This window comes from Phascolarctos cinereus, unplaced genomic scaffold (genome assembly GCF_003287225.1).
Source record: "Phascolarctos cinereus isolate Bilbo 61053 unplaced genomic scaffold, phaCin_HiC Scaffold_2;HRSCAF=192, whole genome shotgun sequence".
NCBI lineage: Eukaryota > Metazoa > Chordata > Mammalia > Diprotodontia > Phascolarctidae > Phascolarctos > Phascolarctos cinereus.
The window spans coordinates 72872847-72944935 of NW_027555625.1; the positions used below are offsets into that span (position 1 = coordinate 72872847).

Here is a 72089-nt window from a genome sequence, read left to right on the forward strand (position 1 = left end):
AATTATGAAACTCCATTTCAAGTAGAGAGTCTGACTCATGATAAAAATTAAACATTTCCCATAAATGTCATCCAAAGTTTGGGGAGGGTCAATTTATTTTAGGGCTGTGTATTTGTGAGCAGCATGACATTTTCTTTGAGTCTTGTTTTATACTATAAAACGTTACACTAAAACAGAAGTTAGTTTTAAGATATTTCAGAGCCCATACTTTTAAAGAGGCATATATGTCAATTTTGGCCTTTAATGTAGAATTCAGCCTCCAGAGTAAAGGTTCTATGTCATTTATTAAATGTTAATTTAAATTCACAATGACCTCTTTGCCCTAACAACCAAAAAAAGGGAAAAAAATTCTAATCATACCCTAACCAGCAATTATTTGGATTTTTTTTTTTAAAGGGGAGAAGTAATGTGACATACTTTGCCACAATGACCTATTCTATAGTTGCCAGACTTCATTTTGGGTAAGGAGTTCTTTGAGACATAAGTGAACAGCCATTGAGCCCTGGAAAACTGTTCATAATTTAGTCAAGGAGCATTAATTAAGGAGTTGATATATGCCAGATACTGTGTTGATTATTGGGGATATGAAGAAAAACAAACACAAAACAAAACAAAAAACAAACAACCCTGGTCCTTGCCCTCGAGGAACTCACATTCTAATGAGGAAGATAACATATAAATAACTCCACACATAAAAGGTAGGTAGATAGATAGATCGATAGATAGATAGATAGATAGATAGATAGATAGATAAAAATTTCATTTGAAGTAGAACTGCTGACATACTAAAAATTAATTAAACATTAAGTATAAATAGTGGATTATATCAGAGGGAAGTTAATAACAATAGGAGGTAGCGGGCAGGAAAGAGCAGCAGAGTGCTCTTACAGAAGCAGAGTATTTTAGCTGTTATGAAAGAACCTAGGATAGCCGAGATAGGAATCAGAGGGGAGGAGGAAAATATTTCGAGGATGAAGCAGCCAGTGACCAAGCATGGAGGCAGGAGACAGTGTGCTGTGTATAAGGAAAAGAAGAAAGCCAATATTATTAGACCAGTGAACACAGGCTTAAGGCATAAGAAGGCTGGAAAGGTAAGAAAGGAACAACTTGTGAAGGCTTTTAAAAAGCCAAGCAGAGGATTTTACATTTGATTCTGTAGGTAATAAGGAACCACTAGAGTTTATTAAGTGGGTGACAGGTTAAAACCTATCCTTTAGGAAGATTATTTCAGTAGCGAAGTGGATGACTGTCCAGAGCGCTCCAAGAGTTGAAGCAAGGAAAACAACCAGAAGGCTATTGCGACGGTCCAGACATGAGCTAATGACAGAGCATGCACCAAAGTAATGGCTATGTAGGTGGAAAGAAGGGAATGTATATACATAATGGTGTGATGGTAAAATTACAAGACTTCACAACATAATGACTAGGTGGATTGTATGTGACACCAGAATCAAGGAAAATATCAAGGAAAGTTGCAAGCGTGGGTAAATGAGGAAAAGAGTAATAGCGAATTTCAACAAAGAGGATTAGAAGGGGACAAGATGAGTTGTATTTGGGATATCCTGAGTTTGAGATGCTTATAGGACCTCCAGTTCCATGTGTACAAGATGCAGTTGGTGATGTGATACTACCGTTTAGGGGGGAGCACCGGGAGTCATCTGCATAAGTAAATCGATGGAGGTTGATGAGATCATGAAGGGAAATGGAATAGAGGGAGACCATACAAAAACTTGGCAGACCAGATACCCCCTTAGGAGACACCCACAGTTGGTGTACATCACCTGGAAGAAGTATTAACAAAGGAAACAGAGCAGTGGTAGGATGAGTAGGATGAGAACCAGGAGGGAGCAGCGTAATGAAGAGCTACAGGCAAGAATATCTAGGAATTGGTCAATAGCCTCAAAAGCTTCAGAAGAATCAAGAAAGATGAGAATTAAGAAAAGGTCTTCAGTGTTGACCATTAAGACATCATCAGTCACTTTGGAGAGAGCAGCTTTATCTCAATGATGAGATCACAGGAAAAAGTTGAGCAAATTTAGGGGAGGTATTGGCAATATGCAATATTGTAGAATTATGGTTCCCCCACCTTTTCACAGAAAGAAGTTAGGTGCTTCCTCATCTCTTTTTGGAGGCAAGGTTTATCCCTTCAGTTACACAACTTCTGGCTTTATTTTAGTCTTTTTTTTAAATCTCATACGTTGTCATTTTCTTACAACACCATTAACATCTCATTAACAAGAACAACAAGGGCAGCTAGTTGATAGAGTGGATAGGGCACCAGCCCTGAAGTCAGGAAGACCTGAATTCAAATCCAACCTCAAATCAAACACTTGACACTTAACTAGCTGTGTGATCCTGGGCAAGTCACTTAACCTCAACTGCCTAAAAATTAAAAAAAAAAAGTTGAACAAGAACAATAAAAATATCCATTCTATCTGTTGATATTTATTAAGTTCTTATTTGTTAAAGAACACTGCTAGCCTTGGAAGAGGATTAGAAAGTTTAACTAAAAAACGGGAATTTAGAATCTCTAGAATCTCCACTTGTAATAAGGATAGCAATTCATGTGTGAATTGAATGTTATTTTCTCAAAAGGACCTTAAAAGATAGAGATATTGAAGGTTTATTTCATTTCATAGAAAGGAAACAGAATCAAAGAGGGCAGGGGCCTTGCTCATGGTCACAGACTTGGCTCCCACGATGTAATGTTCGAGATGTAAGGGTGTGACATCAGCCAACTCTTTCATTTGACATATCAGGAACCTGAGACCCAGAGAAAAGATATGCCTTCTATTAGATTATAGAGCTAGAAAGTGGTAAAGTTGGTACTAACATTCAGGTCTTTCCAGTCTTTTGAGTACACATAAAATATTCTATTTCTTTCATACTACTCTGCCTTAATTAACTCAAGTTCATTGTTAGCAAGGACCATTTTAATTTTGAAACTAGCCACCCCTTTAGCAACTTACTCTCCACGAATCTCCTAAGCCCAGATCTATCTGTGTTCCTTACATGACTTGTCATTGTTTTGTTTTGTTTATTTTGTTTATTTTTTTTTCCTTGAGTGGCATATACTGCCAGGGTCACATATGACAGCCTGAAAATGAATTTTGCTCTTAGATATCTCTGATTCAGTCTCCTTCAGGCTTTCAGAAGCAGCTTTGATGACTTCTTGTGCAAACTACTCTTTCCTATAAACAAGGTGGTTGTTTAAAAGCTGCTTCTTTCCTTCTCTGTTATTTCTTCTTTGTTACAGTGTGAAGTTAGTTTGAGGACCATGTTTAGAGAGAATATTTCATATGCAAAACAGAAAATTAAATTTCAATGTTTAACAGAGTTTGAAGTTTTCACAGTTGATTTACAAAGAAAATTGAGTCTGAAAATAGAATTTTAAAGGGGTTTGATTACAATGAAAAACACCCCTCACATACACATAACAAAGAGAATTTATTTTAGAAAAAAACATCAAATGATGTTGCTTCCAATATTCATTTTTTAAAGAATCCAACAGCTTCATGTTCTCAAATTCTATCCAAATTATGGAAAGCATAGAAGAGTGTAGGTAGCATGTACAATGTGCAGGTGTCATCTAAATTCAGAACTAAGGCCAATGGGTAGAATTTATAAGAAGATCAATTCCAACAAAATATAATGAAGCACTTCCCAACAATGAGGGCTGTTTGGAAATCAACATCTTCTTCCACATCATATCTCTCTTACTTGTTCTTTGCCACTGTCCATAGCACCCAACAAAGAGAATCCCAATTTAAATAGCATGTGCTAACTCCATTTTCTGTAAAATGAACTTCCCATCAATAGGTATTTCAAGAAGTGACTGGATGTGCACATCATATAGAGGACTGTTGTTCAGAACTGTGTTGGACTTGATTAACTCTGATTTGCTTTCTGACTCTTCCATTCTACAATTATCAGAGATCAAGGGAAATGTAGCTATTTCCACAATAGCATCGTTAGGGTACAGAACACAAAGTCTATTTACAAATACAATTTTATCCTCACAAAAACCTTGAGAGGCAGATGTTATTATTATCCCCATAATACAGCAGAAGGACTGAGGTAGGCAGAGATTAAGTAACTTGCTTAACCAGCAACCCAGGGTCAAACAGCTACCAAGTGTCTGAAGAGGGTTGTGAACTCAGATCTTCCCAACTCCAAGTGCAGCACTCTATTTATGTTGCTACCTAGCTGGTAGATTATATAGTTAGAGATGGAAAGAGATCAAAGGCCATTTGGCCAAGCCTTTCACTTTACAGAGCGGAAAAACTAAGACTCAGAGAAATAAAGAAACTTTTCTAAGTTCATAGAGTTAGTATATAACAGGATTAAGTTTTGATCTGAGGCCTTCTAAATCTAAATCCAAGGCTCTAGTCATGGGATTTCTATATATTAAAAATACACATTGTACAAAACAAAGTTTAAAACTATGTTCCAGTGTCTACAAAAAAAAATGCTCTTAAAAAAAAAGATTTTATCCTTATTCTTGAGTTTACATTTGCTTTGGAAAATAAAACATATATCTATAAACAAACTTATTTGCAACTGTTTACATGTACATAATACATACAAAACTAAATATATGTTAAACTTTGACAGGAGCAAAAGGTAGGCAATTTACAAAAAAAAAAAAATTTAAAGGCAAGCACATTTTTGATTGTGGGAATAAAAAAAAAAAGATTCCTGGATTAGAAATGTCTAGCATCAGTGGCTAAGTGGTGTAATGGACAGAGTACAAGGCCTGGATTCAGGAAGAACTGAGTTCAAATCTGGTCTCAGACACTTACAAGTAGTATGACCCTAGACATGTCACTTGACCTTGTTTGCCTCAGTTTCCTCATTTGTAAAATGAAATGGAGAAGGAAATGGCAAAACACTCCAGTATCTTTGCCAAGAAAATTGCAAATGGGCTCACAAAAAGTTTGACACGACTGAAAATGACTAAATAACATAAACAACAAGCTGAATCTTAGAGGAAGAAAAGTCTTCAATTTGAACAGTAGAGTAGAGGTAAATACCAGGCACTGAGGAAGGTTTTTAGATGCTAAATGGCTGTAATTCATAGAATGCCAGTTTCCAAATAATTAAATTTTATGTTTTCCAAAAGGGAAATTGAGAGGCTCCTGGTGGGCAAAAAACATGCCATTACCCATCCACTACAAGTAAAGATTTGGACCAAAAAAACAGCTTAATGCAATGTTTAAAAATTCGTCAAAATGCATCCTTCAGGGCCACATAATGACTTAGAAAACCACAAATTAACATTATCTATATTTCACTGTACTTTTAATTTATTTTGTTAAGCATTTCTTAATTACATTTTAATCTGGTTTGGTCTATATTTCAGAATTTTGCAAGAAGCTTGCATCCTGAGTTTGATTTCTTTTTTTTTTTAACATATATAAATTTATTTATTTTTAGTTTTCAACATTCACTTCCACAAGTTTTTGAGTTCCAGATTTTTACCCAATCTCCCCCCTTCCCCCACCCCAAAATGTCATGCATTCTGAATCTCCCTTCCCCTAGTCTGTCCTCTCTTCTATCTTTCTCCCCTTCTCTTATCCCCTTCCCTATCTATTTTCCTGCAGGGCAAGATAGACTTCTATAACCCACTTCCTATATTTCTTATTTCCCAGTAGCATGTGAAAACATTTTTTTAAACATATGTTTTTAAAACTTTAGGTTTCAAATTTTCTCTCTTCCTCCCTCCCTCCCACCCACCCTCATTGAAAAGGCAAGCAACTCAATATAGGTTGTACGTGTGCAGTTATGCAAAACACATCCATAGTAGACATGTTGTGAAAAACTAACTCTATTTCCCTTAATCCTATCCTGCCCTCCCATTTATTCTATTCTTTCTTTTGACCCTGTCCCTCCTTAGAAGTATTTACTTCTGATTACCCCTTTCCCAATCTGCCCTCCTCTCTATCATCCCCTGCTCTCTTGTCCCCTTCTCCCCTATTTTCCTGTAGGGTAAGACAGATTTCCATACCGAATTGAATGTGTATGTTATTCCCTCCTTAAGCCAAATCCTATGAGAATAAGATTCACTCATTCCCTCTCACCTTCCCCTGTTTCCCCTCCACTGTAGAGACTTTTCTTTTTGTTTTTTTTTGTGAGATAATTTACCCCATTCTACCTCTCCCTTTCTTCTTCTCCAAGTATAATCCTCTCATCCCTCAATTTTATTCTCCAGATATGACCCCTTAATCTTCAGCTCACCCTGTGCCCTCTATCTATCTATCTATCTATATATATATACATACATATATTTTTTTCCTCCAACTACCCTAATACTGACAAAGGTCTCATGAGTTATAAATATCATCTTTCCATGCAGGAATGTAAACAGTTCAATCTTAATAAGTCTCTTATGATTTCTCTTTCCTGTTTACCTCTTCATGTTCCACTTGAGTCCTGTATTTGAAAGTCAAATTTTCTATTCAGCTCTGGTCTTTTCATCAAGAATGCTTGAAAGTCCTCTATTTCACTGAATGACCATTTTTTCCCCTGAAGGATTATACTCAGTTTTGCTGGGTAGGTGATTCTTGGTTGTAATCCTATCTCCTTTGCCCTCCGGAATATTATATTCCATGCCCTGCGGTCCTTTCATGTAGAAGCTGCTAAATCTTGTGTTATCCTGATTGTGTTTCCACAGTACTTGAAATGTTTCCTTCTGGAACCTTGTAATATTTTCTCCTTGACCTGGGAACTCTGGAATTTGGCTATAATATTCCTAGGAGTTTTCCTTTGGGGATCTCTTTCAGGAGGAGATATGTGGATTCTTTCAATTTCTATTTTGCCCTCTGGTTCTAATATATCAGGGCAGTTTTCCTTGATAATTTCTTGAAAGATGATGTCTAGGCTCTTTTTTTGATCATGGCTTTCAGATAGTCCAATAATTTTTAAATTCTCTCTCCTGGATCTATTTTCCAGGTCAGTTGTTTTTCCAATGAGATATTTCACATTGTTTTCTAATTTTTCATTCTTTTGGATTTGTTTACTGTGTTTGATTTCTCATAAAGTCACTATCTTCCAATTGCTCTATTCTAATTTTTAAGGAAGTATTTTCTTCAGTAATCTTTTGGACTTCCTTTTCCATTTGGCCAATTTTTCTTTTTAGGGCATTTTCTCCTCATTGGCTTTTTGGACCTCTTTTGCCATTTGGGTTAGGCTATTTTTTAAGGTGTTATTTTCTTCAGTATTTTTTGGGTCTCCTTTAGCAAGCTGTTGACTTTTTTTTGATTTTCTTGCATCACTCTCAGTTTTTCCTCTACTTCCCTTACTTGCTTCTCAAAATCCCTTTTGAGCTCTTCCAAGGCCTGGGACTGATTCATATTTTTCTTGGAGGCTTCGGATGTAGGAGCTTTGACTTTGTTGTCTTCTTCTGGTTGTATATTTTGATCTTCTTTTTCACCAAAGTAAGATAATATATTGACTCTTTTTGCTGCTTGCTCATGATCCTGGCCAATTACTTGAGTTTTAAACTCTTTGTTAAGGTAAAGTCTGCTTCCAATGTGGAGAATGTACTGTCCCAAGATTCGGGGGGTGTGTATGGCTGTTTTCAGAGATGCTTGTAGGGACCTGTAAATTTTCAGTTCTTCAGTTCTTCCAAGGTGGTATGATAAGGGTTTACTCCTTTCCTGGCTTTCGACTACAAGTACTGCTTTCTGTCCTGTAACTGTGAGGAGGGGTTCATCTTCACAGCCACTACAAGCTCCACCAAGCCAGCACTCGTCCTCACCCCAGCACGCCCAGAACTGTGACCCAGATCCAAACGGGCAAAGCAAGAGATTCCTGCCTCAGCGCTGGCAAAGAGATCCCTGCCATCCCTCTCTGATCAGCCACTGGATTCCCCCTCAGTCTGTGGGCTGGAAGCTCGGGAAGCAGCTGCCCCCCCCCCGGAGGGCCACGCTTTGGGAATGGAGCTGAAACCCTTGCCTTCCTTTCTCAGCACCAACAGAGACAGACTTTTGGCACTGACCTTCTAAGTTGTCTTTAGCATTGGTGGATTGAGGATTCTGGAAACCTCCACAGCTGCCCCTGATTCAGTCCTCTGAGGCCTGCTCCAGGTTTGTTGCGGCCTGCGCCCCCACGTCGTGCTGCACTGACCTTCCAGCCTGGCGCGATACATCTTTCTGATCAATCATCCAGGTTGTCTTGGGCTGGAAATTTGTTTCACTCTGTCTTTTTGTGGGTTCTGCTGCTTCAGAATTTGTTTAGAGCCATTTATGAGTATTTGGAGGGGTTTGGAGGAGAGCTCAAGCAAGTCACTGCTTTCACTACGCCGTCTTGGCTCCGCCCTCTGAGTTTGATATTTCTCTAACTTGAAAGATGAAGGAAGACACTGAAGAATTAAGACAGGTCACTTGCTTAGTGAAAATGAGAGATAACAGATGGAATACCTTTGTGATCCTGTTATGCTATATAATATCAAGAGTAAGTGTTCAAATAGGCAGTCAGTCAGTCAATAAACATTTATTAGGGCACTGCTACATACAAGATACTATGATAAGCACTGAGGATACCCCCCCAAAAAAAGACAAAAGGCAGTTTTTCCCTCAAAGAGCTCACAATCTGATGGTGGAGAAAAGAAGCTAAATATATATACATACAAACAAGTATATACAGAATCAAAAGATCAAAATTAAATAATTAGGAGAAAATGCACTAGAATTAAGTGGGATTGGGAAATATTTCTTGTAGAAGATGAGATTTTAGTTAAAATTTAAAGGGGCTCAGATAAATGAGGAGACAGAGGTAAGGAAGAAAAACATTCAATGTGTGTGGGGGGGGGCGGGGCAGTATTGCCAGAGAAAATGTCAGGAACCAAGAGATGGGATGTCTTGTTCATGGAACAATGAGGATACCAAAGACCTCTGAACTGAAGAGTACAAGGTGGGGAGTAAAGTGTAAGGAGACTGGAATGGTGTATGTGTTTGCAGGGGGATGGATTTTAAAAGGCTAGCTGGCAGTGTCAGAAGAGAGAAGGTGACAGATTCAAGAGATATCACAAAGGTAAAATTGACAGGCCTTGGGAACAAGTTATTTATGGGGGTGCTGAGAGATAGAGGTAGAGAATAACAACTAAATATGGAGCCTGAAAAAATGGGAGCATGGTGTGGCCCTAGAAGGTAATAGGAAAAGTAATGGCAAGAGTGGGGCAGATTTAGAGGTAAAAAAATTCTGTTTTGGACACACTGATTTGAATATGTTTACTGGATATTCACTTCAAGATGTTTTAAAGGCAGCTGGAGATGTGAGATTGTAGATCAGGAGAGAGAATAAGGCAAATCAGGGGAAAACCTATAGTTAGAGGTCTTGATCTGGATGAGGATTCAGCAAAGGAGACTGAGAAGGTGTAGTCTGATAGGTAGATGGAAAACCAAGAGAGACTGGCATACCAGAAAATTCAAGAGGATAGATTATTTAGCCAGAGAGGGTGATCAAATCTTAAAGACTAGAGAAATGTTGAGGAAAATGAAGATTGGGAAAGGGAAACTGGATTTTAGCTTAGAAAGCAGTTATGTTGAATGATGGGGTTAGAAGACAGCATATAAGAGGGGAAGAGTGAGAGAGAAGAAGAAGAAGAAGAAGAAGAAGAAGAAGAAGAAGAAGAAGAAGAAGAAGAGAAGAAGAAGAAGAAGAATAGGAGGAGGAGGAGGAAGAGGAAGGAAAATTGAAGAAGAAATATAGGATTATAGTAGGCAGAAATAGAAACACAACAAGGTAGGGGATGTTTTGAGAATGGAGGAGACACAGACATGCTTATAAACAAAATGGAATGTGCTAGGAGACAGGGAGAAATTAAATATAAGTGACAAAGGGAACAATCTGTTGGAGAAGATGAGAAAGAATGATTTGCTTGTTTAAGTAGAGGAGTTAGGCCCCTCCTTCATCTGAGAGAGGGGTAAAGGAGTATATAATGGCTGAGGGAACTGAATGATATGAGATGAGGAAGAGGCATAAGAAGGAACTCACAACAATGACTTCATTATTTTTCCCATGAAATATGTGACAAGGTCCCCAGCTGAGAGGGTTGTGGAAAAGGGATTCATGGGAGATTAGAAAAGGGCAAAAAGATTTAGAAGAACATTTGTGAAGAGTGTCATAGTGAGTTAATAAGGCTTACCTAATATCAGTGAAGACTCAGTTGAAGTTGTATAACATAAATTTGTAGTGGCCCCCAGATTAACAATCATGAGGGTTTTTTTTTCCACTTTTGGTCAACAGCACATGTGAAAATTTGGTGGTGTGGGATTGTGGGAGTAATAGTATTCCAAAGCTGAGGCTTGGCAGAGTTCAATAATAAAGGGGCTAGGAATTCAAGAAATGGACAGTGCTGAGTTGAACTGGCATTACAAAGAGGTTGAGATGAGGGGAAAGAGGAGAGAGTGGCTAGTGTAAGAGTGATAATCTGGGAGACAATTGAGGGGTAAAGAGATTGAAGGTCATGTTGTAGGATACTTGAAGGAGAGTATATGTGTGCGTGTGTGTGTGTGTGTGTGTATGTATACGTATATCCATGTATGTACATATGTATGTATATGACAAAGTCTATAAGTATGAGGCCAAGAGTTGGAGAAAAGAAAAAAATTGTGAAGCAGGTACCAAACTCACTGAAGAATGAAAGGGAATGACTTGGAGGTCTGCAGGAAAAATCTATCAGGATTTTGATTGTGTAGGAAATCTTAATTGCATGAATGCTGAAGAAAGAGAAGTTACTGAGTGATGAAGTTAAGGAGAGAGCCTAGAAGTGACTAGGGGGAGTATGGAGTGTTCCAACCTTCCTCCCTTGACTGGTAAACCACAGGAATTGAATGGAGTTGGAGGCAGTACTGGAAAGGCTGGCCAAAGAGGCCATGCCATCAAGGGGAAATTGAGTTTCAGTAATAGCCAGAAGATGGAAAGAGTGGAGAAGGAAAATATTTAAGATGAAGAGAAGATTTTTGCCTATAGAACAGGCATTTCAAGGACATAGTAGAAGGGGTGGGCAGCATTTAGTTGGAACTTTGGAATGGGAAAGTTGAGGGGGATAGAAATAAGGAATTGAGTGCTGAGGGCTGAGGAATAGGGTTCCTCGGAGGGTTAGAATCACTACAATGTGTGGAGTATGACTAGGTGTGAAAATATTCATCAGTGAGTGGAAGACTTTTTTCAAAGGAGGCTGGAGATTAGGTTAGAGAAAAGTACAATATGAATTGGAAGGCAAATGTTCTTATGGAAGAACTGCTTGCATGAACTGCTATCTTCTTTTCTTAAGCTGAAGATTAGGTAGAGAAACTTCTCTGCAGGAGATGAAAATCAGACCCATACAGGACATGGAAGTCCCCCTCTTTAATGATTTTCCTCTTAAGCTTCCCTCAAGGCACAGCAGGAGATAGAAGGCCTGAGGTTTGCACCAGAGGCTCTTTCCATTTTGGTTGAGAGATCAGGCTGACAGCAGGGGTGAAAGTTGCCTTGTTCTGGTACAAATAGAAGTCACCTGCCAGCCACTAGCAGCCTGCCTTCAGGAGACATGTTCATGCTGGGAAATTCATTCTCTCCCTCAACTGATAATTTATGGTAAAATATGAATAATAGTATGGTTTGTATGGGCCTGTAAGGTTTGAAATCCTCATTGCTGGAAGAAGTGAGCATATCAGTGAGTTCACAGACATACTGATATATCAAAGAATTATAGCAATATGAAAATATTTCACTATGCTACTTCAGATCAGTAGGAATTTTTTAAAAATCTGATTTAGAATATCCAGGCCTGACAAAAGAGAGAGTAGAAAAGTAGAGAGGAAATTCTTTTATCTACCATTAGCAAGAATTGGTTCAAAGCTTTATTCTTATACTTGTGGTTCAGGGCATCTTTATGTTTGTCTGAGGTGGAATGGAAGAGTATGTCATAGGAAATGAGCAGGTTGAGAAACTCAGTGATTAGAGTACTGGAAGGGGAATATATATGTGTGTGTGTAGGTATATTATACCTATACAATATATATACATATATTATATGTATATATGTACATATGTGTGTATGATGCATTTAATGGGAAAATCACTTAATTTATCTGTGCCTCAGTTCCTTCTTCTGTAGCATGAAGACAATGATACCTTCTCAGTCTCCCTCACTGGGTTTCTGACCTTGTAATAGAAAAATTTTATAAATGTAAATTACTACTACAAAGGAGATAAGGTATGTAGTTATGGAATGATTTAATTTCCTCCTAATAATCCTAAATTAAAATCAAAAGCATGTATTAAGATAGAACAGCAAAAAGAGTAGCTACAAATCATTCCTCTAATAAACCTGTGTCATATTCTTTTTATTAATTTATTTATTTTTAGTTTTCAACATTCACTACCATAAGATTTTGAGTTCCAAAATTTCTTCACATCTTTCCCTTTCCCACCACCCCAAGGTGGCATGCAATCTGAAATAGTCTCTACATATACATTCATATTGAACATGTTTTCACATTAGTCATGTTGTAAAGAAGAATTACAACCAATGGGAGAAACCAAGAGAAAGAACAAACGAGAGAGAGAGAGAGAGAGAGAGGGGGGGGGGGGGAGGGGGGAGAGAGAGAGAGAGAGAGAGAGAGAGAGAGAGAGAGAGAGAGAGAGAGAGAGAGAGAGAGAGAGAGAGAGAGAGATCAAATAATGTGCTTTAATCTGCATTCAGACTCGATAGTTCATTTTCTGGATGTGGATAGCATTTTCCATCATGAGACCTTTGGAGTTGTCTTGGATCTTTGCATTGCTGAAAAGAGTTAAGTCTATCAAAGTTAATCACTGCACAATGTGGCTGTTACTGTGTACAATGTTCTTCTGATTCTGCTCACTTCACTCAGCATCAGTTCATACAAGTCTTTCCAGGTTTTTCTGAATTCTGTCTGCTGATCATTTCTTACAGCACAATAGTATTCCATTACATTCATATACCACAACTTGTTCAGCCATTCCCTAATTGATGGCCATCCCCTCAATTTACAATTCTTGCCACCATAGTAAGAGCTGCTATAAATATTTTTGTACGTGTGGGTCCTTTTCCCATTTTTATGATCTCTTTGGGATACAGACCTAGAAGTGCTACTGCTGGGTCAAAGGGTACACACAATTTTATAGCTCTTTGAGCATAGTTCCAAGTTATTCTCCAAAATGGTTGGATTAGTTCACAACTCCACTGCCTATGCATTAGTGTTCACACTTTCCCACATCTTCTCCAGAATTTATTATTTTCCTGTTTTGTCATGTTAGCCAATTTGATAGGTGTGATGTGGTACCTCAGAGCTGTTTTGATTTGCATTTCTCTAATCAATAATGACTTAGAGCATTTTTTCATAGGAATATAACTTTAATTTATTCATCTAAAAACTGTCTGTTGATATCATTTGACAACTTATCAACTGGGAATGACCTGTATTCTTATGAATTTGACTCAGTTGTCCATATATTTTAGAAATGACACCTTTATCAGAGACACTGATTGTAAAAATTCTTTCCTGGTTTTCTGCTTCCCTCCTAATCTTAGCTGCATTGGCTTTGTGCAAAATCTTTTCAATATAATGTAATCAAAGTTATCCATTTTGCATTTCATGATGTTCTCTATCTCTTGTTTGGTCATAAATTCTTCTTTTCTCCATAAATCTGACAGTTAAACCATTCCCTGCTCTTCCAGTTTCCCTATAGCATCAGCCTTTATAGCCAAATTGTATACTCATTTATTTTGGTATATGGTATAAGTTGTTTGTCTATGTGTAGTTTCTGCTAGCAGTTTTTGTCAAATCATGAGTTCTAATCCCAGAAGCTGGAGTTTCTGGGTTTATCAAACAGTAGATTACAATATTCACTGACTATATACATATATAGTCTCTCTCTACATATATATTACATATATATAGATAGATACAGAGATAGAGAGATAGAGGGAGAGAGTACTATCGGTGACAATAAATACATACATATATATATACATATATATATGTGTATATATATATATATATACACATATATATATATGCACATTATTATTACTGACTATAGTAAAATTGTATATACTCTTTGAGTGTCCTGTGTGCCTAACCTATTATACTGATCCACTACTCCATTTCTTAGTCAGTGTCAAGTAGTTTTGATGATTGCTACTTCATAATATAATTTAAGATATGGTATGGTTAGGCCACCTTCTCTTGCATTTATTTTCATTATTCCCCTTGACATTCTGGATCTTTTGTTCTTCCAGATGAATTTTTGTTATTATTTTGTATACCTCTATATAATAATTTTTGGTAGTTTAAATTAAATTTAGGTAGAATTGTCATTTTTATTATATTAGCTTGACCTACCCATGAGCAACTGATGATTTTTCCAATTCTTTAGACCTGACTTTATTCATGTGAAAAGAGTTTTGTAATTGTGTTCATATAGTTCCTGGGTATATTTTGCCAGGTAGACTCCCAAATATTTTATAACATCTAAAGTAACATTACATGAAATTTCTCTATCCCGAGCTGTTGGGCTTTGTTAGTAATATATAGAAACGTTAGACCAATAATTCTTAAGTTATCTCTCCTGGATCTATTTTCCAGGTCAGTTGTTTTTTCAACGAAGTATTTTACATTTTCTTGTATTTTTTTCATTCTTTTGATTTTGTTTGAGTGATTCTTGATGTCTCATAGAGTCATTAGCTTACACTTGCCCAATTCTAATTTTTTTATGAATTCTTTTCTTCAGTTAGCTTTTGTACATCCTTTTCCATTTGGCCAATTCTACTTTTTAAGGAGTTGTTTTCTTTTTCCATTTTGTCAATTGTATTTTTAAGGAAATTGTTCAATTTTACTTCGACCTCTCTAATTTGATTTTTAAAATCCTTCTTGAGCTCTTCCCAGATGGCCTTTTGGGTGTGAGTCCAGTTCATACTCCCCTTTGCAGTTTCTGATGTGGGTATACTGACATTGTTGTTCTCTCCTGAATTTGTATTTTGAGCTTCCCTGTCACCAACATACTTCTCTATGGCCATTGTTTTTCTTTGTTGCTTCTTGCTGTTGTTTTTTGCCTTTTTTCTGGCTTTTAAAGTTAGCTTCTTCTTCTAGGGCACTGGCCGGATTACTGGCTTTGTGTGCTTGTACCTCAGATAGTGGCAGCTGGGGACCGTAGGTGTCTGGTAGTTTACCTGGTGCTGAGTTGGAGCTGGTTGTAGTGGCTGTTGTATGCCTCATGCTGGCGCTTGCCTGCTCTACCACTGTAGGGCTCAGGGTCTTCCTCTGGTTTGCTGAACCTCTGGGGCTTGACTCTGGATTTACCGGGATGCCTCCCTTCCTCTGCTGGTCTCCTTAAGCCACAGCAAGAGGGACCTTTTTCATTAATCCCCCTAGCATCCCCAGCTAAAAGACTAAAAGCTAAAAGATGTATCTCATCATTCTGCTGGCTCTATTTCAGGATTTTTCCTGGGGCAATGTACTCTGGCTTTTTCAAGGTTAATAAGGGAGAGTGAGAGTAACTTACTGCTTAATCTGCCATCTTGGCTCCCAAAAGTCAAAATGGATGACTTTCAAATATTCTGTCTGTGGGCTAATAGCTCCATAGCAGCCGCTGCTTCTGCTGTCAATTCAGTCACTCCCACAGCCTGCCCCTGATTTGCTGGGGCCAAGGCCAGACCTGGCTCTTCTTCCACCCAGGTTTGACAGAACTTTCCTACTGAACTTCCAAGTTGTCTCTGGTGTTTGTGGGTTGAGTTTTGTAGAAACCACTACTTCTGCCAGTGATTCAGTCCCACAGGGTCACTGAGACTGGGTCTGCACTTATATGGCCTGTTCTAGACTGTGTTGTTCTCTCGGCCGTGTGAAATAGACCTTTCCTGTTGACCTTCCAGATTGTCATGGACTGGAAATCTGCCTCACTCTGTATTTTTGTGGGTTCTGCCATTCTACAATTTGTTCAGAATCACTTTTTAAAGGTATTTGAAGGGGTTTGAGGGAGAGCTCAGGTGAGTACCCGTTTTCACTCTGCCATCTTGTCTCCATCCCCCAGAATCAGTCTAACAAAAGTACATGAAGTAGTCATGAAAAGAGTGGACACAAATCTTGGGTTACAGTAAAAGTGAGGAATACATGAGAAAATATGCATGGGCATGGCAATTACAATGCTCTGTGTCTTTTCTTTTCTTATAGATTCCAAACAAAACTCAACACTAGGAACCCTAACTTTGATGAGCAGGTTCTTCAGCTAGGCTCCCAAAGTTGGTTTCTCTCTGCAACTTAATTCTCCATTGCCAGGTCTGGTTCTCCTTTGAGTCCATATTCAGCTCTCTCCTCTCCTTCCAGGTGTCATGCTCAATGAAGCTACTTCTAACCTTACTTTCTTTTCTGTCATATTCCTTTTGTAAGAGTATGTGTCTATGTTCATAGAACTATACGTCTCATCCATTTATCTCTCAGTTAATTGAGTACCCTGTTTTCAGGCAGTGCTGGTGCGAGTGCCAGCATTGCTCTCCACAAAGCTGCTCCTAACCTTCCCCAGCTTCTGGAAGGTGACCTCTGTGCCTATACAAGAGTGGCATGGCAACAGTTTTTACCTAGTGTGGCAGGTGAAATTTGAAATGACTGAAGAAACAAACGTTTGAGGTCCTGAGCATATCAATTCATTAAACAATGCATGTCAATTGCTTAACAAATTGGGACCAGTCCTTCCTCAGCTTGTCATTGCACCACAAATACAGGGTGAGGGGAACAGATTTTTAATCATTCTACACAATTACTCAAATAAGACCATTTAATTAAAAGAAAATGATTACTCAGAATGCAAAATTGGGTAATCTTATTTCTAACTGGAGGAAAGTTAAGGGCTTTCTGAGTGGGGAGGGGGGGTAGCAAATAAGTACAATTCCATGAAATCACAAAAACAGGTGTCCTACTCCTCCCAAGGGTTTGTATTTAATCAAAGGAATATGGACAAAAAAATGACTGATTAATATGGGGCCAATTTTTAGATAAGACATATGGATTACTTGAGATGTATAAGTGTGAGAAAATTCCTTGCCTCAACCTTCAGATCTAATTGGGTTTCTGGTTAGCATAACATATGTCCTTAGTTAAAGGTCTCTAAGCAACAAGGAGAGGTGGTCCAGATTCCCAATCATGCAGGGCCAGGCCCAAAAATGCAAGCAACTTTTCTCACAATTCCCATAACTGAATAAAGTTTTCTCAAAAGATAGAAATTGGATTAGCCCATAGTTGAATAAGATGGGAACTGAGCAAGATCTAGATTTGAGTCACGAGATGAAGATAGTTTGGTTCACTCAATTCCCACACTTCTCTTCTCCCACATACACATCACATATGCATATAAAAGTCCTGTTGACACGTAATAGACATAGATCTCTATCTATATGCATATGTATGTGTATTATATACAATCTAATAAGCATTTCTTAAGCTCCTACTGAGTGCCAGGCACTTTTCTAAGTGCTAGGGATAAAATTAATAAAAAGAAAGACAGTCTCTGCTCTCAAGGAGCTTACAATCTAAAAGGGGAGACAACACACAAAATGATGCTGGAAACCAGAGTTGTGAAGGGCGGATACCAGGAAGTACCTGGTGATGGAGAATCCTGTTCACTAGAGTTGAAACCAGGCACAGCAGCAGATGTGAAGTGAAATGAAATTATTATAGGATGTATACACACACATGCGTATGTGTGCACACACATATATATACACACATATGTATGCATATATGTGTGCATATAATATGTGTATGTGCATGTGTGTGTGTGTGTGTGTGTGTATCCATATACATGAATCCATATCTTATAGTGAGAGGGAGACAGAGACAGAGACTTGATCTATGATTTCAGTGATACAGGGAGCTCCCAGTGAAGAAACTCATATCAATGAAGATCATCAAATACTAAACAATTTATAATTTTTGAAAGTTATCTAAAGCCATCTTTCTATCTTCTAAGACTCACTGACTCTTTATTGAATTAAAAATACAAACAAAAAATTGTCCTGGACTAAATATGGTATGAATTTCTGTTCAAGTACATATAGTAATATATGACCTCTGAGGTCCCTTTACTATTAAGTTTCTGTGTTTCTTCGTATAAGCATGAATATTTTACATCCATTTTCTAAGTGTTCTTCCCTCAATGGATATGATATGGTATCTGAAGATACATATAACTGTGAAAGATAAACACAAAACTTAGACCACTTTTCACGGGGCCATCACTGTTTCTTTACACTTGCCTCTCAGTTATTTTTCATTTTTATTTCACATCACAACATAAAATTCCTGTATTGAATCTCTCTAGCTTTCCCGTACACCGCAGCTTTTATGGCTGTTTATAGTATCTAAGTACTTGGCCTCTGTTTTCCTTTGCTAGAGTGTTGGAGTGGTGCCATTTTATTGATTTCTGCCCTTGGGAGAGCCCAGGATTTCAAGGGGCCTTTCATCTCTTATTCATATTCTCCAAATATTCTCTTCCATTTATTCTCAAATTGGCTTTAAGCCCATGTTCAAAGTCAATAAACTAAATATAGAGATGACAATCTGATGGACATATTACAAAGACAAGTAGTAATACATTTTTAGTTCCTCTAGATATTTGATGTAAAAGTCATGGAGCTTTCATTACTAAAGACAAATGAAGATTTATGAAATTGCATTACATCAGAATGTATAGGCGTAGCTTTGGCAATTGCAAGTTTATGCAATAAAAGATGAAGATACATTTTCTTTTGGCTCATAGGATGTCTGTTCAAATGGTAATAAGCTAGAATTGTAATTTAAAAGGATCTCTTATTTTCATGTAAAATTATAGCAACCACTTTTTTTCTTCTTTTTTTTTTTGCAAATCTTTTATCTCCCAGGGGTAAAATGGTCTATCATTAAGGCGATTTAGAACTTTCTACCCAAACCTAGTGAAGGCAATCCCTTTTCAGCTTCATAAAATAGTGAACTGATTTTTTAAGCACCTGGCCACAAGTAGTTGTGTTTTTTTTTCTCCTGTATCAAGAGGTCTTACATACATTTATAATTTCAGAGAATGTAAACACTTAAAGTCCTTTCACTTAAATACATTAAGTGCCAGCAGCAGGATTTGATAGAAAGCACACAAGATTTCATTTGAGCTGGAGTGGCTATTTTGAAAATTAAACTTGGGGATTCAGACATTTCCCTATTTAATTAGCTTTCTATTCAGTTAGAGTTCTATACCATATGGTCAAATGGCCTCCCTTCATGAAGTTAATTTAGATTTATTTTAAGTGCACTGAGCAATAATACATCTTGGTTCTTACTTTACTCTTCTAACTTTGATGCATAATATTCCTTTTTCATGGGCAAGGCATCCTTCTCACTCTTCTCTCATTCACAAATTTGCCAACACATATTACCATTTCTGGCAACTTCATTGGCTTTAACTGAGGCTGGTTCATCTGCCCACAACTCTGCTATTTCTTCTATACATCCTGAATAAGATAATTAACATGAAAAATGTCTCAATGAGAAAGCCCCCCAAAAAAAGGTTTTGACATATAAATCATGGGATAAAGCATAACATACATGGATATAAAGTCCTAGATTTCCTTTAAAAAATCCACTGAAATAGGACACATTAGGAAAGACATGGCTAGAAAACAGTTAAAGAGAAAAGGGCTTGGGATTTTAGAGACTATAAACAAAATATGACTGGAGTGTGACACTACTTCTGAAAAGCTAATGCAATGTTAGACAGAATTAGAAGAAACAAAGGAGCCACTCCCATTCATTCTAACACAGAAAAAGGCATTCTGAATTCAACAAGCACTAATTAAGAATCTCCTACATATGAGGTGCTAAGCTAGCCATTAAGAATATAAGATGAAGTGAGGAATGGTCTCTCCCCTGCAGAAACATGTATTCTGCTTTCATGTGGTCAGTGAATGTCCTACTGTACTTGGTACTGTCACAGTAATCACTTGTGAAACTCATCTTTTAAATGAGAGGATGTTATTAAATGATCTTGATGGGTCTTTCCAGATCTAAATCTCTGATTATCTTAATTATCTTCCAGCGTTAAGTAGTAGTAGTAATAATGGTAGTGACTGATGACTTTTATACGACACTTTGAAGTTTAAAAAACATGATAATTTTCAACTCATTAGATTGTTGCAATGGCCATCAGAGGTCTGCTATTATTATTATTAACATTTTACAAACGAGAAAACCCAGTGTGTGAGAGGCTAAGTAAAGAACTATTATTTAAGTACCTAGCCACAAGTAGCCTTTTTTCCCCATATTCAAGAGGCCTTACATAAATTCATCATTTCAGATGATGCAAATATTTAAAGGTTTTAGAGGATTAAGATTTATTTTTCTTGCCACCAGAGGGAAAAAACTAAGAGTAGTGGGTGGGTGCAATTTGGATTTTGATTTCTTTTTTTTTAAAAAAGGATGTCCTAATAATTTCAGTTTTCTTCAAATGTTATGCCTTAACTAAGAACATGGTAGGTATTCTGGAGTTTTGTGAGCAGAGGCCACATGGCCTCTTCAATATTTCATTAGGCAGATCCATGTCCAGTTTGGACTAGACTTCCTCTTATGTCTCTTTCTACATGTGTGTGCTTAATTCTGTTGCTTTGCCAGAAAGAAGAAAGTGAAAGTTCCTGGGAAGAGCTGAAGTCCACTGTTATTAGTCTATTTCATCTTATTAAAATTGCTCCATTCTGCTCTTTCATTAGCCCAATTCTATCCCAGCTTTTGTTAAATAAGAGAGAAAATCACACACTCTGTAGTCTAGATTGTTAGCCAGATTTGAGAGTTCCTGAGGTGCAACTCCTTATCAGAGTCAAGTCAGTTTTAAATTAATGAATTTCAGCAATGTGAGCTACCAAAAACATAGGCCTCACTCTGGTCAATGGGCCACTGATGACTCCTTTTCTGAGATAATTTCTGGTGAGATCCTCAGATAAGATAAGCCTATTATCGTGACCTTAATTCCAAATACCAAAGAACAGTAAGATGTCAATTGATAATTGTAATTATTTTCAGTGATTACTGAGCAGGTTAAATCCTATTATTGAAAGGCAGATTCACAATTGTATATCATCAATATGTTCACCATAGCTAGCAATGATATAGTACTTTAAGGATTGTTAAACACTTTATGTATACGTTGTTGGATCATTATGACAACCTTGGGAGGTAGATATTATGATCCCCTTTTTGCAGATGAGGAAACTAAAGTAGACAGAGACAAAGCCGGATTTGAACTTATTTCCATCAGATTTTAGGTCCAGTGCCATATCCTCTGCACCACGTACTAACCACATAAGAGAAACAACTCTATACAAGTACGGTGTGAGTTATATTAGGGGACAGAGGATATCTAATCTCTGAAAGTCTTCAGGCTGAAGGTTTTTGCTTAATAAATGCTTATTGCCTGACACTGGAGATGTTGCAGATAGTATTCATGCTTTGTATAGACTAGAGGCTAGATCAAAGGACCTCTGAGCTCCTATTCAATTATGAGATTCAAACATTCTATGACACAGATCTCTCCTTAAACTCTCCCTTCCCTCCACTCCCCTCTCTCTCTCTCTCTCTTCTCTATTCCCCCTGCCATTTTCCCTCTTTACTGTTGATCTGTGCTTTAAAAACTATTTGGTTAACTCTGTGAAAGTAGGATGTGAAGTTATGTTTGCTGTATTTTATTCCTCTGAAAATTGATTTTTTCTTATTCATGAGCCCCCTTTATTATTAACATTTTGATGGAAACAATTGTTTATTTATTTTCTTCTGAATATACAGTTTGATTTACACTAGGAGAAGCCGGTGGATTTATTTCTAATTGTTTAACTGATTATGTTTTATTTTGCTGCATCACTAAATAATGTAGCTCACATGAAGCTTGCATTTTCATTTTTCACAAATTTCTAGGATTATGGGCCTTAAAATCAAAATAATAAGTTGCTCAGTCTATATATGAATCAGTAAATCAAGTAATAAATAAGCATTTATTGAGTTCCATTATGAGCCAGTTTACATGATAAGCAAAACCAATAAATTATATATTTATAAGTGATACAAGTGTTCCAGATAGAAATGAAATTAGAAGACAAAAAAAAATCTTAATTTGGAAGGATGGATTACGTGTTCCTCTTCAAGAGACAAAAAAGTGTTCAAGTTGGTTTTATCATATATCCAAAAGGCAACAAAAAACCTGATTTCACAAGGGAATTGGTCATCCTGTATATCAGTGCTCACAAAACGACTTGCAAAAAGAACATTAAGAGATAATTCTAGCTTATGTGCAACATCTAGTGAAAAAAATGAGGTTAAAGAAGTTTTACAACGAACCTGATAAGAGACAACAAATTAAATCTGCATACATTTGAGTATTTGATGAAATCAACAAAAATGTGGGCACAGGGGAAAACTAAAAAATATGTTAGAAAACTTTGTTGAGAGTTAGAAATTTGAGAGACTAATGTCTTGTGGAGAATGAAAAAGGCTCATGCCTCAATATCATGAATACTTTATTCAAGAAGAGAACTAGCAGACTCAGGACAAGGAGGAACCAAAGAACATTCCCAAAATAAAATTTAGTATGTCAGCAGGTGAGAAACAACAGGCTTGTGATATGTGTGTAATTTCTGAATATGTTTTATTCTGTAAAGCTACTCCACTGACAAGTTAGACCAAAGAGGAATTCAATACCCAATAAGAAGAATCAATGAAAATGAAAGGAAGTTGTGGTACGCATTGTGGTCATAAGTTAATTTCTAAACTTGCTTAAAATAGACGATCTCCTATGGTTATGTATGGGCAGCTAGGTAGTACAGTGGGTAGTGTGCAGAAACTGCACTCAAGATAACTCTTCTTCCTGAGTTCAAATCTGACCTCAGCCTCTTAGTAGCTGTGTCACCATGGGTAAGTCACTTAATCATACATGCCTCAGTTTCCTCATCTGTAAAATGAATTGGAGAAGTAAATGACAAACCATTGCAGTACCTTTGCTAAGAAAATCCCAAAAAGGATCACAAAGAGTCAGATGTGATTGAAAAATAACTAAACAACAAAAACATAACTAGGTCTAGATGAAAGTTCTTACTCTAGTAGTAATTGTGATGTTTGTTTTGTTTTTTGTGTGAGATAGGACCATTTTATCAGTCTGGTGAAGCCTAAGGACCCATTCTCAAAGTACTCTTTTTAAATTAATAAAATAAAATACACAGGGTTATAAAAGGGGAGTGGAAGCCAATTATAGTGAAATGCAATTATCAGTATATTAAAAAAAATTTCACGGATGCTATCCATTGACAAAATATTCAGTAAAAATATTGTGAGTGGTAAATTTTTAAGGGCAGGGGGTTTTCTATAGGGCAAATCTGTAGTTCATGATCTGAAAATAATTTTTTTCATGATTTTATGAGCAATCTGAGGAACCTGGGGAATCTTGTTGCACTTAAAAAGAACCATACTAAAATGAACTTTTTTCAATCTGATCTAACCCCTAAAAAGTAGTAAATGCAGGGAGCTGAAACATTCATTTATTCAATTCATCCAATAAATGGTTATTAAATACCACATGCAACACATTCTATTAGGCAGTGAAAGAGATGCGAAGGTAAAAGTAGCCAGAGTAGTGGGAAATGAATAACCTGACTTGGTTGTCAACAGTGAAAAAACTCCATAATTTCAAATGAAAATATCATGAATGTCCTAACTGTCAAATAATCAAATCCACTTGGATTTTTTTCTTTTCCATTTTTTGCTGCATTGCATTTGTATGTATGTATGTATGTATGTACATACACATACACACACACATACATACATACACTCATGATAGGTAGGCAAAGGAGAGAATGTCTTGAAAACCTAAAGAGAAGTGAGCAATGCTATCAAACAATGCAGATAAGTAGATAAGTCAAGAAGAATAAGGATAAATTATCAAAGTTATCAAAACTATTGTAATTGATCACAGTTTAAAACTATACTAAGACTTTTGGGACATCCTCTTAATATATATATATATATACACACACACACACACACACACACCTGTACCTGGTCACCAATTCTATTCAAATCTACCCATATGACTTTTGCCAAAGATATCTTCTTTTTTGCATCCTACTTTTTCTAAGAGAGTTATGGTAGTATTCATGATGTTTAGCATTTCATCATGTCCTATAGCTAGCATTTCTAGAACAATATTGAATAACAAGTGTGGTAATGAGTGTCCTTGCTATGCCTCTGATCTTACTGAGAAAGTTTCTAGCTTATCCCCCAGCTTACTCCCATTTGGTTAATATTTGCTGATGGTTTTAGGTAGATACCTCTTATGATTTTAAGGAAAGTTCCATTTATTTCTTTGCTGTATAGTGTTTTTAATGGGAATGAATGTTACTTTTTTTCCTCAAAAGGCTTTTCTTCATTTATTCAGATATTCATAAGATTTTTATTGTTTTTATAACTGATGGTAACTTATGCCAAAAGTTTTCATGATGTTGAACTAGCCTGCCATTCCTAATATAAATCCTGCTAGTCATAGTGGATAATCTTTGTGATATATTGCTGTTATCTCCTTATTAGCATTTCATTTAAAATTTTAGCAACAATATTTAAATTTTTAGCAACAATATTCATTAGGAAAGTTGATCTGCATTTTTTTTTCTATTTTTCTGTTCCTGTTTTAGATATCATCAACATATTTATGTTGTAAAAGGAATTTGGTAAGGTTCCTTCTTTGTGTGTTTTTACCAAATAGATTATGTGGTATTAGAATTAATTGTTCTTTAAATATTTTGGTAGAATTCATTTTTTAATCCATCTGATCTTAGGGACATTTTCTTAGGAAGCTCATTTTGTGGTTTGTTCCATTTCCTTTCCAAAGAAAGCATTAAGTATTCTGTTTCTTTTTATGTTAATGCAGGCAACTCATATTTTTGTAAATAATCATCCATTTCCCTTTGGTTGTCAAATTTATTGGTGTATAACTGGGCAAAATATTTGCTAATAATTGCTGTGATTGTATCTTCATTCGTGGTAAATTTACCCATTTCATTTTAGATACTGTCCATTTGGTTTTCTTTGTTTTTTAATCATTTTAACCTATGGTTCATCTATTCTGTTTTCTTTTGTTTTCTTTTGGTTTGGTTTTCAACAAAGCCAGCTTCTACTTTTATTTATCAGTTCAATGGCTTTCTCATTTTCATTTTTGTTCATCTCTTCTTTGATTTTCAGGATTTCTAATTTTATGTTTAACTGGAATTTAAATTTGTTCTTTTTCCATTATTTTTATTTACGTGCTTAATTTACTGATCTGCTCTTTACTCTATTGAGGTAAGCTCTTAGTGATATAAATTTTGCCTTAAGTATTACTTTAGCCTATCTTATAATTTTGGTATGTTGTCTCATTGTTTTCATTTTCTTTAATGGAATTATTGGTTACTTCTATTATTTGTTCTTTGACTCACTCATTATTTAGAATTAGACTGCTTAGTTTCAAATTATTTTTTAATCTTTGTTTTCACAACCCTTCATTGAATAGAATTTTTTCTGTGTGTATTATGGCCTGAAAGGGATGTATTTAATATTCTCCTCTTCTCTATTTGGTTGTGAGGTTTTATACCTCAATATATGGCTACTTTTTATGAAAATATTATTTGTGGTTGTAAAATGGCAAACTCCTCTCTATTCCCCTTCAATTTCTTCACAGGTCTATCATGTTTACTTTTCTAAAAAATCTATTAATTTTCTTCATTTTTTTGTGTTTATTTTATGGTTAGATTTATCTAGTTCTGAAAAGGGCAAGTTGATATCCCCCACTTGTATGGTTTTACTATTTATTTCCTCCTGTACTCAATTAAATTTCCTTTAAGAATTTGGTTGTTATGGCATCTAGCATATAGATATGTTAAGTATTTATATGACTTTATTGTCTGTAGTACTTTTAGCAAAATATAGTTTCCCTGATTGTATCTTTTAATTCAATCTATTTTTGCTTTTCTTTTACTGAGATCATGATTGCTAACCCTGTTTTATTTTCCCTCAGCTGAAGAATAAAATTCTGTTCCATCCCTTTATTTTTACTCTATGTGTATCTCTTTCGAGTGCATTTCTTGTAAACAATATATTGGATTCTGATTTTTAATTCATTCCAGCATCTACTTCTGATTTATGGATGAGTTAATTTTATTCACACTGGCAGTTATGATTATTAATCCCATTTTCTTCTTCCTTCTTTCTCCTCCTCCTCCTCCTTCTCCTTCTCCTTCTTCTTCTTCTTCTCTGTCTCTGTTTCTCTCTCTTTTTCTCTCTCTGTGTGTATCTCTGTCTCTCTCTGTCTCTCTCCATCTCTCGCTCTCTTGTTTCTCCTCAAAAATACGTGTTGCTTCTGAGTACATCTTCTTTCAACACACCCTCCCTTCAATCAGCCTCTGTCCCCTTCTCTTATCCTTTTCCTTTACTATTTCCAGTAGATTAAGACAGATTTCTAAGCCCAACTGAGTGTGTTATCCATTCTTTAAGCCAATTCTTATGGGAGTAAAGTTCAATAATTGCCCAGTCCCCATCTTCCCATCCATTTTAAAATCTCTTCTTTTTGCACCTCTTTTATGTGAAATAATTTCCCCGCTCTTCCTGTCCCTTCCCCTTTCTCCCAGGGCATCCCTCTTTCACACCCTCTCAATTAATATAATTTTCATCTATTATCTTGACATAGTCATCTACTACACATGATTTCTATCTATATATATTTCAAACTGCCCTAATAATGTTAAAATTCTTAGGAATTAGGAGTTTCAATTACAATCTTCCTATATAGGAATGTAAACATTTTACTCTTATTGATTCCCTTATGATTTCACTTTCATGTTTACTCTTTCGTGCTTCTCTTGAGTTTTATACTTCACAGCCAAAATCAGGTATGCTTGGAAGTTCCCTATTTCATTAAACATCTATTTTTTCCTGAAGAATTATACTCAGTTTTGCTGAATAGGTTATTCTTGATTGTAATCCTAGATCCTTTGTGTTCTAGAATACTACATTCCAAGTCCTGTATTCCTTTAATGTGGAAACTGCTGAAACTTTTCTGATCTTAACTGTGGCCCCATGACATTTAAATTGTTTCCAACCATTTGCAACATTTTTTCCTTGACCAGGGAACTTTGGAATTTGGCTATAATATTTTTGGGAGTTTTCATTTTGGCATCTCTTTCAGGAGGTGATTTGTAGAGTCTTTCAATTTCTATTTTACCCTCCAGTTCTAGAATGCAGTTTCCTTTGATGATTTCTTGAAAGATGATACTTAGGCTCTTTTTTTGATCATGGTTTTCAGGTAATTCAATAATTTTCAAGTTATCTGTCCTTGATCTATTTTCCAGGTCTGTTTTTTTCCCCAATGAGATATTTTACATTTTCATCACTTTTTTTAAATTTTTAATTTGTTTTATTCTTTCTGGGTGTCTCTAGGATACATTATCTTTCACTTGATGAATTCTAATTTTTAAGGAATTTTTTTTTCAGTGATCTTTTAAACTTTTTTTTTTTCCATTTGGCCAATTCTGCCTTCTAAGGTGTTATTTTCTTCAACATTTTTGTGCCTCTTTTACCAAGCTGCTGACTCTCTCATTTCACTCTCATTTGTTTTCCCAATTTTTTTCTGTACCTCTCTTATTTAATTTTTAAAATCTTTTTCAAGCTTTTCCTGGAATTCCTATTGGGGGGTTGCATGTTTTTTGAGGTTTTTCTTGTAGCTGCTTTGACATCTTTGTCTGCTGAGTTTGTGTCTTGAGCCTCCCTGCTACCATAGTAACTTGTTATGCTCAAGTTTTTTTTTTGTTTGTTCATTTTTCCATTTTTCTATTTCCTAACTTTCAACTCTATGTTACAGTTGGGCTCTGATTCCTGGGTGGAGAGGGCACCATTTCATGCTTCAGGCCTTTCTTGCTGCTGTTTTCAGAGCTTTCTCTGCAGGTCTGTAAGTTTTTGGTTCTTTCAAGATGGTATCATCTAAGAAGAGATGTGGTCACTGCTCTCCTGGTCTGTGCTCTATTTTTTACCCGGGAAGGGAGCTTGTTCTCTCCTATACACCAGTACTAGACCTCTTCTTACCCCTGAGACTGTGTCCAGGTCCCCCAGCTCTCCTGTGGCCACAATTGCTAATTGTCTCTGTCCTGGGGTTGAAACCAGAGTCTGTATTCCCCTGTGAGTGACCAAGAGCACTCTTCTCTGCCCTGGAACCATGAACCAAAACCCTTACTCCCCTGCAGAAAGGCGCTATTACTCTTCTTGGCCCTGGGATTTGATCCAGAGCTCTATGAGTAATATTACAAGGTCCTGAACCCAGCCTCACTAAAGCATCCTCTGCAATCTCCTTCTGAGCATTTGTTCAACTCACCCACCCCCTGAGATACACACACACACACAGAGTTCATGAGCTAAGGGTTCCTGAAACTGTTGCTGAAGTCCATGTACCCCTACCCCCATATAGGACCTGTGCATCCTGTGCTTTGCTCCAGGGGCCCACCACCACCCTTGTGCAACATAGCTTTCCTGTTGACTTCCTATGTTTTCTAAGACTAGGACTTGGAATACCTGATCTTTTGCTGGTTCTGCTGCTTCAGAATTTGATTTGAGGTGTTACTCTAGAGCTGTTTTGAGAGGAATTTGGAAAGTTCAGCTAAACGTTTCTCTACTCTACCATCTTGGCTTTGCCTCTCTTCCTATACACATATGTGTGTTTATATGCGTGTGTGTATATATGTATATGTGCATGTACACACATGATAGACATGTCTCATTCCCTTAGTCAACAAGCTTCTTAAGAATAGGATTTAAGTCTTATTCATTTGTATTTCTCTCTCAGTGTTAAAAAAAAAAAATTATACCACCTGAACAGCTGCAACATTCTACTCCATTATTTCACTTCAAGTACTCAGGCAACACCACAGAACTTACCATGACCCTCTGGCACTGCTCCGTGATTATTTTCAAAACTATAATTTTCTTTTTTTTTTCTAACAATCACTTTTCTTTCCATTTCTCTCCTTGGTCTATACCTATAGAAGCTTCTCTTAATTCTCATCAGGATGTCTATACCCTCAAACCTCCTTTATCTCTGCAGTCTATCATCTCCTTTATGATTTCTCTTTTCTCCCAAACCAGTTTAGAAATAATGTACAGCCATAATTAGATACCACATTTTTGGAAAGATATGAAATAGCTGGAGTATACAGAGGATGGTAACCAGGACAATAAAGGTTCTAGAGATTATACTATTTGAGGATTGTTTGATGGAATTAGAGATGTTTAGCCAACAGAAAAGAAGGTGAGGGAGGAATATTTGGAAGAGCTCTTATACTACTCAGAGATGTGGGAGAAAGTTACAATCGATGATCAAAAGCAAAAATAAAACATCAAATTTTGGCTTAATATAATGGAAGGCATGCAAACAATGAAAGATATATACAAGTTGGATAAGCTGCTTTGAGAGATAGTGGGTTCCTTCTCAATGGAAGACCTTAAAGTCTAGATCAGGAGTGGGGAACCTGAAGCCTTGAGGCCATATGTGGCCTTCTAATTTCATGGAACAAATCTCCTTAATAAAAGGATTTGTTCTATAAAACTTGGATTCAGTCAAAAGGCCACTCCCTCGCACCTAGAAGGCCACGAGTGGCCTCAAGGCTGCAGATTACCCACTCCTGATCTAGCTGACTGTTTATCTTGTGGAGATTATTCTAATTCCTTCCTCTTGTTACATATGCTTCATAATAATCAGTATTAATCATATTAATCACCTGCTTGTTGCTTCACAGCTTAGGTTCCTTCAATCACAATACAGGTGCCACCTCCCAAATATGAGGTTTCTTGACCACCAATCACATAAATTATTAGCATTCTGCCCGAATAACTTTGTAATTTTTGCACATTGTGTTGCCTTATTTGTGGACGTGTTGTTTACACCAACCACTAGCAGAATATAAGCTCCTCAAAGAGATCTATCTCTTACCTTTTCTTCTTTTCCTTAATAATTTCCTCTTCCTTCCTTCTTTCCTTCCTTCTTTTCTTGCTTTTTTTTCTCTGTGAGAATAGTAGTCCAAGTATGAAAAGGAAACTGAGTCTAGGATTAAATAACTTCTCCAGAGTCACACAGGTAGTGAGTGACAGAACCAGAAAAAAAATTAAGGTTTTCTGACATCCAAATCAATGCACTTTAAACTCTTGGTGCCTCATTAGGAACTAGTGATGCAAAAGCAAAAATGAAACAACGTTTATTTATTTATTTTGGTGAGGGCAATTAGAGTTACACACAGCCAGAGAATATTATAGGTATGAAGTGGGATTTGAACTCAGGTACTCCTGACTCCAGGGTCAGTTGCTCTATCCGCTGTACCATCTAGGTACTCCCACAACAATGTTTGCTCTTGAGGAGGGTTTTCTATGATGTTTTCCCTCATAAGAGATCATTTTAAATGATTGAAATACTTAAGCTCGAGTATAGAGCTTTGACTCTGGTTTATCCCATTTTTCTAAGACTTTTGATAGATACCCTTACTAGAAGCTACAAGTATATAAATAGCATTTCTTCTTTGAAACATGGCTACCAATATGGCTTGTTTGAACCCAGTTGGTCTCAACAAAACTTCATGCAGCTTTGTGCAGCAGAAAGGAAAGAGGAAGTATAGAATGGAAGAAACCATTCATTAAGTACATATTACATGCCAGACACTGTTCTAAATTTTTTACTTTACAAATAATATCCCATTTGATCCTCATAACAACACATAAAAGTAGGAAACCAAGAAAACTAAAAACACAAGAGTTTAAGTTGATTGCCTAGGGTCACATTTAATTTGAGTTTGAAATGACTCTATATCCACGTCTATATCCTGTCACCTGTCTCTATTTATTTCTCACACACAATACTTCATCTTCAGTGTTTTTTATACTGGTTGTATCCCAGATGTGTTCCCTCTTCATTGCATTGGACAATCCCTTTTCTTCTTTCAAAATGCAGCTTAAACAGCACCTCTGACAGGGAGTCTTTATTGATGTCCATTTCCCAATTTCTAATACGTTCCTTCACATCTTACCTTGAATGTAATTACTTTATATAGGCTTTATTTACCTTATACATTTTAATTTAATTTTACATTTTATGTTTTTTATATTTGTTTTGTGTATTATTTGTATGTTTATTATATCTGCATTGCAATGTAAGTACTTTGCATTTGGGATTGTTTCAACTGATTGATGCATCCTGACCTTCAAAATACAGTAGTATTTTCAACATCTGTCAATCAACACACATTTATTAGGGTGCTAGAAATACAAAGAATGCAACCATCTATAATAGAAAAAAAAGCTTTTTACTATTACTAATGGGAAGAGGATAAAGTGAAGTTGATCTTAGTATCAGAATGTTTATGTTAAATTCCTAATTTTCACTTACTAGCTATAAGACCTAAGCAAATCACTGCATCTTTCTGAACCTCCATTTACAGATTTATTAAGTGGAAATAATTATATTTGCTTTGCCTATCTTAAGTGTCTAGGGGGAAAAACAAGTAAAACCAAAATTTGATAAGACATTAAAACTACTTTGAAACCTTCAAAGTGCTACATGTCTGTTTAATAATATTAAAATAATATGATTATAATTAAGCCCAATAGTTCTACATTCTACAAGCTGATGCTGAAAAATTTTCAGCTACCAAAAAATGCATTTTTTCACTGACCTAAAATATTCTTTCACTTACTAAAAGCCTTTTTTCATCACATCTCATCCCCTTCCATTTCCCAAGTTGTAACAGTGATTCAGGTTTGTTTTCTCAGAGAGCAATGCACAGAACTCCAGAAAATCCTGAGAAATTCTCAGAGAACATTTCATTTGATGACACACACATGCCACTAGCTCTGCTTTAACATTTAACATTTACAATACTGTTTGCCAAATGAAGAGAAATGTTAAGACTCTAGACCAAATGTTTGCTGAGCAGATTATTCTTGAGGACCTTCTATTTGAAAGTTAAAAATTAAAAGTAGAGCATTATTGTTGGTCCCCATCTTAACAAAGTGGAATAGGCTACACAGTTTGAAGGATGATGCTTTATGAGCTAGGTAATATATCTTTCTTTGCCCCTAGTTCTAATATCTTCTCTTTCCTTCAAGAACAGAAAATAATAACTAATAGTTTTAATAGCCACTGTTTTCTTCACTTTAACTACACTAAACACACTTTTCCTTTTGCCCTCCAAAATCACAGAAGACCACCTACTGCCTCATAGCATCCCGAAACTATAGTTTAAAAGGAATTATTAGGGGCAGCTAGGTGGCACAATGAATAGAGCACAGGTCCTGCAGTCAGGAGGACCTGAATTCAAATGCAGCCTCAAACACTTGACACGTAATAGCTGTGTGACCCTGGTCAAGTCACTTACCCCGATTGCCTAGCCAAAAAAAAAAAAAAAGAAAAGAAAAAAGGAATTATTTACTTAGATTCCCAAAATATGCTTCCCCACTAAAATAATGAGTGGTGGCAAGTTTTCAAGGGGTATATCTTTGGAGATTTGAAAGGTATCTTAGTACTACAAACAAACTTAGAATTAATACTCTAAGCAACCTCTTATTACACCCTGAAATTAGGCGGTGCATATTAACTAGGAATGGTCTTATATTTCCATATTCTACATTTAACTAAGGATCACCTTTTCTTTAGAGAGGAAGGAAATTTGTCTTGGGAAATCATTTCTCCCTCTTCTTCTGATCTTGTAAAGCTGGAGAGAAGAACATATTGGTTTACGAGGGGGAATAATGGGACAGAATTGAGGTGGCAATAATTATTGTTCATCTTTAGTGCTCTCTATCCCAGATATTACCTCTGTTGTCTGTTAGTTTCTTTCACTTAGTCCCATGGACTTAACTGAGCAGGTCATCAGAGTTGAATAGCTTTCTCTTTTTTTATTGCAAATGAGAAAATATACATTTGGTTTTTTTATTTTGGGGTAGTAGGAAAAGAGAAAGATACAAAAGATGAATGGATTAGATGAGCTTGTTAGCTGGATGTCTTCTATAATTCCTCATTTTCATCTTCACCCTCTACAGAGTCTATGTCTATTTCCTTATAATCCTTCTCCATTGCAACCAAATCTTTCTTAGCTCTGAGAATTCTCCTTCTTCCATGTCTTCACCCACATACCAGGGGTGCACAAAAGCCCATTTGGCATACATAAGGTCAAACTTGTGATCAGAATGGCCCATGCTTCGGCAATGGCTATAGTGTTACTGAGCATGCATACAGCCCTCTGTACTTTAGCCAGGTCTCCACTGGATACCATAGTTTGAGGCTGGTAATTGCTACCAACCTTGAAGCTGGTATGAGAACAGTTTACAAACTCAATGGTTCTCTTGGTCTTGATTGTGGCAATGGTGGCATTGACATCCTTGAGCACTACATCACCTTGCTACAGCATGTGAAAAGGGCAGGACATGGGTCAAACTTTACCATCTGGTTGGAGGGATCAGAACAGGCATTGAAGATCTCTGCTACAGAGAGCTGTTCATGATAGGCCTTCTCAGCAGAGACAATGGGTGAGTAGGTGACGAGGGGGAAGTGGATTGGAGGATAAGGCACCAGGTTGGTCTAGAACTCTGTAAAGTCTACATTGAGAGCACCATCAAAGCACAGGGAAGCAGTGATGGAGAAAACAATCTGGCTAATGAGCTGGTTGATGTTGATGTATGTAGGGTGCTCAATGTTCAGGTTCTGGTGGTAGATGTCATAAATTGCTTCATTGTCCACCATGAAGGGATGGTCTGAGTGTTCCAGTATGGTATGACTGGTTAGGATGGAGTTAAAAGGCTCTACTAACAGCTGTGGATACCTGTGGGGTTTAGTAGACGGCAAACTTCAGCTTGGACTTCTTGCCATAATGAAAAGAGAGCCTCTCCATCAGCAGAGAAGTGAAATCTGAACCTGTGCCACCCCCCAAAGCTGTGAAATATCAGGAATCCCTGTAGCCCTGTGCATTGGTCTGACAGTTTTCTGATGCACTCAAATACAAGATCAATTATTTCCTTCCCAACAATATAATGACCTCTGACATTTATTAGCAGCATATTCCTTGCCAGAGATCAGCTGCTCAAGATGGAATAGCCAGTCATAGATGCCAGTCCAAACCTCATCTATTACTGCAGGCACGCACACACACACACACAAACACAAACACACATTTGAATATATGCACATATATACATATCAATACATACAAATACATGGAAATAACATGCATGGATATAGTAAAATTAATGTGTGCTAATGAGGTCACCACCTAAAAGAGTATGAAAATAAAAGAAGAACCAGGACAAAGGCTGGTGGTATGCCCATAATTGGTAGGCTTGATATCTCGTATGAATCAGCAAAGGAGGCTTTCTGCATCACCACCACCATCATCATTGTCATCTTCTTATTCTCATTTTTAAAATATTCTAGTAGCAAGTCTTGGGACAAGCCCTTATCCTGCTACTATTATTTTACATTTAATTTTATATGAATTATTACATAGGTTGATTAAAATAATTTCCTTTGGTGGTTATAGAAAAGTATTAGATTTTAAGCCCATTCTCTGAAGGCTAGTGAAAACATCCTTGGTTCAACTCTACTGGTGTTGGCATGTATTTCATCCAGATCTATAACACTTTACCCTCCTCTGCTAGTTGTTTATATTTTAAATGATTTTTATGGTTCAAACCAAGTAAATTGAAACTCTTGAGTAGTATTTGATATAGTAAATTTTATTTAAAACATTGTTAAGTAATATATATATATATATATGTATATATATACACACACACATACATATATACATGTACACAAACATATATATACACACATGTATACATTCACAGATTGTGTGTGTGTGTGTGTGTGTGTGTGTGTGTGTGTAATTTGGATGATTACAAGCTAAAGTTCCACTTCTGATGGTGGTCTAATTCCAGTACAATTTATTACTTGAGTTCTTTAGGAGAGGTTGAGGTCTGCCTTTGTAGTATAGGATTTGTTATCTATCAGACTACAAATGATATCAATTTTTTATGTAAAATTCTAGCCACTAGGCCATACTTTACTAGGCATCCAGTAGATAAATGCTAATGTTTTATACCCGAAATGATGTGTTGCACAGTTTCTAAAATTTCCTCCCATAATCTACACCAATCATTAAATCTAGGCTAATAAAAGATAATCATTTGGTAACCATTCTTTGACAGCTTTACAGTGAAGTGGATAGATTGTTGACCTTGTAACAGGGAAGACTTGAATTCAAATCCTTCCTCAGATGCTTCCTGGATGTTAGGCTCCTAGTAAGTCTCTTAAAACCACTCAGTCTCACTTTTCTCAAATGCAAAATGAGGATAAGCTTAGCACTAACAGAGTTATTATGGTGACCAAATGAGATAATATGGAAAACACTTCTGAACTGTACAGAATTGTGTAAGTACTAGGTATCATTATCATTGGTGGCAATTACTTGATCTTAAATTACCATGACACATTATTTCATTTTAATAAACAAATATGCAGATAATCATTTTTGATGCTTTTATTCTGATGTTTGGTTAGCAAGTTTCTATGTTTGTTGACCATGGGGGCCTTTTTGATTCCATTATTTAACAGGAGCTATGTCACAGGCTTCGTACAGATATACCACGTATGGTTATATTTAATAAATGCGAAAGCATGAGATTACCAGCTTTAATAAAGCTCACTGAAGTGATATGATATCTACTTGTTCTAAATGTATTTCTACAGGTTTTTTGACGTATTCATTGTGCTCTCTAATAATATCTTTTATCCTCTTCTTCCTGATGGGAAAAGAGTGCCAATATTTCTAAAATTACCTTAAAGGATGATCGATACTGGAAAAATTTCATTATTATTATGGGAGTCTCTGTTAGGATAATTACCAAATCTGTTATGATCCATTTTACAATTTTAAAGTTGGGCATTAAGACTCATATTGCATAAAAGTAAACTGTTTTATACATATTCTTCTCATTTACTATGATTCTATATCAACATTGTTATTATTATAATAACTATCTTATCATTTACTCTTCTACAAAAGTTCATCCCCTAAAATTTCTTTCCTTCAACTACGCTGTGAAACAGGTAGTGTTAATGTTGTTGTCCCAGTTTACAAATGAGTATTTTGAGTCTGACAGAAGAGAACTACCTGTTCAAGGTCCCAGAAGTCTTGAATCTTCTGACTTTAAGACAATGGCTCTTCCCTCAACATTGCAACCATGGTATGTGTCAAATGATCATTGTTCATCCTAATCTATCACATATATATATATATACACACACACACATATACACATACATGTATATACATGTATATATGATAGATCATTTTATATATATATATTTTAGAATTCTGTATTATGTAAGTAAAATGGGATTTTACATAACTACTAATACATAATAATGTGTTTTCTCTTATTGTACTTTTAAAAATCTAAATATTTCAATTTTTTCTAAAGTCTGTATGAGGTCCACAGTAGGAAGTCTATAGCTTTCATCTTGATTTATAGAGATGATGATAAAACTTTAGTCTCACAGCTTGCTGCCCATTTCTCTGGTAGATTGCCGCCTACAGCATATGTTCAAAGATAGGTTACCCATAGCTGAATGTAACTTTATTTCAATAAACATAGCCTACAGAGGAACATATTGAATTTAAGCTAGAGTTGCTTAAAAAAAAGAAAGAAAGAAAGAAAACTGAAAATTCCCAATATATAATATTGTTTTCCAATTAACTTTGTGTTAAACATCTATTATGACATCACTTTTTCTGGTAAAGCAGCTCAATTGATAATATTTAGTTGTAAATGCATACTAAACATTGTAATTTAGTTTAAAGGAGAAAAAAAAGATGATCCATGCATGCATAAGATGACTATGAAATCTTATACTTACCAACAGATAGTAGGACCTGTAAGTTATTGTGTAAAACACTCAGAATTTCATTGATGCATATTTGCTTTCCCATTTTCAAACGAGTCCAGCAGGCCTAGAGCAATCCTAAAAATAATAGCAAAATTCCCTAAAGTGAAATGAAAACAATTAAAGATAGTAAATTCCTTGAGTTCTGAACAGGGTTTTGTATTACCAGTACCTAGCTCAGTATGTTGTACTTTTATTTACCTGGGCCTATATTTCATAGTGTGAAAAATGATTATCTTAGAGACTCAGATCTCCCACTCCACCCCCAGCCCCCTTCTCCAAAGTTCTTAAGAAGGACATTACTAATAATGAGATTTTAGTGGAAGGTGCCCAGGCTTGGGTGGAGACAGATTCTTCTGCTGGGGGCAAGAAGAGAGAGAGGGAAGGGATGGAGGAGGGGAGAAGAGGAGGGAACTGCTCCCTTTGTCAGGAGCCCATATTGAAAAGGTATATAAACTGGGCACCCCAAATTCCAAATCAAGCCAGTTCTGCTCTAACTCCTATGCAATGCGTGTCAAGCCAGCTTGAGTGAAATTTAACATGGACAAACAATTTACATTGTTTGTCTCTTTCTTAAAACAAATTCTGTGAGAGGTTGACAATGGGGGTTCTGAACCTAAGGAACATGCATTTTTAAAAATGATAACTGTATTTCTATACAATTAAATTCCTTTGTAATTTTATGTATTTTTCTTTATTCCTTTAAAAACATTAGTCTGAGAGGGTTTCATAGGTTTTGCTAGTCTGCCAAAAGGTGCATACAGAGATGTGCTGGCAATTTTTTGACAACTGCTTCTCTGGGAAAATTATATACACACAAATACACACACACACAGAAGGACACAAACACACATATACATATACACATATATACATACATGTTATTGTATATATGTAAGCATATACCCATATATGTATATACACATACATATATGTATATCTATATATGACATCCTTTTAAGTTTGGTCTACATTAACATTTTCTCCAATACTTTCTTAAGTCTAGATGAGGCCAGAACAACCTGCAGCCTGCAGGCTGCTTATGGGCCTCAGGCCACTTGCCTAAGAATTGGGCATGCATAAAATGAAAAGGAAAATACTCTTTGTATGTAGAGGAAATCCTTCCATTCACAGGCTGCAGGTTGTGTGGGCCTGGGTTAGATAATCATCAAAATAATAAATCAAGGTCTGATTTGCATATTTTTGTGATTTCTGAGTTATAAATTCTCACACTGGAAACTTAACAATCAGTTCCCATCAGCCAGTACAAGCTGGCTATACCACACCTCTGGTAGAATCATAGAATCACACATACACACACACACACAAACACAAACACACAAAGAACTGCTATTTAGAAAGTTATCAGGGGGAAATAAAAGGTTAAGTGACTTACCCATGGCCACACAGCTATAATTTCTCAGACAGAATTCCAATCCTAGTTTTCCAGTCTGTAAGCTCAGGCTTCTCTCCACTGAATCATGTTGCCTCTCTCCTACCTTCTGAGAGAAAAGCTTTGTTCAAAATAGATGCTTCTTCTGGCCCACTCTGGCTCTATTTATAAGGTCAAGTGGGTTGAGAATCATTTGATAGGGCCAGAGATTACATATTTGAAGGTGAATTCTAGGGAGACCTTTAGGAAATATCAGCTACTGAGGAAGTAGATAAAGTGAGCAGGTTTACTCAGCAGATACTACCAGAAACAGTTCTGGTCATGGAAATAATACCAAAAGCATGAGTTTTCTTCAGGTGGACAATGGTGGTGACAGAACTGTGGCCGTATGGGAGGACTTATATAGGGTCTAGAATGGTGACTAGACAGTCCCCTTTTTCGCTAACACTAACTAAAAAATATTAGGCATACCAAATCAGCCTCATCAAGGCAGGAATGGAGAGGAGATACCATTAGTTTATGAAAAGATGATACAGGGGCAGCTAGGTGGCACAGTGGACAGAGCACTGGCCTTGAAGTCTGGAGGACCTGAGTTCAAATCCAGCCTCAGACCAAACACTTGACACTCACCAGCTGTGTGACCCTGGGCAAGTCACTCAACCCCAATTGCCAAAAAAAAAGAAAAGATGATCCAGGGATCAATATGCTAATTAAGTAACTCTAACTTAATAGGGGCTAGGGATTGCCTCATAATATATTAATTAGACAAGTGACAGGAAAGGATTCTAGAGGTGAAGAAGTTGATCTACAAATAGGGCACTTCAGAATAGGAGTTCCAATGGACACAACAAGTTTTTTATTAAGATTTTATTGAATTAAAAAATATAAAATGGAAACAAATCAATGACAGTCTCATCTAGATTCTCCCTTCTGTTGAGGTTTAGGGGTTCAGAGGTGCTGGGATTCCAAAATCACACAGGTCCTGTCCAAAAGAATTCAACCCAAGCCTTCTTTCATCTAAAGACAAGGTTTATTAGAACATCTGTCATATTGAGCAGACTTTTAAGGAGTCTGAACATTAGTGGGCTATTGACTAGATTGCAAGAATCTGAGCACCTTAATGGAGACAAGATGCACTTTATATACAGAAAGACTGTGGGAGGGATTTAGAAGTGGACAAGTAGTTTGAGGTTGCTGGAGAAGGGGTCAAAGGAGGATCTGGATGAAAGTGGCCAGTAAACAGGGGTGAACACAACTGCTGAGGCCTGGACCATGTGGCCAAGGGAGAATGGAGCCTAGTTAGGATTAAGGGTGGGAAATAGCTAGGGGCCATAGGGATGTAAAACAATGGAGGGCTAGGCTAGGTTGAGGGTAATAGCCACAAGGAAAGGACAGTTGATTGGATTATTGCCTCAGGCAAATGCCAGCGATTTGGCCATATGGGAAAGTCCAGGGTTTTTCCTTTTTAAGGTCTAGCCCCCATCCTCACCACTTCCACAGGTAGGGAGGTGGGGGGAGGGTGTGATTGTCCCATTGTAAGCATTTGAAGAAGAGGCAGATTTTGTATGGCAGAACAAGAGAAGCCTCTTTACCTCTTCAGCACTCTAGAGAGCACAAAATTGATTTCAATGGTAGAAAGGAAATACCTTCTATTATGTAGAACTGAACAGGATACATATAAAGAAGTGTCTTGTTAAATTCTCTGGAAGGAAACCTCACTGATTTAAGTATTTGCAACATTGATGAAGGCCTCCTTAACTTTAAGAGCCAAGTATAGAAAAAACCCAGTCTCTTCACCTAAATCTTGTCCATGGATCATTTCCCCTCCAGAAACAGGGGCTCCTTGGGGTGGAACATATGAGTGGCCTCAGTGAATTTTACACAACCGTTGTATTGCGACAAGATGAAAAATACTCTATTTCCTAGAATACACCAGAGGAATTGAAAAATGTAATTATATAGACTCTGATTTGCAAGCAGGAACAGAAATAACTGAAAAAAGCACCCTTAGATTTCTAATGAATTTCAATGGGCAGGACCTCATCAAGACTATGCCCAGAGCCCTGTTCAGGGGGAAAAATGCCAAAGCTGTTGGCTCCAAAGCAAAATGCTAATCTGCATATCAATATGCACAACTTAGCATTCTTTGTTCAAACCACTTCAATTCCACTCGGTCATATAATTGGAATAAATGCAATTTACTACAATTGTATTCAAGCCCACTATTTAAGGTGCATCAGGGCTATGATAACACATTTTAACACCCTAACCAGCAACTGAATCACAGTCTAAATTAGGAGAAATATTATGCATCTCTAGCCTCCCTGGATGGGGCAGGGAGGGTCTTAGGACCACCCTGGTTATAGAATGTTCCCTCTAACTGTTCCATATCTCTGGTCCAACCATCAATTATGGCTTTACTGGGACCATGGCACAAGAGTTGATTAATGGATGTGGGTACCCAACACTCAATCATTGCAGTCAAAAAGATCTGCCAAACTAATTCTCTGCCATTTTGGTTTGTTGTGTAAGCAAAACAATGAGTTGATTCACTAAACCTTTCACTTTTCAGGTGGCTATTTTGATATCCCCTATTAGTTGTTCAGAATCAGTCTGTGTTTAGGAAACACAGAGAACAGAGTTACCATGGAGTGGTGTAAAGACTATTTCATAGAGGAAACTCCTCCTTTTCCACTCTAAGAATACAAAGAAAAGCTTAGATTTTTTTTTGTTGTTTTTTTGAGGTGAGGTAAACGGTGATAGGATGTAATGTATCATAACTTTTTAAACTGACACAAGGACTTGCTTCTTACAATCTTTGAAATGTAACTGAATCCCATTTTAAATAAAGAATCCTCTTTTAACTGGGAATGCAACGTTGTTCAGGGGAAGAGTAATAAACATGGTATTCTGAACTTGGAATCTTAGAACCTTTGCTCAAATCCCAGTTATTCAATTTAAATCCTATGTAAGCTTAGACAAACCATTTAACATCATAAGGCCTGTTTCCTAAAGAAGACGATTACATTAGATGGTGCAGATGATTCCTTCCAATTTTAAATCCATAATCCTATGAGCCTATGATTCTGGGAAATTCCTCATGGGAGGTAGCATAGTGTAATGGAAAGAAGCTTAGATTTGGGGTCAGAAGTTTTTATTTTGAGTCATGTCTATATCACTTACTAGCTATATGATATTGGGAAATTCACTTAGTTTTTCTGAGCCTCAGTTTCTCTTTTTATAAAACAGGTTTTACTTGAACTATTCACTTGATTGAAGTGTTTCAAGGAAAGCACTTTGTATATTGCAAAGCTCTATATGAACGCAAATAATAATAATAATGATTATTATTACATAATCATTTAGTTTACCAGTTTTGACTGCTCAATAACTGTGTGATCTTCAAAATACCAGTGTCAGAATGTGAATTCTCTAGAACATGAATTCATCTGCATGGTCACTATAAACTACATAGTCATTTACTTCTTTCCTTTGTCACTGTATCTAGTGTGGGAAAATATTTGAGGTTTGAATCCTCCATTCTTCCATTCCCCATGGTATAAACATATGGTTTCAGCATTTGGTTTCTTTTTCTCACTCTCCTATGTCTTTATTTTAGTTGCTACATATGATCAGCACAAGTTAAAGCATTCAGTCTATTCTTGGCTTTTTCTCCGATCTTAATGTTTGATCTTAGTTCTTGGAACTACATTTCAGATATTGGTTAATGATCTCTGAAATGGACACAATGCTGCTTACCACTTGAATGAGGTATCTAAAATAGAATTTCATTAACTTTAAAAAATATTATCAGTCAACATCTAAAGGATTCTTATAATCATGCTTATGTCATTTCCATCTCAACTCACTCCAGACCTCTCCCTCCTAGAAAATATCCTTCCCAACGTTAGAAGGAAAATCCCTGAATAATGAGGCAAAACTCAAGACACAGAGAATTAAAAGTTCTTGAACTTTCCCCAATAGAGTAAAATAGGGCTGTGTGCTTATTCCCATGCTTTTTACCATAATATTGTCGGACCCCTTCAAGGAGGAGAAAAATAGCATCAAGGCCAGCTACCACACTGACAGTAAGTTATTTAACTTGAAAAGGCTACAAGACAAGAGTAAAGTGGAGGAAGAGTTGGTTTTGTGACTATTTACAGATGATTGTGCACTCAATGCCACTTCTGAGGCTGAGATACAAGATTATGGATCAGTTCTCTGCAACTCATGCAAATTTTGGTCTGACACACTAAGAAAATAGTTTCCCATCAGCCAGCACCACACTATCAATATGTGGAACCATCAGTTACAGCAAATGGAGAAATTTTTAATACTTTGTATAAGTTTACTTTCCTTGGCACTATATATTCCAGGGATCTACACATAGATGATGAGATTGACCCACTTCCAGAGGTAGTTCAGTGTTTGGCAGGCTCTGAAGGAAAATGTGGGAAAGAAAAGATATTAGACTGCCTATTAAACTGAAGATCTGCGGAACCATTGTATTGACTTCATTGTAGTATACCTATGAAACCTGGACAGTATACCAGTATCATTGCAGGAATGTTAACTGCATCCTTTTGGATTGTCTTAGAAAGATTATGAAGATCACCTAGCAAGCTAAGGTATTGAACATGAGTTATTTTCTTGAGCTAAGCTGCCAAGCATTCAAAATCTATGTAAAGAGTTGTAACTCTGATGGGCTGGCTATGTTGTTCAAAGGTCAAACATAATTTTCCTAAAAGATTATTCAGACAAACAAGTGCTCAGATGGTAGTCAGAAGAAGTGACACCAAGACATTCTCATGGTGTCCCTGAAGAACTTTGGAATTGATTTGAGACATGGGAGATTGGCACAGGACCAACCAGCATAGTGTTCTTGCATCAAAGAAAGAGCTGGTTTCTAGGAGCAAAACAGAATTCCAGTGCCTTAAAGGAATTTAATTGTGAGATAAGCAAATTTAGAGGCATTTCTATTCCAAAAGTTCATATGGTCTACTTGTGCCTGATCTTTGCTAGAGCCTTCTGAGCTCTATTGTTCTGATCAGCCACAGTCAGACACACTTTACCTTGACCCCAACATAGTGATACAATTTTGGGACTTTATGAGCACAAAGGATAAAATTCTATCTATCTATCTATCTATCTATCTATCTATCTATCTATCTATCTACTATCTGTTTTGCTACCTCATAATAACATGGGTATGATTTTGGATTCTCAAAGGCCATTTGATTTGTTAGTTATGTACAATTTCTTTCAACTTCTACCAAGCTAGAAACATTTAGAACATGTGTCTAGGAAGAACCTCTTGTGTCTTTCATCTGATTAGCATCCTAGCCAAGAATGGAGAGGCTCATCATCAGAAGGGTAATTAATTTATTTAGTTATATATTATTTTGCCATAAATCTTCACAAAGACCTGATGTAGAGGATTTAAAATATGCATTGGTAGAATGTGTGCCTCCCCCATCCCCCATAAAATTATACATCTTTTGAGGCATCATGAATGATTTCTTTCTAAATTCTGTAGACATCTCCATTTCCTTATTTACAATTGGCATATTTTAACATATAATTTTGCTGTTGTTCAGTCATTCAGTCATGTCTGACTTTTTGTGACACCACTATATTCTCCACTATATCTCTAAGTTTGTCCAGTTCATGTATGTTGTTTACTCAAAACTTGAAAACAATACCTTGATCCTAACTCAAGAAGATTTTACATACAGATACCCCATTCCTAACTTTTCTGTCTTTTTCTATCTCTGCTCCATAGACTGTGTGGTCCAAAATAGTCCCCTTTGTGGTCCCCTTCCTTCCTTGCCGATCCTCACATGAGATATTTCATCTCCCAATTTTGGGCATTTTCACTGGTTATCTTCCATGCCTGAAAATGCTTTCCCTTGTCATCCCTGTTTCCACCTTCCTCTGTCTTCCTTCAAGTACCAGCCAAATACTACTTTTTACAAGATTTTCCTGATCTCTATTAGTACTCATGCCATCCTTTTGTCTGTAGATAATCATTTGAATGTTTTCTTCCCTGTTAAATTGTGAGCTCCTTAAGAGCAGGGAATGTTTGTGTGTGTGTGTGTGTGTGTGTGTGTGTGTGTGTGTGTGTGTGTATATGTGTTTCTTTTTCGTTCTTTCTTTGTATAATCAGTGTCTAGCAAATAGGAAGCCCTTAATAAATTCATGTTTGACTTGACCCAATGATTTTTAGTTTACAAAGAAATCAGATTAAAGACTATGAGGATTAATTGCATATCTCTGAATTAGAAATGTAATTATTACATTTTTCTTAAATCTCTAAATTATTTTAATTCTAAAGAGAAATATTTCACAATTTTTTTCTTTAATTTTACTAACCTTATCTCTATGACCGGTAGGCAGAGATAGCAAAGACTACCAAAAAAAAAGAAGAAGAAGAAGAAAAGAAAATGATAATTGTTAGAGGGACTGAAATACTCTAATGCACTCACTGCCCCTCAGGTCATTAATTGATCCAACTTATTTGAAATCATATGAAAAAAAATCACTAATCTCTAAAAACTCTTTAACCCAGTAGTACCACTATATATATAAGTATATACTCAAAGTTCTAAAACAGAGAGAAAGTTTCCGTATATGGCAAAAATAACCATGTTTCCTGACTTTATGGTATAAAAGATATAGAAACAAAATGGGTGCCATTAATTGTAGAATGGAAGGTTGAATTGTGTTTCATACATATACAACAGAATACTGTTACGATATCAGGATCTATGAACATGAAAAATTCAGAGAATATTTTACAAAGTCTAGTATGAACTGGTACAAAGCAAAGAGAATATGGAGAACAACGGATGCCACAGTAATAGAAAGGAGAACAATACTGAAAACCATAGAATAATAGATCAACACTGTTGTTGTTCATAATTTCATAGAATTTTTGGTCACTCTTATTTTCTTCTTTTTGGTAGAAAGATGGCATGCTGTAGGTATATATAAGACATATGTTGTCTGGAATGGCCACTGTGTTGATTTGTTTTACTTAATTGTACCTTTTAGTGAAAAGCAATGGTCAGTTTTGGGGTATTGAGCCTAAGTAACATCTATGTTTTAAAATGAACATCAAAATAATATGAAATGGAAAAATAGAGATATTTCCTGAATTTAAAATGATACTAGGAATTTATTCTTGCTTTTAAAGGAAACTTTACTTATTGGATAAAAAAAGAAAAAGAGAAGAAAGCATTGCAAAATTCTGCCTAAGTAAATGATAGTTGTTATATTGAAAACAACCATATTTCTATGGCATAGACCATGTACATATTCAGAATAACAAGAAAAGGCAAGAATAAAATTACTCTTCAATCTCTCTCTGACCCTACCATTTTCCAGTGGTGATGCTTATTTAATCTATTGGTATTGAAATCACTACTGGGTTATGTTTCACTCTTACAAATTGCATAGACTTCTTCAGGCCTTTCAGACATTATTCAGTCACTAAAGCAATGACTCCTTAAAGAGTACCCAGTGGTTTGAACGAATAAAAGCAGATTCTACACATCTTATTCTTTTTCCATATTTCCCTGAGCAATGTGAAGCCACAAGGATCAAGGATGGTACAAGTTCAGTTACCCATGATAAGGGCTGAAATGTCTTTTATGTGAGAGCATTCCAAGGCTCTAGAATTAGGAAGAGAGGTCAAGAAAATGAGAGCCTGATTTTAGCAGTAGATATGCTCCATGTATTCAAAAATCTTAGGAAGCATCCTCCTGCAGTCAACTGAAATGGAATGAAAAGGGGTGTGACTTCTTAATTCTAAATCAGAATACTTAAATTCAAATTCTAACTGTGTCAACTGGGGTCATAGAATTTATCATTTCAAGGGACTGGAAGTAATCTAATCCAATTGGAGAAGCTAAGCAATTTTGTTCACTTAACACAAGTAATATGCAACAATCTCAGCATTCACATTGAGGTAAATTGACTCCCAAACTCTTTCTTTTTCCTTAACAAAAGACAGGCCATTTTATCTCTATAAGCCCCAGTTTCTTCATCTATAAAATGGGGATAAGAGCTTTCTAAGCCCACCTTCAGCCTTATTGAAAAGCATGTATATTGTGAATTGTAAAGCACTATAGGAATTAATTGTTAATCACTGTGTTGTGGCAGCTTCACAGCCTTGGTGGGGGAGGGGGAGTAAAGAAGGGGAAAACAAGCATCGCCAAAAAAAATCAAAACCAAAAACAAAGCAATCTCATGACAATACCAGAGTGGGTTAGTGAATAGATATCTGTTGTGGAGCCTGGGTTCAAGTCATCCCTTTTACACATACTGTCTGTGCCAACCTGGCCCAATTTCTTAACCTCTTGGGATTCTATGTAACTATTTGAGACTGTGAGTTTCAGAGAAGGTGCCAAAGCTCTCTATACCAATGCAATCATAGAGTTATTCTGTCTCCCCAAGAGAGTAGCATTGTTACCAACTTTGTGAACTCTGGAGCTGCTTAAAAATAGTCCTTTGATGTCACCCACTCAGTCTGTTAAGAACTGAGGAGTGAATCTATTACCCACTTTCTACCTCCTCAGGCTTTTCCATAGAATACCTTAATCTAGTTTTAACCTTGAGGTAATGCATGTCAAGTTATGTCTGTGGTCTTCCTTATCATTGCTGCTACTAACAGATCCATGACTAGAGCAAGCACCAGGAGGGAATATTTAAATAGTCTTTTTTCTGCCAAAAAGGGATTTCTTAAATCATAGTCTAGGGTTATTCCAAAGATTAACAAATGTGCCAGTGATATCTCCAGGAGACACTTGACAGCATTAGGATAAAACCTTGTTGCATATCACTTTATGTTGCAATATATTTTATATTCTAACATAAGACCTTTAGACACATCCCTGAACTTCTCTCTCTCCTCACAAATGATACTGAGTGATATGGTTGTTAATCCTAGTGGGAAAAATAGTGTGAGTGTGTGTGTGTGTGTGTGTGTGTGTGTGTGTGTGTGTGTGTACTCCAAAAGTCAATAAGTAGGTCTTGGAAGCCTATCTTTAATTCCATACATGGAACTGGTAAGATGTGCTACATGCAGTGAATACGCAAAGAGAGCCTCACCAAAAATTAGTTCAGATATTTTAAAGAAAATGTCCTAGCTTATCTTCCTTTATTTTTTTTTCAAGAAATATTATTTTTTAGGTCAGGTGATAATGTAACATGCTTAAAGGAAGTGACTTGGGGAAATGTATAAGTAACATCTATCTGAATCCCAGCTACTAGTGCCTTCTAATTCTTTTCTCTTCAATCCCCAGAACATAATTCACCTTAGGAAAGAATAGAGATGAATATATGTATCACTGCAGATAGACATGGAACACATCTGTACTTACATGTGGCATATGAAAGATGACCAAATCAACTGATTCCCGCTCCCATTTCCTAGAGTTCTTTAAAATGGATCAGTATTTTAAAGTCTAAATCATTTGCTTAATGACAGAGCTTGCTTATAAGGAATGCAAATGGTGAACTTTCTTAGGATCCTACAGAGGATCTCGGGTAAAAGGAATCATAGAAGATAGCACAAATCCCTTCCGGAACAGCAAACCCTTCAACAACATTCCGAAAAGAGAGAACCCAGCCTTTGCTTGGAGCCTGTCTCGAAAGGCAACTCATTCTGCTTTTGGACAGTTGGAATCTTTAGGCAGGTGTTCCTGGTTGTCAAGCCAATTTTGATCCTCTGAAACTGTCACTCTACACTTAGTTTTCCCCTCTGGGGAAAAACTCAAACAAGTCTCTGTTGATATCTCTGATACCTGCATGTATTTGAGACTTCAAAAGCTGGTATCAGAGAGCAGAGGAAGATAGGAGTTCAATTTAGGGTCCTTCTTCAACAAGTAAATTTCAAATGCCTCTCTTATCCAAGTGGCCAACACAGTTGTCTAGAGTGATGTGAGAACACCTGGCTTCAGCTGCAGATCTTGCCATCTTGTTTAAGCTCCTCAAACCAGGTGATTCCAGCCTGCACACCTAATTCCAGTTCAGCTCAGAGGGGTAACAAGTTATTTTCTAGGATCTATTAATAAATATTTGTAAATGGCTAAAATGTTGAGGACTAGTGTTCAAGTCAGCTGATGAAAAGGTAGGCAGGTAACAATTCCCTACCAGGAAGAACATTCTCATAATTAAGAGTTGTACATTACTACATGAGGATTACTATGTATATCATACAAATGGTAAAATTAATGCCTTTCACCTGAAGTAGGGAGGTGTCTGGTTGTTTGATTGGTTTTTGTTTTGGTTGGTTTGGTTTTGGTTAGAGCAGCTAGGTGACACAGGGGATAGAACAATGAGCCTGGACTCAGGAATAATAACCAACACATATAGCACTGACCATGTTCCAGCTACTGTGCTAAGTATTTTACAAACATCATTTCATTTGATCCTCACGACAACACTTAGAAGTGGTACAATTAACCCTATTTTACAGATGAGGAAACTGAGGCAACCAGAGGTCAAATGACTTGCACAGGGTCATACAGTTTAGTGCATGTATGATGCCAGATATGAACACAGGTCTTACCAATTCTAGTGCTCTATCTACTGTGCCACCTACCTGCCTAACTCAGGAAGATCTTAGTTCAAATTCTGCTTCAGAAGCTTAGTAGTTGTATGATCCTGCGAAAGTTACTTTACCTCTGTCTGCCTCAGTTTCTTCCTATATAAAATGGGAATAATAATAGTACATGCCTCCTAGGGTTATATGAGAATCAAATGAAACAATGTTTGTTAAGCAAATTCTTCACATGTAGTAGGTGATGATATACATATGTTGGGCCAGGTAACAACACAGGAGGCCCTGGAGTTTTGGGACTCTAGCCCCTCACAGGTTCACTCTTGATCTGGTCAGACAGGAAGGTCAAGAAGGCAGCTTCAGAGGGGTTAAATAAGCTTAGTTAATTCTAGTCTAGTCTTCTCAAAAGGGTTGCTGATAATGGGAGCACCAACTCCAAGAGTATTCCCTAATCACACTTCTTGCAGGGGCGGGTGAGAATGTTAGAAGCTATAACTCCTACTGGTCCACTAAAGCCTCAATGGGGGCTGGTTGAGGCAAGCACACAGATTCCCCCCCAAGCCTTGAGGCAGGTACATGCATTCCGCTATGAATTACCCAAATCCCCCAAATGGGTACCGCACTTACTGACCAGTGCCCACTTGCTTTATAGGGTGACAAAGAAGTCAGCTTGCCAACATTAAGCTCACAGATTAATTTTAGCAACATCTGCATGACCTAGCACAGTGCAAGTGTACATTATGTCACCCCTATATCTCTACTGCAACCAGAGGTTGTTTTCAACTATAATTCATGGGAAACATTATCTAGGATCCTGGAACTATTATCTAAAAAAGAACAACAAAATCCTTCTCACATACACTAAAATCTACCTTATTCACAGCATATAATATGCTGTGATTTTATTATTATTACTTGGTTGCTGTTTTGGTTGTTGTTATTATTTTAGTCCTCCTTTTGGGCAAAGGATAGTCGTGAAATTTTCCAATCTGATCATGGAAGAGTACTGGTCACGGGAAATTGATATGGCAGTGAATGGGAATCTCCATATACATATACAACCAAGAGGGAGACTCAGAGTCAGAGAGGGAGGTTTTCAGACAGCATATCATAGACAAGCTAAGTAAGCAGACTAAAGCTAGACAATGTTGTCCCTTCATCCAGGGACATCTAAGAGTACTCTCCAGCACCAGAGTGAGACTCCTTCCTTTTCTTTTCTTTTTTTTTTTTAATGAGGCAATTGGGGTTTAGTAACTTGTCCAGCATCACATAGCTAGTGAGCGTTAAGTGTCTGAGGCCAGATTTGAACTCAGGTCCTCCTGACTCCGGGGGTGGTTCTCTATTCACTGTGCCATCTAGCTTCCCCCTTCCATATTTTTGTAAAGACAATGGTTTATTGAATCAATCACCTGCCTCACTAAAAATAACAGGATGTTCTATAGGCTGATACCTATGAGAACATCCTCCATGACTCAATAAAACAAAGACAAACTAGTTGTGAAAAATCCTGTTTGGAAGGAGCAAAATCCTGCCAGACACTTGGCCATTAGTTTTCTATAATCATGGTTAATTGTTATGTTGGTTAGAGTTCTTAAATCTCTTAAAATGGCTATTTTTTTCAAACACCTCATTTTACAAGTAGCAAGTGAGTGAAATATGATTTGACCTCAGATCTTCCTGATTCTGAATACTGTAGTCTATCCCTTAAATCAATCTGTTTAGTAACACATGTGAGGTCTATTTTACTATAGAAATTCCTAATTTTACATGGAGTTGGGGGCTTGAGAAACATGAAAGAATTGTAATCATTCATAGACTTCTACATTGAACCCCTGTCTGTATATTCTAGCATTGATTGCTTCACAGGGTACATGAGAAAAGACTTTAAGGAGATTGTGAGTTCAAACCAAGTGTGATGCTGGTCAGAGATGTGATAGAAATACTTAATACATCAAGTAGGCCATGGGGATAAATTATATTTAAGATACCTTTCAATGTTAAGATTCTGTAGAAGAGAGCAGTTTGGATGGTATATTTCCAAGTTGAATATTGATTCATTGAGATATGAATGAGACAGTAGTAAGATAAATCACATTGTTCATGTTCTCAGAGAGTAGTATGTGACTATAGGGAGGGAAGGATGTAAAAGTTTAATAAAAAGTCTGCCTCCATAATGTTCAACCGATATGCTGAAAACTAACCTGCTCAGTGAACTTCTTGTTTGACATTCTTTTAAATGCTTAAAACAATGGTCTTTCTTTAAATCATACTCTTATTTATTTGGACGTCCCAAATGGTAATTTTTATCCTTGTATTTGCCTCAAGCTGGTAACACAAAGCCAATTATTAAAAAAATACTAATTATTATCTTTTCTTAACTATGTTCACCATTTAGTAATTTGCAAAAAAAAAAAAAGGTGCAGTTCCATAGTGAAAGAAATAGTTTACTTTTTCTTCTTTGATTAACCTAATTCCAACCTAAGAAATGTTTTAAATAGAACAATTTGAGGAAAGAATTTATTTCATAGCATTGCTGATATGAACTCAGTAGAGCAAATGGCAGTTCAAATTCCATGTGTTGCCAAAACAGGGATAAACAAGCCATAAAACTGAAGAGGATATCAGTTCATCTTCACCAGATTTGTTTTCCAAATCACAGATTTTAGATAGGTAGCGAATTTGCTTGGGCTGCATCTAGAGTTAAGTCTGATCATTCTGACCAACAAATCCGGACATGTTGTTTAAATATTTCAGACTGTTGAAGGTCCAAATCCCTTAGAATTTATGGAAATGAGAGGGAGAAGGGTTGTAGGGGCCCTTAGGGAACAGAAAATAACATCAATCCACCCAAGTCACCCAGGTATCTGAAGGAATTTGATCCAATGTTAACAACATTCTTTTTCAAAAGCCTCTCAAAATTCCTCTAAAACAGAGATTCTTAACTGGAGTTCATGGTTAAATTAGTTATGTTGGTTAAGTTGATAAATTTCAGGATCTCCATGACCTTGGGTAGGGAAAAAAATATAGTTCCATTTCAACGTAATTTGTTCCTGTTGTGTTACTATGTGTTAAATTTTCTGCATTTTAAAATATCATTATGAATATAGGTCTACAGGCTTCACAGATTGCCAAAGTGGTCCAACACACACACACAGAGAAACACAGACACACACATCAAAACAATAAAAAATAATATATTAAAAACCGTTGCTCTAAGAAGTCAGTAAGGAATGCAACATTCATTAGCAGCGTGTTTTTGTAGAAAGAACACTAAATAAGGAATCCTAAGTCCTGTGCTTGCTATTATTTGTAGGACTACTGTCCTCTGCCTTTGTCACACTGAACTTGTAGTATTAGATAAAACTTGGTGTAGTGTATAGAATGCTGACCTGGGAGCCAGAAAAGTCTCTGTTTAAATCCTGTCCATGGCCCTCAGTTAACCTGTCTGTGCCTCAGTTTCTTCTGTGGGATCATAAAGAAAAATATACTAGGAGAGTTGTAAAAAATGAGGAAAGGATAGAAAAAGGAATATTCTTCAATGGGAGAAGTGGGCAGTCACAAGAAAAGTTGGTTGTTCCAAAGGTGAGGAGGCCTAAGGTGCAGAGGGAGTTTCCAGGATGAAACTATAGTGGAGATATGGTGTCAAAAGCCAGGAAAGTCTGAAGCACAGAAGGGAATGGAACATTTTGCTTCTGTGATTGTACAGAGAGATCGTCAGTTCAAGTTAAAACCTGTGAAATTGGATGGAAATATCTCACACAAGGAAATTCTCTTGGGTCTTTATCTTTCTACAAGTTATATATGTGTGCAAAGGCAGAACTGAATTGGGAAAGGGGGAGATGTTGTTTTTGTTTCTAATTTGAATTTGTAGTAAGTAGAAACACTTTAGAAGGAAGGTAAGATATTAAGTAAAGATATCCTCAAAGAATTGTAGAAAATGAGAGATAGAAATGAAATACTTTTACCAAAAAACAATAAACAAATCACAATTGAGTAATGTCCTTCATTAAAACAATGTGTTAACTAGAAGCTGATTTTACACTAGCTAATCATGTAAACAAAATTGTTAATAATCACAGACAGAAAGGCAGAGAAAAATTAAAGCAAGCCTCTAGCAATGTTATTATGAAGTTTTTGTTTCCTGCCTTTGTACACACAGAGAGGCAGTGTTTCGTGGAGAACTAGCAGAATTTGACTACTTGGACATTTATTTGTGTCTTGGGCAGTCATGAGGACATTGTCAAGTTTGATGTAGCAACTCATTTGGCCCACAGACAACCTCCCATCTCTCAGTTACCAGTTTACTCACTTACTTGTGCATGCCCAGATCAAAGCCATCCCAAATGCTTTCCTCAGTCCTCATGTGGGTTAAGAATGTTCCAGTAATAACTCATAGATCACTTTACTTTTTTTTGTTTTGTTTTTCTCATGTGCTACTACACTCGGTAAAAATTCATCTACCAGACCATGAGGCTACCTCTCCAGTCTCTTCTGTCCTAAATTTATTCAGTCTCCACACATCTTGGAAACACTCACTGAAGCAAAATTGAAATGAAACAAAAAATAAAGCTCCAAATTGCCTTTCCTGTAAAGGTATGAATTATCAACTGTCTTCTATATTCTGTATTTTTTTGGTGAGGCCACTGGGGTTAAGTGACTTGTTCAAGGTCACACAACTAGTGAGCATCATGTGGATGAGGCTGGATTTGAACTCAGGACCACCTGGGCCAGTACTCTATTCACTGCACTACCTACCTGCCCCTCTGCATTTTTTTTCTAAAGGAATATGCCTATTTTTTTTTTTATCTGAAAGGCAGAAAGGGAAAAATAAAATGCCTCATCATCACTGAGTCCCACAAACTTTGATCTTCCACAAGAAAGAGCACAAACCATATTTGTTGTTAAAATTCCTGCCCTGTGCCAGTGGAGTAATGTTTACTAATTGATCACTCATTGAATATTGAAGAACTTACTATATGCCAGTCACTGTCCAAGTTCCTGGGGATATAATGACAAAACTGAAACAATTCCTGCCCTCATAGAGCTCACATTCTCACAAGATAAAAAAAAAAGGACAGAGAGAGAAAGACAGAAAGACTTCTTACTTCTACAGCAATTTAACATTTCTAAAGTCATTTTTCTCACAACAACCCAATACATAAAAATTACATGGAAAATTATCTTCCTGACACATAAGTATGATAGAGTAGCCATCTTGTCATTTTTGCCTCCACAGCCTGCATCCACTGAGATCCCCTCACATGGCCAATGTAATAATTCAGCCTCTCATCACCTCTCCCTTGCACTACTGCAACACCTTCTATCTTGTTCTTGCCTGTAGTCTCTCCCCTCTCTGATCATTCCTTTACATACCTGTGAAAATAAATATTCTAAAAAGTTGGAGAGACATAATTTCTGGGTAATTAATCATTTTATTAATTGTGCTAACAGATAGTTAATAAAAAGGGTCAGTGGTACTCTCGAATCCCAAGGACCCTCGTGGAACCCACTCAATGCCCCTGAAAGAGTAGGTGTTCTTGAAGGTGGCAATCATCTCTGATTGGTTAACAACTAATGAGAAGAATGAATGTTATAATCAGAGCTGGGCTTATTCTAATGAGGGGTATATCTCTGGTCACTCTGTCTTGAACAAAAAGACTAATCTCTTATCCAGACTGCCCCCACCTAGCTCAACCTAAACAAAAAGGGGCTAACCTTTGCTCAGACCTGGCTGAGTGGAACACAATTCACCTTAGATAAAATTCTTTGTAAGGTTCTCTAATTGGGTGGGGTCTCTACCCCAGGATTTAGGCATGTACCCAGGGGATTGGGGCAATCTCATCCATCAACAATGTCTTTTAGTTCATTATAATTCAATAATTTATTATTAATATAAGAGAGAAATAATTATTTCTCTCAAAGAACAGGTCAAATCATTTTAATACCCTGTTCAGTAAATTCCATTGCTCTCCTACAACCTCTAGGATAAAACAAAAAATCTTATTTTTATTCTCTAAGGTAACCTACATCCCCTAATCCTCCAGGATTCCCTGGATTTCTTCAATTCATAGTCAGTGTATGTATACGTACTCTGTGGTACAATATACATATATAATATGTATATAATATATAATTATAGTATAATATATGTATAACATATATATACAAATATGTATATGCATACACATATATTTATACTTACACACACACACATACACACACACACACACACACACACATATAACTTTGTATCCCTTATATCCAGCATACTTCTTGGTGCACAGTAAAAACATCACAGCTTGTTGTTTTGATTTGCCTTAACTTGTTCTACCTTTCCATTCATATCACACGTTACTCCCATTTATAACTTCTGCATTCTGGCAAACTGGCCTCCTTAACGTCCCTTACATCTAACACTTTATTTCCCCTCACCATACCTTTTTAGATGTTGTTCACTAATCCTAGGATGCTCTTTCTCCTCACATTCACCCCAAGAATTTAAATTAAATCCTTTGAATGCACACATGTGAACAATACTTTGTAAGCTAGCATGAAGTTTAATTTACACAACAGAAACACTTTTTTTTTGGTGGCTTCCTGACACATCTAAGTTGGTGAGTGTTATGTTCTGCAGCCTATACTATAGTATATTAGCTTCCTTACCAAAATTCAGATAACCTGCTTCACTTGGGAAAGGTAGCGTTTCCTTCAGCATTTTAAGTAGTTAATGTTGTCTTTCTAAGCAATCTAATATAACTCTTTCTCTTAGGACCCACAGTAGAGGTACTTCCAAATAATTGTATTCTTTGAATAATTCTAACTCAATATAACTTCAAAAAGTAAGACTTGACTTCAGGTATATCATGCTTATCAAGGTTTTGATTTTTTTCCCTATCCAATAGTTCCTACTTTGACTTTCTTTCTCATTTTTTTTCAATCAACAATCATTTAACAAAGCCTCATGTGTACTAGGCACAGTGCTATGTGACTGAACATATAAAGACAAAAAAAAATTACTCATTCATGCCATCTAGAAACTTATACTCTGTCAAAGACTACTTGCATAAATGTAATTTAAAAAAAAATACATTTAGGGAAGATGGGAGAGAGAAGTGAAGCAACTGGTGGCGATCAGAAAAGGAGGTGGAATTGAGCTGACTTTTGAAGTAGTATAGAGATTTAGGCAGAGATGAGATGGGCATTCTGCTATTTTTGCTATGAGACCAGCCTGTATGAAGATACAGAGTGATGTCATGTCATGTATGAGAGAAAAGAAGGTTAGTTTGGCTGGACCAAAGGATTATTGAATGCATGTAAGTAGTGTATGATGAGACTGGAAGGATAGAGTTAATAAACATTTTCCATATTTTTTCCACATTATTACTCTTCAATGATTTACTTCCTTCTCCCAGAAAAAAAATCTTTGAAAAAAATAAGTACAATTAAATACACACATACACACAAGCATACACATCAATGAATTGGTCATGTTTCACAAGTATGCCTCAGCTATAGTAAATCATTTCTTTTCTAGGAGTTGGGAAACATAATTCTTTACTCTCTGTCTTCTGAAATCATAAATGGATACTCCATTGATTAGTACTGTCAAATGTTGTTTGAAGTTACATTAATACTGTCACCATAAAAATTATTTTCATAGTTCTGCTCACACTGTTCAGTATTATTTCCCATATCTCTCCAAGTTTTCTTGAATCCTTCATATTTGTCATATGTTACTCTGTGATGATATTCCACTTCTTAACAGATAGTATACTTTACCTAATCATTCTCCTAACAATGAGCATGTACTCTCCTTTGAGTACTTTGCAAATGCAAAAAGTGGTGCTATAAATATTATATTATATATAAGACTTTTCTCTCAGACTTTAGGGTATATTCCTAGCAGCAATGTGGTATAATATACTTACTACGCTTTTTGTGGCATATACCCAGTAAGAGTTGCTTTCTAATTCCCATCATTGTTAACATGACTGCCCATTTCTGTATTCAGAAAATTATTTTATTAATAATAACTCATTTATGCAATGCTTTACAATTCATAGCATGCCTTTCTCACAAACATTTTATGATATGAATAATACAAATATTATTACTCCCAGATTATCAGATTTAACTGAGGCTTAGAGATTCACTGATTTGAACAGTGCTAAGTAATGCAAATACTATCTCCATTTGACAAAATGGAGGTGAAGTCAAGCTACTCATCCAAGGTTACATGCTTTCTAAATGGTGGAGCTGAGTCATTAACCTATGTTAACTACTTTCTTTTATAGTATTCATCCTTTCAGTTATGTTTCCAGGAATCTACTATTTTCCAAAGTTTGAAAAAGTTGTCATAAATATTAATGGCATTTTGCTGTTTGGCCATTTTTTTCAGTTGTATCCAACTCTTCATGACCCCATTTGGGGGTTTCCTTCTTCACTTCATTTTAAATTTGAGGAAACTGAGGCAAATGGTTAAGTAACTTGCCCAGGTTCACACACGACTAGGTGTCTGAGGCCAGATTTGAACTTAGCAAGGTAAGTCTTCCTGACTCCAGTCCAGGTATTCTATACACTGCACCACCTAACTGCTCCTATGAATGTCATTAGGAAAACTTTATATAATCCTCAAGACGTTTTACTTTTTTATTAATTTTAACATTATCATCTGTTTTGTGAAAGAAATAAAATTTGGATTTATTTCTTGTTTATTAAACACTGCACAGTTGTGAAAGATGATGCTTTACTTGAATTGAACCACTTTCCACAGAAAGAGATGTGTATTCTTTTTTCCATGATTTTTCCCCTTTATCTAAAGGTCTTCTAGGATAAGCAACTGACTCTTTACATGGCCTCAAATTTGTTTTTTGAAGAATTGTCTAGCTTACTTGATGATAATTTAAATCCTTCCTTTGGCTTTCCTTAGATATGTTTTCAAGACTCCTTGGGGAGGCTTTGAAACCCTGACACTCTGGGTTAGTGCAACATGTTTGCCAAAAAAAAAAAATTCTTTGTTAGAGAGGCTGAGTTCTTTTCCACTCACTTTCAGGAACAGCGTGGCTTATAGCCGCCTAGAGAGAGGAAAAGAGAAAGAAAATGGCAAACAATGAAAACCAGAAAGGTAGCAAAGTCAGAAGAGTTTGCAAGGGAAAAAGTGTTAACTTTCTGATAAGAAGCTACTGTCCTTCAAGGCTTTAAGAAAGCTACAAATCACCTAGATTTGTTCCCCTAATGTCCTCTCCACTCTTGAAAATTGTTCAGATGAAGGTGCAGAGAATGAATATCAAAAATATGTAACAACCAACATTTACAAAGCACCTTCTCCGCTATTACCTAACAGATGAGGAAATAATCCCAAAAAGTAAAATGTCATGGCTTATATTTCAGCTGGGGATTAGATTGAAGTCTTATGATTCGAAGTCCAGAACACTTCCCTTTAAAACATCTCACTTCCTTATCTGGAATAGATATCATTTAGAAAGTAAGACATTTTTCTGTAGTATAACATATTTTCTTAGTTCTGTCATATATAATTAGTCTTAGACATGTGACAAGAGCTGAAGCTCAGCTTTCTGATTATCTTAAACCACAGCCATGCTATCTTCCTATGAAATTATATAATATCCATTGTCTGAATAACTCAGTTGTGCCTTTCAATGTTGACTTGTATTGCCCTTGATATTTTAATTGTCATAACCTATCTCCCCAACTAAACAGAAAGCTTCTAATGGCAGAGATGATACCTTTTTATCCACAGAACCTAGCACAGTGCAACAAAGAATTATAATAGCAGATCTGGAAGGGAATTTTGTTTTTTTTTTTTTAGTCATATTTGACTCTGTGAACTGGTTAGGTGTTTTCTTGAAAAAGATACTGGAGTGGTTTGACATTTCCTAGAGACACATCTACTCCAACTCCCTCATTTTAAAGATGAGGCAACTGAAGAGCAGAGTTTGACTTTCCCAATAACAATGAGGTAGCAAATGGTAGAACCAGGGTGCAGATCCAAGTCTTCTGACTCAAAATCCAGTACACCACTGATAATAATAGGTATTTATGGTATGTTTATCAATGATTTGCAAAATCATTGTTGAATAGTAGTCCTTTGTTCCCAATGAAAAGTATTTTCAAATGTGATAAATTATCCTCTATCTGCATATAAATTATATGCAAATTATATTTTCTTTACACTTCAGGAATTCATTATTTCATCAACTGCAGAAGCATCATGGAACAGCTGAAAAAGTAAAAAGTAATGAATGCTCAGCTGGAACACTTGGATTCAAAAATCACTTCTACTGTTTGTTATCTTTGTGATGCCAGGCATGTCACTTAACCTCCACACTATATTTTTCTCATCTGCAAAGTGGGGGAGGTCAGACTAAATGGCTTTTGAGGTTTCTTACAACTCCAAATCTATGATCTTATAGTGGGTATAACATTTGTTGTTGTGTATTTTATTTTGTTTTCCCACTGATGCAGAAAAAAATTTTTCCCATGACTTAGTAGATAATATTTATGAGTGTGAGTTAGAAAAAAAAATTATCACTCAATTGACAATTTGGGTATTCTTCAAAAAGGATCCATGCAATCCATAACTGGTCCAACACTCACAGCCTTTACCAAATGTTTTTGTTATTGTTGTTGTTGTTGTTGTTCAGTTGTTTCATCATGTCAGAATTTTTGTGACCCCATTTGGAATTTTCTTGGCAAAGACACTAGAGTGGCTTGCAATTTCCTTCTCCAGGTCATTTTACAGATAAGGAACTGAAGCAAACAGGGTTAAATGACTTGTCCAGTGTCACATGGCTAGTGAGTATCTCAGGTCAGATGTGAATTTTTCTTGACTTCATGCCTAGCACTCTATTCACTGTGCCACCTAGAAACTGCCAAAACTTGTATCTTAAGAGACATTTCTTTGAGAGCTCTTGGTCACTTCTATGCCATGATGATATATTGTAGGAAGACATTATTGAAAAATTTAAATGACAGACTAGAGAGAAATATGTTTCATTTTGCAAGTCATTTCAATACTCTCCTCCTCTGCTACATCATTGCAGAAACAAATGATTCAAGCCATTTTGAAGGTGAGAAAATGACAACACATGAAATTATTTACCCCCTTCCTTGTCTTTCCATTGAGCTTTCATCCTTTTGTAAACCCTTCCTGCAGGGAGTATTTCTTTAATTCCATTGAAATTAGAGGGCCCACTCCCAAAAGGATAGTTGATTCTTATCCTTATGAGGGGAAGACCTGAGGAACTGGAATTTCTGGTGCTATGTATGGCTCTTGAGCCTTGACTGCTGTACTTTCAATTGATAACCAGCCAGTCACACTCCAGTTAGATTTTAGAAATGTGTATTTACTAAGATACTATAGTAATAACAGTTGGTAAAAAAAAAAAAATATCTGCCCCAAATCTAAGTAGGGAACGCTTTCCTTCTTCTGTGTCAATGGGAGAGTCTGTAGTTGATTCTTATGGCAAAGGGAAACTCACAATTAACTCTTCTTTATTGGAAGATTTTCTTGAATACATAGCCAGCATTCTTCTCTGGTGCAAGAGGGTCGTGCTCATTGAAACTGCTTCCTCCTTATCTTTATTCATGTTTATCATCAATGTGTGCTGTGAATCCATTGATATTAGTACAATTTCTTCAATAATCTAGGGAAAAAGTAGGAGGACTCTTTCTCTGTGGTTACTCCTCTACCTTTTGATGTCTTCTCCTGTGTATTAAAAGTACTGCCATTTCCAGGAACCATGAGCCTTGAGTCTTCTCCACTTGATGGCTTCTCTGTCAGACTAAGTAACAACTGACATTTCTAAATCCTCCAGACAGTGGTTATCTTGTATGATTGTTGTTGATGCTGTTGTTATTGTTAAAAGCATGCTGAATTCTCTTCATCCCGTCAAAATGTTTCTCACTTCAACAAAGGATTGCAATTCTTAAACATCTTGTTCACATATTTATATCCTCATTTGCTATGACCAGGATTATACCTGACACCTTATAATTGCATTAATTGAAGTGAAAGCAGTCCCCCCCCCACATTTTGATTGCTTTAAAGAAGAAGCAGGATGGGAAAATAAAAACTAGAACTGACCTCAGAGCCATGAATATATAGGTTCAAGACTTGCCTCTGACACTTACTTTCTGTGTGACCCTAGCAAAGTTACTTAACTTCTGAGCCCTTTAAGCAATTCCCTCAGAGTATACATTTCAGAAAAAAAAAAGTGCTCACCTAGATTGGTTAAGAGAGTTTCTTCATCTGACATCCCCCTAAACCAATGGAATCACATCTAGCCCCAGAACCTCTACTCATTGCTTCAAAAACCTAAGACAATCATTACAAATGCAAAGCAAAATTCACTCTCCTGCACAGCCCATTCACCTTGAGTCCATTTCAGAATTTTGCATGCGGCATGTGTTTCAAGGTCCCAGTCTAAGTGCCACTTTCTGTTTGAAATTGGTGAGCTGGTTCAAAGAAAATGAGCAGCTCCCTGAACTGAACCTAATGCATATTTGACTGAAGGTTTGAAAAAGCTCAGTTAACTATATTTAGGCTCTTCTCAGTATTTCTTCTATTGATATTGGAGACACACTGTGAGAGTTGATTTGCTAATATTTCTTGCCTGAATGAATTTCTTGGAAGCCTCATGAGAAATTTTATTTTCATGAGATTCCCAGTCCAATTTTGGAGACCAAAACAGGCTTGGATAAGATTTGGATAAATAGACAAGTCAATTGAATTTCTTTACCTTTAAAGCAAGTCATCTGCTGTTTTCTCAGTGTTAATGCCACTGTCCATTTATTGGACCACTTTGTTAAAATAACTGCTCAAATATTTGAAGTGATGTTTTTTTTCTTTCCAATATATTTTATAGAGTCTACTTTTGATAATTTGTTTGAATAAAATGAAAATAAAATACTTTTTGAGGATTTCAGTTTTCAAATGAGATGGAAATATCTGTTTAGTCTCATATTTACTACATTCATTTCCATGCATGATAAAGCTATAGACACTCAGAGAAATAAGTAGCTAACTAATTAAAGGAGATATCTAAAAACAAAACAAAACAAAACAAAAAAACAAGAAGTCTTGTTCAAGCCTCACATGTTTTCTCCCATCCCCATTGAATCTCCCTTAGGATTCAAACTTAACTGCCATGATTCCAAGGCTATACCTTTGTCTTTGACAACATCTTGACTCCCTACCTGGAACAGAAGTCACTTAGAGAATCCAGACACGATGTGTAATATAATATGTTTTCTTAGTTCTGCCATATGTGATCAAAGTCCTAGGGACTCAAAAAGGGTCAATTTAAGTTCAGTGCCATCTTTGGCCTTTCTGTGGCTCAACATATAGTTAAAATATCCTCCTATGAAATTCTGTAACTCTTTTTTTCATAGACCACTCAATAAAAACTTGTGTTGTCCTTGATTCTTTAATGGTCATATGTTATGTATTCTCCCCAACAAGGAAAGTTCCTGAATGGCAAAGACCATATACTATACATCTTTATATCTCCAGGCCCTAGAATAGTAATCAAAATACTGTGAATTTAGAGCTAGCAAAGTCTTAAAGTCTATCTACTCCAACCCCCTCATGTTAAAGATGAGGAAAGTAAAACCCAGATAGGTTGAGTGACTTCCATAGTAACACACATAGGAAATGGTAGAACTAAGATTCAACTTCCAGAAGTTAGCCAAATTGGAGTTTTAACACTTTAGGAGAGCCCTATGAAGCCACACCCACAAATGAGTCCCATTTGGTTAATGTGTTATTAATTCCATTATAGCTTACTGTGAATAAGAAATTTTCTTCAATTTAATTACTCTGAAAATAAAGAAACCACCTTCCCAAAGAACCCTTTCTTACCTCCAAGAGATGGCAATGACAGAACTGAGCAATTTGAAGAAATGGGGTGTTAGGGTATTTGAAAGAGTGTTAACATATTTTATGAAGTCCCTTAGTATGAGGCCAGAAGATAGGAGATGAACAAATGTCTATTTTCTAGAGAATTAAATCATTGAGGAATGAAGAAGAAAGTTCTGGAGAGCAGTAGATAAAAACCATCAGGAGTTTGATATGGTGATAAGTTTAGATATAATGAAACTCAACTGAAAAGTTGTTTTGTGGAGGTGTAACATATTTTTAAGAAGAATATTGCTAAGATGTACAATGTTAAGATAAAGGCATCCAGGATAATGAAGGGTCTCTAGTTCATGACAAAAGCAGATTAGTTGAAGGAATTATAGCTATTCATCTTGAGAAATGCATTGTAAAGGAAATATGATGTCTTGTCCTCACCCAATACTTCCTAACAGAGTTATCCTGAAATGGAATAGTCTCCTTCTGGAGGAAATGGGTTCTATCCTCATTGCAGATCTTTAAGAAAAGGCTGAATTCATCCTTTAACAAACTTTTGTAGAGGATATTTCTTTTTAGATATGGGTTGAATGAAGTAATTATTCCCTTCCTTTCCAATTCTGAAATCCTATGAGTTTGTGAGATCCTAAAATCTCTATCTGAAGGGAATTTTTGATGGCATATTAAATTTAACACAATTCTGCTTGCTCCTGAATGGGTCTTCTGACCTATGTCATAGAATTCAATTAATCAGTCATCCACAATGAAACACTTATTGTTATTTGTCCCTTTAAAATTTTTGGTTCCAGCAATTCACCGTGATCATTTATTAAGACATGGTTGGAACTTACTTATTGCTCACTGAAAAGAACAGAATTTAATTGGGATCTGCTGTTGTAGAAGAGCTATATGAAATGATAAAGATTATGTGTCTTCCAATAGTTGAAATACTAAGCTGAAATATTTGTATAACTTCATAAATCAAAAAATGGATCAATATATGACTAGATGAATTAATAAATCATGTATTAGGTGCCTAATATGTGCCAAACATTTTGCTAGGTACACAGAAAATTTATATAAGAGAAATAAAAATAGATAATATAGTGAGTAGTAAGATAATAAGAATTCACATTTCTATAGCACTCTCGATTTACATAGTGTTTTCTTCAGAAGAGACCTGTACAGTAGGTAATGGAAGTCATTTTTTGTTTTACTGGGAACATTGGAATTCAAATAAGTTATATCTTTCTCATTGTCATATATTGTATAAGTGGGATAGCTGGTGTTTTAACCCAATAATTCTGAAATCAAATATAGCATTCTTTCCAATATATTAAGTCATCCTTGAACTTACAAATTGGTAGAGAACACAAGACTCACTTTACAAGGGGAAAAAAAATCTCTCACAGAAAGTAAATCAGGTCAAAAACGAATTTGCCATAAATGTAACCTCTACTCAAATAACAACGTAAGACAATCTTGTATCCTAATTTCTGGATACTTGCCTCAATGCCTCCCTCACCCCTTCTTTTAAGCTGTGGAGACCTAGTGTGCATTGTCTTCAAATCCTAGTTTAGGATCATTGCATAGGGCTACATATTTCAACCTTCTCATGAAGGTAACTGTGACTTCACAATGAACTTAACCACCTGGAAGTAAGTCACTTTAAACGAGGCAGCCCTACTAGAGGCTGGGTTGTGAGAAGCAAAATATCTAAAACTAGCATAGATATGAAGAGTCTCAGGTAGGTCCCTGTGAAAACTGGTGACATTTATTTTAGAAACAGCAAGGTAAATTACCTCTTAGTGATCCACCCAGCAAAAAGAATGTGCTCCTTAAATAGTCACTGTATGACACTAAGGTCCCACTTGATAACTAAATTAAATATGACAAACTATGATTCAGAGTATGGACAAAGTAGTAATGCTATGCTTCCAAACAGTAGCTGAAGTGAGACCAGAGAATCAATTTCAAAATGACCCATTGACTGGAAAGATGCCAATTTCATTGAATAAACTCATCAAAATGTTTTCCATTTTGAATTCCCAGAATGGCTTTCTTGTCACTCAATACTTCAAGTTTGTTCTGTCACCCTTCTCTCTGCTCATGGCAGGAGTCTTTGCTAATTGCCGCCACCAATTCCCTGGATCTGCACTCTATGACATAAACTTGTATGAGGAGGAGTGAGATTGGAGTAGACACATCTCTTCTATCTTACTGTGAGGGTACAGATAAGCAAACCTAAAATGAATCTGACAAGTTTCCCTTTAATTGATTTAAATTAGGAATCTCTCCAAGTTCCAAACTGTTTTCTAATTAAGTTCGATATGAATGATGGCCCTTACTAAAGATGGTTCAACATTGAGACTTTCAAAATAGCAATGACAGAGAAAATGGTCTAGCTTTGAGAAATGAAATTACTGAAATGATGGGATAATAATATAGCTTATGCAGGTTATGAAGATAATTGTAAGGGGGACACAGTTGTAATTTGCTTCATGTTTGAATGGACAGTGCAGTGCCCTCTTGCTGTTATTTGGGTTGATGTTTTTGTAGGCTAATCCAATTTCAGCTAACAAAGGAATAGCACTACTATTTCTGAAAGTATAAAAATAATACTAGTTTGTGACATAAGAAAAAAATGTTTTCATTAAAAGATATGAAGATTTTAAAAATAAATATCATCTGATTTTCATGTTATTTCTCATTACCCTTTTGTGGTCACATTACTGACAAAAGAGCTATGGCAAATCTTAAAGCAAAAAAAAAAAAGGGAACATCCTCCCCTTCATTTCCATCCCCTTAATTATGCCACATAACACCTTTCTAGAGGAAAAAACAAAACTACTGGGTCCTATTCATAGGATCTGAAGCTGGAAAAAAAACACAGAGAGCATCTAGTTGAACATCCTTATTTAAGTCTCCCTTGCTTAGGAATCCAGACTGCCTTGGAAAATGCATGGTAGACAGAAGACCCCTTAACCTCTTCTTTCTTCTCATTACTTCTCTGCATTCAGCCAGAAGTTGAGTTCTTCAGAAGACAGAAAGGTCAATGATTTTAATGACCATCTCCATGTAGATGACTCCCAAATCTATGCCTCCACCTTCTTCACTGAAATTTCTTCCCAGGAACTCCTGTGCCTGCTTGCTAGATTTCTCCTTCTGCATTCCTCTCTGGTTACTAAAAATCAACACATCTATAACTGAACTCATCATCCTCCCCAACACCTAAAACTTCCCTCTCTACCAGACAACTAACTCTTCATCTTCCAACTTTTCAACTATTGTTAATCACATAATTATGTCACCAGTTACACAGGCTCACAACCTCAAAGTCATATTTGACTCTTCCCTCTTCATCCAATCAGTAGACAAACTCTGTCATTTTACCATTGAAATATCTTTTGCATCCTGTCCCTCCTCTTGACTTCTACTAGTACAACTCTAATTGAAACTTTTGTTACCTCTTACCTAGATTGATACACTTACCATAAGACTCCCTCCTGGCAAATTCATCCTCCAGATAATTGTCTGAGTTATCTTCCTACTACACCATTAAAAGTATGTCACTACTCTTCTTAAAATTTTCAGAGGCTTCCCATTGCCTTTTGAGTAAAATGTAAATTCATAAATGTGATATTCAAGGCTCTTCATAATTTGGCTTTAGCCTACTTATCCAGAATAATGCCATACTACTCTATCTTCTCCTTAATATATTCTAAACTCTAGCCAAAGTACATATATGCCCGTATACATATCCACACATATATGTATGTATGTGTATATGTATATATGTGTATATGTATATGTGTGTGTGTGCGTGTGTGTGTGTGTGTGTGTAATTCTCATTCTTCCCTCTCCTATTAGTCTTTATTCCTATCATCCCTTATGCTTAGAATTGATTCACCTACACCACTATATCCATCTGTTAAGAATCCTCTTTCTCTAAGGATCAACTCTAATGAAACTCTGTGAATTTTCCTAATGTCCTCACCTTATACCACATATACTTAATCTCTCCCTTCACAAATTTCTAATAACATTTTGCCTGTTATTTTAATTGTGTTTATCTCCCTCTCTCTTTCATGATAGTCACTTCTGCACTTTTCCTTCTCTCCACAAAATTGTAAGCTTCTTGTGAGCAGAGTCAAAATTTTTATCTATTTTCATATAGATATAGATATAGATATCCCCAATAATCAACATGGAACCTCAGACAAAGGGGGCCCTTTATATTAGTTGATCCTAAAAGATGATATTAAGATAGGAGGAAAGATGATTATTGGATTTAAAGAAAAATGACTTTCATTTCTAGCACAAATTTGCTATGAAGAGAAAAATACAGAGAAGAAAGATATCTGCTTTTGACTGTCCTCTCACTGCACTATTATACCGATGGGCCTCACAGTATGTGGTAATAATGTACTAAGTGATGTATATATGGCATTTTATATATAGAGGAGGGAGATAACCAGAAATAATAAAAATGGATATCCTTATAGCTTATGAATCAATTAATCAGTCAATAAGCACTTATTAAGCACCTATTACATGCAAGACACTGTGCTAGGTGCTGGGGAAACAAAGAAGAAAACAATGAAAGAATTTCTCCTCCCAAAGAGTTTACATTCTATTGGGGGAGAGAGTGTGCATATATAAATACGTGTGTGTGTGTGTGTGTGTGTGTGTGTATACATACATATACGTATATATATATGGACAGAAGAAATAGAAATTGTTTGAAACTTAGGAAAGTAATTTAGTCAAAAATACTTTTGATGTTGAAATACAGTGATAGAACCTATGAAATTCTTATTTAGTGGAGATTAGTGATGTGAAATAACTATGCTAAAAATGAATTATTTTTGAAGAAAAATAAAGAGAAAATAGGATATATTTTAATAATCCAAATAACCTCATATAATAATTTTTTCTAATAAAGAGGTAAAAAGCAAATGGAATGAACCTTTCTTATGGAATATCTCTTCACATGAAATAGAAACTAGCTTAGGAAATCTCTTTCAACCACCTGATTTTACTGACAGAAACAGGCATAGAGAATTGATTTGACTCTTTTGTTACTTTATGCGTTGTTACTCCAATTATACTGTAAACTTTCAGAGTAACAACTGTGTCTTATGTCATATTTTGTTCACCCATTAGTGCTTAGAATAGTGCTAGAAAAAAATGAGAAGCACAGTAAAATGGAAAGATTAAAAGACCTGGAGTCAGAAGACCAGAGTCTGAATCATGTCTCTACCACAGGTATAAAAATTATCTGTTTCTTTGGGCAAGTCATTTAATCTCTCTGGGAATCATTTTTTTTTTCATGTGTAAAACAAAGATGTTTGAATTTATAATTTTTGGATTCCTTTCTAGTTCTATCTCTAGTCGTGTTTTCTTTGTTTGTTTGATGTGTCTTATTCTTCAGCAGACCAGAAAGGATTGCCTTCATTTTGTGTCCAATCTAAATCATGCCTCAGAATGCCAATTCCATCCCATCTCTGCATTTGTAGCTCACCCTTATGTATTGTTCTCCACTTCTCTTAGAAAACTCCTTGAGATTTGAGGTCAGTTAGTAAGCTACCTTCTTGTCTTTGTATATTCAGTACGTAATATGGTGCATGGCAATTGAAAAGCTCTGAATAAAAACTATTGTTATTATTTTATTTATTAATTTTATTTTTTTTACTTTTTTTTCAACTAAGGAAGATTCATTTTTTTTTTCCCTTCTGTATTCCCAATTAGACAAAAAGGGTGGGGAGGGAGAAGAAAAATACCTTACAACAAATATGAATAGTTAAGAAAGATAAATTTACCTGTTTGACTATGACCAAAAATGTATTTCTCATTTTACATCTAGAGTCCCTCTGTTAGGAGGTAGGTGGCATGTTTCATCATCAGCCCCCTGAATAATGGTTGATCAGTATTCTAAATTCATTCAAAGTGTCTTTGTACTGTTGTTATTACTGTATACATTATTCCTCTAATGTCATTATCCCTCACTTAGTATAAGTGTTTCCAGGCTTCTCTGGAACTATTAATTTCATTGTTTCTTGCTGCACAATAATATTGAATTAATTGTACATAGCATAATTTTTGAACAATTTTATGTATGTATGGGTTCTTTACCTCTTTTGATTTATTTGGAATATAGACTTACTAGTGGTACCACAGGGTCAAAAAGTATTATCCACAGTTTAATAACTTTTTTTACGTCATTCCAAATTTTTACTCATAATGGCTGAAGAAATTCACAGCTCTCTCATTTATTTTATAGCTGGAAAAATTGAGGGACAGAGAGGTTGAATTACCTATCCTCATTAGACAGTGGCTATAACCAGTACTAATGCCTACTTATCTAGACTCTCCACCCACTTCCCTTTATTCTATGTCTCCCTGATTCTAACGAAAAAGGAATAAGGTAGTGAAAATTTTGAGAACCTAATTCTATTGATTAATTCCATTTTTCTCATTATATCTATGCTTTTTCAGTCTTCCCCAGCACTAGCAGTGAGATAGAGATAAGAAGCTCTGATTTGCTCATTAATGAAGATAACTGCTAGTTGTGCTTTTGAAAAACATATCACTTTGATCATTTGGGGCAGGGGATGATACCTGTTTCTTCATGATTCCCTCCCTGCCAAAAGACACATGTATAGCCCAGTGAAATGGAGAATGGCATTTTCATATCCAGAGTAAGAGAGGGAAATGAAATGTTTGAGGAAAATCAATCCAATGCAGAGGGACCTATTAAATAGGTCTTTGTTCTGAGCATGTGTGATTGGAAATGCAAAATCAAGCTGTCAGGATCAGTTTAACTAATGACTCTGACTTGTTAAAACTTTAACTATGTCTCCTTTTGTTGTGCTTCAAAGGATTCATAATACTCTTTTTATTAATTTGTTTCCTGCTCTTGAAAAGATTATTTTGTGTTATTGTTTCTTATCATTTCAGAATATTATGAAAGGTACATTGATCTATATCCATCTCTCATTCTCATATCAGGCTCAGTTGAAAATTCTGTACTGGTTATGTCCCGAAGAATAGGGGGAGGAAGGAGGTCCTTTTTTGTCACTCTCCATTAAATAGAATTCTACCCACTTCTCAGATACAAATCTGAATAAAGGGGAATATGCCAACATCTTCCACAAGGAATTCTTTCAAGGATGAGATAACATTAATCCCTTTCAGTCATTTAACAGAAAGATATTAAGTATCAATTATACAAAGAACACTATGTTATGTGCCATGAGTAATACAAAAGTGTAGAAAGCAGTTCCTGAGTCTTGCAGAGTTTATTGTCTGCTAATGGAAATTAGACTTAATAATATGTGTTAATGTATATAAAACACTTTCAGGGTCACAGAATGTTTGCATATATTTTCTCTTTGATCCTCAGAAAAATCTTATGAAATAGGTCTTATTATTATTCACATATAACAGATGAATAAACTAAGATAAGTTAAGTTAGGATAAGTTAGGAACTTACCCAGATTTACAATTAAGAGATGAGATTCAAAATTCATTTTTTAAAAGACTCTGAATCTGACATATGATGTTGTTATATCTCCTTTCAATGTAGTGGACATAAATAACTGTGATAAAATGTAAAGAAACCCAAAATAGACTTGTTATCCTCAGCTCCTCAAACATCAGGGAAATGCAAATAATAATAATTATTTTTAATGAGTAGATCATGTTTCAAGAAAGATAGGATGCTTTTGAAAATGAAGCATTCTCAGCTGAGCCAAAATGGCAGAGTAAAAGCAGTGACTTACTTGAGCTCTCCCCCAAATTACTCCAAATACCTGTAAAAAATGGCTCCAAACCAATTCCAGAGCAGCAGAATCAATAAAAAGACAGAGTAAAATTAATTTCCAGCCCAACACAATCTGGATGGTTAATTAGAAAGGTCTATCTCACTAGGCTGGGAGAGAAATACAGTTCAGCATGGGCACGCAGGCAAAACAAGCCTCAGTGAACCTGGAGCAGCCCTCAGAGGACTCAATCATGGGCAGCTGTGGCAGTTTTCAGACTTCTCAACCCACAAACACTTAAGACAACTTTGAAAGTCAGTAGGAAAAGTCTGTGACTTTGGTGAGAGAGAAGTGAGGTCCCAGCCCCTGTCCCAGAGTGCCCTAGGGTGGTGGCTGCTTCCAGAGCTTCCAGGCCATAGACAGAGGGGGAATCTAGTGGCTGATCAGAGGATGATTTCAGGGATCTCTTTGCTGGTGCTGAGGCAGAATTCTCTGGCTTTGCCCATGCTTGGATATGGGTCACAGTTCTGGGTGGTGATCCTAGGAAGAGGAAGAGCACTGACACGGTGGAGCTTATAACAGCTGTGAAGAAAGAATCCTCCTCACAGCCCCCATGCAGAAAAAAGTTCTTGTAGTCACTCATAGACCACAGCACAGGCCAGGAAAGGAGTAACACCTCACCCTTGATTATACCACCTTGGAAGAACTGAAAACTTACAGGTTCATAGAAGGATCTCTGAAAATAGCTACACAAAACCCCCAAAGCTTGAGACAGTACATTGTCCACACTGGAAGCAGACTCCTACCTTAGCAAAGATTTTAGAACTCAAATAATTGGCTGGGATCATGAGCAAACTGCACACACAAAAAAGTCAGACCATAGAATCTTTCTTTGGTGACAAAGAAAATCAAAACATACAACCTGAAGAAGAAAACAAAGTGAAAGGTCCTACATCCAAACCTCCAAAAAAAATATGAATCAGTCCCAGGCCATTGAAGAGCTCAAAAAGGATTTTGAGAAGCAAGTAAGAGAAGTAGAGGAAAAACTGGAAAGAGAAATGAGAATGATACAAGAAAATCATTAAAAACTAGTCAACAGTTTGCTAAAGAAGACCCAAAAAAATACTGAAGAAAATAACACTTTAAAAAATAGTCTAACCCAAATGGCAAAAGAGGTCCAAAAAGCCAATGAAGAGAAGAATGCCTTAAAAAGTAAAATTGGCCAAATAGAAAAGAAAGTCCAAAAGCTCACTGAAGAAAATAACTCATTAAAAATTAGACTGGAGAAACTGGAAACTAGTGACTTCATGAGAAATCAAGACATTGTAAAACAAAACCAAAAGAATTAAAAATAGAAGGCAATGTGAAATATCTCATTGGAAAAATAACTGATGTGGAAAACAGATCCAGGAGAGATAATTTAAAAATTATTAGACTATCTGAAAGCCATGTTCAAAGAGCCTAGACATCATCTTTCAAGAAATTCTCAAG

General features: G+C 36.2%; 1 pseudogene; it reads right to left on the bottom strand.

The window, feature by feature from the left end:
- Positions 1 to 33069: 33069 nt before the first annotated feature.
- LOC110192144 (tubulin alpha-1C chain-like) lies at positions 33070 to 34248 on the bottom strand (annotated as a pseudogene).
- Between the last annotated feature and the right edge of the window lie 37841 nt (positions 34249 to 72089).